The following is a 60,948-nucleotide window of genomic DNA, read 5'->3' as shown; positions in this document are numbered from 1 at the left end:
CCGAATTTGTATCCGATGGATGTATGAAATAGTATCTGATATCCGATATCTGATTCGGATATTGGATAATATCTGATCTGATCACTAAACTGTAAAAACATATTTGTTTTCTCTGTTGCTATTGTTGCTTCATTTGAAGAAAACCGATTCAACTACTGATTGTTCTTGAGCAAGTGCTTGATTTAAGTGATTTGGGTAAAACCCAACATTAGTTGTAGTGTTCTTTGGAGTTAGGTTTTGAGGAAAGCGAAGAAATCCTCTCCCAAACTTGGACCCTTCTTCATTCAACCTCATCCTTACAACCCGAGCTTGGCGGCAGCATATAGAAGATCCCAAGCATCTTCTCCACCATTCGTGGAGAAGACACCATAGATGGACCATTAGGACTACCTCAACTCGAACCAGCCCAACTTCCAAGTCCACACAGTGTTGATTTAGGCAAACCAGCCATAACTCTTGTCTTTGGGTTTTCTTGGTGAAGCAAAGACCTAGCCATTTCCGTAGTGAAACCAGTCAAATAATCATCCTCATCACTTTCAATTTCATGGGCTTTCATGATTTCAAGATTTGATAGAGGAAGAAGAGGAGTTGTGGTGGTAGCGTTGGTCTCTGGCTCTGGAGAAAGGAGAATGAAAAAAAGCCCTTCCACATTTTTCGTTTTATAGTTCATTAATTAATAATGTTTTGTATTTAATTAACTATTTAATAATATACTTATAATAATTAAATCGGATCGGATATTATCTGACGGATATCACCAGACTCCACATCCACATCTTAAATGGTTTCGGATTACAAATTTTATCTGAATCCAAATCCGATATCCGAAATTTTCAGATAATATCTGATTTTTCGAATACGAATTCGAATCGGATTCGAATATTTGGATATCCACTTGCACCCCTAACTTTCATTGATGATGTGTCAAGAAAGATATTGGCATATAGTCTGAAGACCAAAGATGAAGCACTTGGCATGTTCAAGACTTTCCATAGCATGGTGTAAAAAAGAGACATGGAAGCCTTTAAAGCGATTCGCTCAGATAATGGGGGTGAGTACATTGGGCCGTTTGAAGAGTACTGCAAGAGTCATGAGATTCGTCATGAGCAGATCGTTCCCAAGACTCCGCAACATAATGGTATAGCCGAGAGGATGAATCATACCATTATAGAGAGGATGAGATGCATGTTGTCTCACTCTAAGTTACCTAGAAATTACTGGGTAGAAACAATGCACACAACTATACATGTGATCAACCTATCGCCTTCGAAACCTCTGAATAGTGATTATCCAGAGAGAGTATAATTAGGCAGAGATATTGATTATAGACACTTGAGGGTATTTGGGTGCAGGACATTTGTTCATATTTCCAAGGATGAGAGATCCAAGTAGTGCATTTTTCTGGGTTATGGGGATGAGAAGTTTGGCTACAAACTTTATGATCCGATTAACAAGAAGGTAATCCAAATTCGAGATGTTGTGTTCTTGGAAGACCAAACCATAGCAGACTTTGAAGATGGTGAGAAGCTAGACACTTTCATTGATGATCTTGTTGACTTAGAACCAGAAGTTCCTACTATGGAACGTATAGAAGGCATTGAGAATGCAGAGAACCATGGGTTTGAAGCTCATGATGATGATCATATTGCTTATGATGGGATTGAACCTATTGATATAGAAGATGCAGAGGAAGTGCATGAACCACCACTACACCATAACAGGCTATTTGCAATGGCAAAAAAGTGTTGCTAATAATTTTCGCAACGCTTTTTAAGCGTTGCAAATATGGCGTGGGTAAAGTGTTGGAAATATTTGCAACGGTTAATAAGCATTGGAAATTTCTATTAACCGTTGCAAACAGAAATTTCCAACGCTTATTATAACTATTTCGTGCACAAATTTAAAACCTTTGCAACGGTTTTTCATTTCACAAACGCTTTTTAAGCGTTAGTAATTTGTTAAAAATATTACCAACGGTTTTTAACCGTTGCAAAGTTGTTAGTTAATTTTTTAAAAAAAAATTAAAATTCGTTTGCAACGGTTATAAACCGTTGCTAATGGGTTGCTAATAAAAAAATATAATTTCTCATATTTTGTAGCGAGACCAGCTAAACCTACAATAAACAATGAATACAAGAATACAATAAATAATGTATCATCGTTGCCAATTGAAATAACTGAGTCCACAACCATAGATGTGAAAAATTCTTTTTCACCACCAATCGATCAGCTTTGAAGAGAGTGTGGTAGCAGCACACTTTGCCAACAAACACTTCTTTTCTTCCATACTTTTCCCCTCAATAATCACAGCAAGTTCTTTAATTTTGCTAATTGTCTGAAATACAAGTAGCAAACTCATGACTTCTAGCTAGAACAATTTGTCATGAACATATCCATCCAATCAAACCAAAAGATCCAAATTCCTTACCAAATTGGAAGCAGCTCGAAAACTACGTATAAGACTCTGTGAGTGGACACCATCCTCAATGAAAGGCTTGGCCTCCTTTAAAAACTCTCTCTAAAAAAAAAATGTATCTAGGGTAAGTGACATTAAAATATCAACCACATCTAGGGTAAGTAATGTATCCTTGTAAAGTAATATAAAATCATGGAGACAACTATCAATCCATTTAAATAATTCTAGCCTCCTAAAGGTATGTCCAAGCTTACATTCTATCCAACGCTCGAAAAATTGTCAATTTTGTAATCATTGGGTACAAATAGTTTTGAGATATGCCAACTTGTTAGTGAGTATGGTCGCCCATATGGGAAGATGACCACAAAAAATATCCCTTAAACTCTTCTCCACGTAAGTATCCCAAATATTCATTCCCATTATACATATATAAGATCAGATAGTTAATTTCACCTTTCGTTTTGTATTGCAGAAAATGACAGCTGGGTGATTGTAATGATTGTCATAGAGATCGCGACAAGGTAGCAAACTTCCACTGTTCTTTCTCAACAACAACAAAGAACTGTTTGATTCCCTGTTATTAAACAGCACAAGCAACAAACTTAGTATGCCATAAAGATGAAAAGGCTGCCCTCATAAAGTAGATCAATTCCACAAGAAAAAAACAAATACCTCCAAAGTTAGCTCATCACGTTTCACAAGGATCCTAACGGGATCTGTCATAAACTTGTTTGTCATTTCCAAAATTTCATGTGGAAGGGTTGCAAAGATCAAGATGACCTGCATATACACAAGTGCCATTTCATGAGTAACTAACTGCACCGTAATAGGATTTTGGATCTAAACCTTAAGAGCTCATTATAGATATATGGTATGCACGACAAGGAACGGGTATTGAAAGGTGATCAGGCAGTAAAATCATTTCACCACTAAGGGCACTACAAGACTATGGCATTCCAATATAGACCATATGAAGTGGTTTGTGTAATACATTAAATAATCCAAGATACAATGACATATTAGGCTATAAAATATCAAACATCTACACAAACCGACTATAGCATGACTAAGTAGCTAAGACGTTAAGTCGTCACTTCTATTAAGGTTTCTTATCAAAGCAAGACAGTAAGACCTACTAATTACCTGAAGCTCTGGTGGAAGATATCAGAACGCGTCATAAATTTGATCTTTAAACCCTCTGCTCAACATCTCATCAGATTCATCATGTCTCAACATAAAAAAATTACAATAAATAACCTGACTCCTAACCAACTCAACTAATTCTAGTAGAAAAAAGGAACGAAAACTCACAAGAACCAATAGTTTAATAGCTCTTGTCCTTAAAGCGCATCTCTTAATCATACACAAACTCTACCAGGAGTTCCAGAAACAACATGAACACCATACTCAAGTTTCCTTATATCTTCACCCATACTTTTCCCTCCAATACATCCATGTACTTGTATACTCATATAATCACCAAGTGCCAATATAGTCTTCTCAGTCTGTGAAGCTAGTTCTCTAGTAGGTGACAATATCAACATTTGTACCCTGCAAACAAAATAACAATTAAACACATACTAAAAAGAAAAGAAATTGCAAGTACAAGGGCAAGAAAGTAAATTATTATTACTCTACGGAGGAAGTATCAACCATCTGACAAGCAACGATGCCAATTATAACACCCCGTGTTTTTATACGTATTTTTCTATTTAATTAATTAATTTAATTGTTTATTTTAAAAATTCGTCGGATTGGACTCGGGATACGTGGGCTTGGTTTTGGGCCCGAGTCGGTGTTGGGCTTGGGTTTCGAACCCAAGTATATAAACACATTTTTCTAGAAAATAGGGTTCAGAAAAATAATACAATAATGAAAATGGAGGCAGAGATGAAAGCTGGATTTCTGGAGGGTGGAGCGCGACGGCTCGGACTCGTAGGAATTCGTAGGAGCTGCTCAGACAGGTGAGTAGCTATTTTGCTATATCACCGGATTTTATCGTTTTCGAATATCGGTATACTGTCTAAGGTTTTCTGTTTTTATACTGTTCATTATATTGTTTTATTCGACGTCGTGTTTCGTCGAGTTGTTAAAACTCTAGTCAAACAATGTTGAACTGTTAAAATGTTGAAGCTTTGGAAGCTTGAAGCTCGACAGGCGTTAATGGCGGCGTAGACTTTGAACTTAATATCTTGTTGTAGCTCTGTTCGCGCAACGAGCGGCTAATGGTGTCAGCGAGGAAGCGCCCAGTTTTTGGTTGTGAAACCGCATCGATGGTGGCGGGTTGAACTTCGTTTTTTTGTTGTTGGTGTTTGGTTGTGGACTGATGAGTGGGTTTGATGGATTGTTGGGGGTTGGAGTACGGTGGTTGGGCTGTTGGGAGCCTTGAACAGGCGTCAATGGCGCCGAACACCATTACTGCGATACTGAGGTTTTGATTTTTATGTGAACTGTTGTTGTGAACTGTTTTGTTGGTGTCGTGGGTTGTTTGTTTGAGGAGTGGGGGTAGTGAGTGAGGGCTGTTGATGGGGGCTGTCAAAGCTCGGAGAGAAGCCATTAATGGCGGTGGGAATTCTTCCAGATCTAATTTTGGTGATGTTGGGATTTGACGATTTGGGATCTTTGGTTTTATTAATGTTGTTTGGGTTTTTAAGGGGATTGAAACCGTTAGCTTGAATGGGGGGCGCAGTGGTGGTGGGAATTCGGCGGTGGTGGTGGTCGATGGAGCTAGAAGATGAACAGAATATCTTAGTTGGGCCTTCTTGGTTGGGCCAAAACTCTATTGTTATGTTGGGCGGTTCTATTTCTTGTTGGGCCCGAAGTTTAACTTGTTTGTTTGGGACCAGTTCATTTAAGCTTGGGCCCGGTTTTGTTTTAGATTGGTTGGGCCGGACCATATCAGTTTTTGGGTTGGACTAGATTCATTTCTATTTTTCCGTTTTGGACCAGTTTAATTAAGTTTTGTTTGGGCCTTCTCCAATTAGTTTTTGGGCCGGTTCCTAATTTATGTAGGCTGGTCTTTATGTCCCCAATTGGGTCAGGTAGAATAAATAGATTAGTTTTAGACTTTCGGGTTTTAAGGTTTGGGCTTGGCCAGTTGGGTCCGAACCATGGCTATGACCCTGAACCTGTTGAACTTGGAAACGACAGTTTGACTATGATAATGATGTGTTGACTTTAACCAGAGTTGGCTGTTGACCAGAGTTGACTGTTGACTTTGACCAGAGTTGACTTTGACCAGTTGACCCGAAAATTTGACTTTTTCCTAAAATTATGATTCGGTCTATTAGAATAAATCTAGGACTATTAGCATGTTTGATTTAGGCTAGGACCTTTATAAATATACTTATTGTATGCGTGTATTCTTGCTTGGTGATTTTTCAGTCTTTTGCGATACACAACGTTATGACACTTATACATTCATGAAATTAATAACGCGTAAACAAAAATTAATTGAATCAAGATATTCCTACGTTCTCTGAAAAAAATCTATTCAATAAAATACAATAATGCGTAAACAAAACTTACCGCACCCTTTTAGAACTCTCCACGCCTCAAGTTTTAGAATTGAGTTTATGACTGATGAAGTCATATGTAGGTGGGCATTTATTGAATGTGCCATAAATGGCCCATTAGTATTATATAAGGGTATTCATTGAATGTGCCATGAATGACCCGGGTATTCATTGAATGTGCCATGAATGACCAGATTGTAGTTGACTGCCCTAAAGAGGAACTAAGGTATTAAGCCTTGCTTTAGTTAGTTGTATTCCTTGAATGTGCGGGAATGTAGGATTGGGTATTCCTTGAATGTGGCGAGGAATGACCGGGGCATTCATTGAATGTGCCATGAATGGCCGATTAGTGATATGATAGGTATTCATTGAATGTGCCATGAATGACACGAGTTTTGTGCCCAAAGAGAACGTGAAATATGTGTATGAAAGGCCGAGATGGCTATGATATTGTGGTATTCGGTGGGAGAGAAGCCTGGGGGAATGTGTGATTTGGCAAATGTGTGGAGTGCAAATCGTGGAGTAGGTACTAAAGGGTGGGTGTATAAGAAAAGTAATTGATTAATTTATAAGAGAAATTGATTTGATTATGTGAGTGTGTTGGGCTTACTTTTGAATGCATATAGGATATTTACATATGTAATATATACAAGTTCTAACTTTCTTTTGCAGGAGGGTAGGACTTAATAATATTTTGTGCAGGGACGCGGTCCTACCCTTATACAGCAGCGGATATCGGTAAGTTGTAATTCAATTATGTAGATATTAAAACGAGTTATTAGAATGAGTTAATGAGATGGAAGTTAATAAATTTCGAAGTTTTGCTTGGGAAGAAACTATGCCGTTTGAGATGGCCGGAACTACTTGTCTTCCAAGTCGAGAATGATTAGGTTATGATAGAATTTAAAGTGTTAGTTGGATAAGAAAAGTTTAAAATGTTTATATGTGTTTAGTCTACTCATACCAGCAAAAGCAAATTCAATTTGTCAACCCATGTTTGCTTGTTTTGTAGCGTGGGTGTGTTCTTGGGAACATAGGTGGAAGGCGGTGGAACCTTGACAAGATGTGATTGGGATTCGTGCCTGGAGCGGTCCGTTAGTTTTCTTTTAGGTTTGATTTTTCTTGGTTGGAAGAATGTAATAACGTAGTTTATTTTTTTATGGCATAAGGACATGGTAGCGATGAATTTTATTTGGAGAGTTTGTTTTGATGTTTTATTTGGAAGGATGTTATCTTAATAAAGAGATTTCGGATAATTGTTGGGATTATTGTTATTTAAGTTGTTTCTTTTATGACATTGATATTAGGGTTTGTATGTGTAGTATTCTCCGTCATAGTCTGGGTTTTTAAACAAGTGAACCTAGTGATGTTTGAGATAATTATATTTCAAATATTCACTTTGTTATTGTTTAGAAATTCGGGCTGTGACATTTTGGTATCAGAGCCAGGTTAGCCTAGATAGTGAAGGTCTAGGTGATCCTCGGATTGTGGTGAATGGGTAGTAGGAGTGTTTGTTTGTGGTATTTGGTTTGGCTTGTTGTTTTGTGTGTACTTTTATAGTGGAATGTTGGGATATGATTATGAAAATAAAATGTTGGTTGTTTTAACGGTTAGCTCTTATGAAATTTATAATTGAAATTGTTCAGCATGTTATAGTGTTGTTTTCGTAACGGAGTTTTCTATTTTAAGTAAGTATTGACTAAAGAAGAAATGGTTATTTTAAAATTTCATATTTGAGTAAATTGGAATTATCGAAGGAAAAAAAAGAAACCCTTTTGATAAAGGTTGGATTTGAAATATTTGATATTGTCCAAGTTATGTATATCGTTGGTGTGTGATCCAATATACATAACATCTCTTAGTATGCATCGTTGGTGTGTGAACCAGTGTATACTTGCATATCGTTGGTGTGTGAGCCAGTATGCATGCATCACATTGTAGGTGTTTGATCCTATGTGATAGTGGACATAGTATAGGTCGTTGATGATATGAATCAGCCTATACGTTTATATTTTTATTTCGAACATGTGGTGTTTGTGAGACACTGAGAGAAATGTTGATATATGTGTAAACACTAAGGTGGTGGATGAAACATATGAGTTTTTAAACAAATAGTTTTGATAGGGAAGATCGTTAAAAAGGAAATTATAATATGTTTTTTTTAAACGCCTTGGATTAGTTGGGAAATACTAAGAGTGGAACTAACTGCCTCGGTGTGAAAGGAACTACATTGCCTTCTTAGTATGATTTAACTTGAAGAATATGGGTTTTGCTAAATTGAGAAATAATGATTTTAATTAAGTGTTGGCAATTGAAGAAAACTAATTACGTTTATTCTTTTGAGTTGTGTATGCTAGCGTATACACGTATTTTTTGGGTTCAATACGTATATAGACACTTTCAAAGTATGTGTTTTGCATATTAGTATGTCTATCTATATGATATTGTATATGTGTATTCCTTTTAAGGTGTGTATACTTGCGTATACACGTATGTCTTATTTTACTTGTTTGACGTACTGTTTGTTTGGTTAATCTACACTCTACCTTGAATCTCGGGACGAGATCCTTTTAAGGTGTGTATATTATAACACCAGCGTGTTTTTATAATGTATTTTTCTATTTAATTAATTAATTTAATTGTTTATTTTAAAAATTCGTCGGATTGGACTCGGGATACGTGGGCTTGGTTTTGGGCCCGAGTCGGTGTTGGGCTTGGGTTTCGAACCCAAGTATATAAACACATTTTTCTAGAAAATAGGGTTCAGAGAAATAATAAAATAATGAAAATGGAGGCAGAGATGAAAGCTGGATTTCTGGAGGGTGGAGCGCGACGGCTCGGACTCGTAGGAATTCGTAGGAGCTGCTCAGACAGGTGAGTAGCTATTTTGCTATATCACCGGATTTTATCGTTTTCGAATATCGGTATACTGTCTAAGGTTTTCTGTTTTTATACTGTTCATTATATTGTTTTATTCGACGTCGTGTTTCGTCGAGTTGTTAAAACTCTAGTCAAACACTGTTGAACTGTTAAAATGTTGAAGCTTTGGAAGCTTGAAGCTCGACAGAGCGTTAATGGCGGCGTAGACTTTGAACTTAAATACTGTTGTAGCTCTGTTCACGCTCTGAACAGGCGCTAATGGTGTCGCGAGGAAGCGCCCAGTTTTTGGTTGTGAAACCGTACTGATGGTGGCGGGTTGAACTCGTTTTTGTTGTTGGTGTTTGGTTGTGGACTGATGAGTGGGTTTGATGGATTGTTGGGGGTTGGAGTACGGTGGTTGGGCTGTTGGGAGCCTTGAACAGGCGTCAATGGCGCCGAACACCATTACTGCGATACTGAGGTTTTGATTTTTATGTGAACTGTTGTTGTGAACTGTTTTGTTGGTGTCGTGGGTTGTTTGTTTGAGGAATGGGGGTAGTGAGTGAGTGGTCGTTGATGGGGTCATCAAAGCTCGGAGAGAAGCCATTAATGGCGTGGGAATTCTTCCGTGATCTAATTTTGGTGATGTTGGGATTTGACGATTTGGGATTTTTGGTTTTATTAATGTTGTTTGGGTTTTAGGGGATTGAAACCATTAGCTTGAATGGGGCGCACAAGTGGTGGCCGGAATTGAGCGGTGGTGGTGGTCGATGGAGCTAGAAGATGAACAAGAATCTGTTCATCTTAGTTTGGCCTTCTTGGTTGGGCCAAAACTCTATTGTTATGTTGGGCGGTTCTATTTCTTGTTGGGCCCGAAGTTTAACTTGTTTGTTTGGGACCAGTTCATTTAAGCTTGGGGCCCGGTTTTGTTTTTAGATTGGTTGGTTAGGACCATATCGGTTTTTGGGTTGGACTAGATTCATTTCTATTTTTCCGTTTTGGACCAGTTTAAATAAGTTTTGTTTGGGCCTTCTCCAATTAGTTTTTGGGCCGGTTCCTAATTTATGTAGGCTGGTCTTTATGTCCCCAATTGGGTCAGGTAGAATAAATAGATTAGTTTTAGACTTTCGGGTTTTAAGGTTTGGGCTTGGCCAGTTGGGTCCGAACCATGGCTATGACCCTCAACCTGTTGAACTTGGAAACGACAGTTTGACTATGACAATGATGTGTTGACTTTAACCAGAGTTGATTGTTGACCAGAGTTGACTGTTGACTTTGACTGTTGACTAGGGTTGACTTTGACTTTGACCAGGGTTGACTTTGACCAGAGTTGACTTTGACCAGTTGTCCCAATTTGACCTTTTAACTCGGATTATGATTTGGGTTATTAAGATAGGTCTAGGGTTATTAGCATACTTGACTTTAGGCTAAGACCTCTATATATACGTGTGTATGTGTATTAACTACTATGTGATTTTGCAGTATTTTATGATATGCAACGTTATGACACTAAGACATCCCCGAAATTAATAACGCAGCGTAAAATAAAAAATACGAGGAATCAAGATACTCATTCGTTCTCTGAAATGATACATGAAATAAAGTTCAATAATGCGTAAATAAAGTTACCGCACTCTTTTAGAACTCCACGACTCAAGTTTTGGAATTTTAGTTTATGACTGTTGATGTCATATGTTAGGTGGGCATTTATTGAATGTGTCATAAATGGCCCGTTAGCGTTATATAGGGGTATTCATTGAATGTGCCATGAATGACCCGGGTATTCATTGAATGTGCCATGAATGACCAGATTGTTTGGACTACCCTAGAGAGGAACTAAGGTATTCGCCTTGCGGGTTAGTTGTATTCCTTGAGTGTACAGGAATGTAAGGTTGGGTATTCCTTGAATGTGGCGGGAATGACCTAAGGTACATAGGTTGTGAAATATGTGTATAAGAAAAGTAATTGATTAATTAATAAGAGAAATTAATTTGATTATGTGAGTGTTTGGGTTTTCTTTTGAATACCTAATATAATATCTACATATGATATATAGAAGTTCTAACTTTCTTTTGCAGGAGGGTAGGACTTAATAACATTTTGTCTTGAGGGGCCGGTCCTACCCTTATACAGCAGTGGATATCGGTAAGTGTAATTCAATTATTTAGATATTAAAAGGAGTTATTAAAATGAGTTAATAAGATGGAAGTTAATAAGATGGAAGTTAATAAAATGGAAGTTTTGCTTGGGAAGAAATTATGCCGGTTAAAATGACGGAACTACCTGTCTTCCAAGCTGTGAATGATTGAGTTATGGGATAAAATAAAGGGATTGTTTGAATAATTAAAGTATGATAATGGTTATATGTGTTTAGTCTACTCATACCAGCAAATTCAATTTGCTGACCCATGTTTGCTTTGTTTTGGCAACGTGGGTGTGTTCTTGGGAACATAGGTGGAAGGCAGTGGAACCGCGGCGTGTGATTTGGATTCTCGCCTGGAGCAGTCTGGGAGTTTAAATTATTAGGTCTGATCTTTTGGAATGATGTAATAACGTAGGTTACATTTTTTATATGACATGAGAATACGATGTTGGAAATTGTTATTCTTAAAGTTTGTTTATGTTTGTATTGGGATGGAAGAAAGTTCTGAATAAAGTGATAGTTGAGGAATTTGGAGATTTTTGTTGTTAAGTTGATCCTGTTGTGATGTGGGTTTTAGGTTTTGATATGTGTTGTATCACCCCGTCATAGCCTGGGTTTTAGACAATTGAACATAATGATGTTTGAGATATTTATATTTCAAATATTCATTTTTTTAATTGTTTAGAAAATCGGGCTGTGACACCAATCATTGAAGTTTTTCCAGTACCAGATTGGGCTTGAGCAATGACATCACGACCTTCAATTATAGGTAAAACTGCTTTCTGTTGAATGGCTGAGGGTTTTTCAAACCCGTGGTGGTAGATTCCACGTAGGAGGTCATTGTTAATTCCCATTTTATCGAAAGTTGAAATTGGTTCGACTCCATGTGTGGTTTGAAATACTAAGGTCTCGTCGTCTGGTCCGTTTCGACGGGTGGTGTTGTTTCGAACGGGGGCGGAAGAGGTTGCAGCCATGGTAGGGAAATAGATTGCACTATCTGTGGAGTGCTACTTGAACCAGCAGCTGCAAAAGCATGCTGCATAACTGGTCATCCATCCCTTGCAAAAGTAGGCTAGAACAAGAAAGGGAAAGGCATGGGAGTTGATCTAGCTTCCAGATTGGACCGAACACCAGAATGCACATTCGCAAAATATACAGCAGGGGGAGGATAGTGCAAGTAACCGGTAGATGTTGCTAGAGTCATGGGAGAATCTGGAGAGTCAAGATCATTGACACGTGTTCGAGTTAAATAATTGGATTTAGGAGCAAGATGGGGAAGAAAATGAAGTAATAAACAAATACATGGGACGAGGACACCAACATCGGGCGGTTAATAAAATGGAGCGACAAGATGGATGAAAATGCACATCCCGAAGAGAACGTCGTGTCTTCAATATGATGGCTGGTGAGGAAGTTTCTCCCTCCTATTGTAGTGCCATATGTACAATTGATAAAGAATTGCAAAGTCAGATGTACGACGGAAAGAACAAAGGTCCAAAAGCTATGCTACGCCATGACTCAAAGTAAGGGACTTCTATCCAAGAGATAATGGTGTGTAAAACAATGAACTGCTAGCAGCAATAGTCCATTACCTTGTGGCCCAATGCTACAGCAAGAACCTCCCCTTGTGCATAGAAAGCAATAGAAGCAATAGGCCGGTCTGCACGAAGAAAATTGCGCATCAGATCAAACTGTCAAAGGAATTTACATTTGAATAAATAAAAAAAGAATTTGCAATGGAGAAAATGAAATAATACCAGTACCGCCATTGATAAAATGAACTAGTGCATCAACCAACAGAGCATAACCGCAGAACTGTCCACCATTCTCCCTCCTCCTTTATCCGGGCTTGGGACCGGCAGCGCAAAGACTTTCATTACTTTGCACTGGAGGAGTTAAAAACGGGGTTGTTATCTCTTCAACCTGCAAAAAACAAAAAAAACTTTCATAATATAACATTCTTATAAACCATCTAGCCATCATACCATCATAACAAGCTATAGTGCACAAGTTCGTTATGTCATTCTTACATCTTGCAAAAGGCTCGTACCATTACTTACAAAAAACATACTAAAAAAACCAAAATAGATAAAGTTTGCATATCCCACACAATAGATTACTCATACTGCAACCTTGATTCAAGCCAAATCAAAGGCCCCCCTTCAACAAAATCACTAAGGCCCGAGCAGCCAAATTGAGGTCCATCATAAATAGGAGCATTGGGAACCAAGACTTCCTGGATGTAGATCTTTTTCTCCCCTCCAAGGACGACTCTGCCATGATAAATATTAGCGGTGGTTGTCATAACATATTCCCTAGCAACCTTAACACCATCTCTACCTAATAGGGTAACCTTTAAGAGATGGACTCAACGCTTCAGCAGGAGGGTTCACAAGAGGGTTTGTTGGGAGGGTTGTCACACCCGACAAAATTGACAAACGAAATTATGATGAAAAAACATTATTTGTCCCCCGACTCTTCATTTTTCGAATTTGATGGTGTGACGACTCTCCACTCCCAAAACCCATAAACAGTTTTAAAATATCGGATAATTAAAAAACCAATAAAAATTTCAATTATACAAAAGTCCTCTTCATTACAAAAATTCCCAATTAAGATTAGGTTACAAATCTCTTTTCAATAACTCTTTAATTAAAATATACAAATGAGAATACAAAAACATTGTCTAGACTGAAAAGTTATATCACCTCAAGGGAAAAACAAAACGATCCGAGATGTAAATTTCAATTAATGCAAACCACAAGCAAAGCCAACCTTCTTCAACACTAAACCTGTCAAGACTTATCAACTATGTTCATTTATCGAACACACCCGATAAGCAAACATGCAAATCGGGTCAAGATTATAAAATGTTGGTGTGAGTAGTCCTAAAATACAACATATAATATACATATATATACACAATCCATAACGGTAGTTAGTTCCTCCACCGGAGCTTTAACTTTCAACGACTAATACAACATTCTTAAGTACAATAATCTAGGCAGGTAGTTCCTCCAATCGAGGTTTTTTAACATTCTTAAGTACACTAAATTAGGCGTGTAGTTCCTCCATTCGGTACTTTTAACTTCCCACTAACCACACAACAACTATACTCATAATAAATAAGGCATGTAGTTCCTCCATCGAGGCTTTAGGTTCTAACTAAACTATAACAACCAACCATATACAAATCATCTATCTAGAGATATATCATTTACCAACATATTACCATAATTAGATTATTTCGGGCTTTCTTTGTGTGTCCCTAAAATCGCGTCGTATCTATGTCTTTACCTAGTTTCCCGGCTACCACAATCGCGAACCCAACGCCGAACATGTACATCCACATGCCTCCCCTTACATAATGAGCCACTCGCGTGCGTAACCACCCCCGCCGGGATGCCGCGACACCGTAAATCCTCACACGGAAGCCAAATCTATGTAAGACCGCCACTATTCGGCATAAAATATTGCCCATCATCGTTCTATTTTGCGAACGGAATAATCAAGCCACTATTCGGCTCGCCCCGGGGGGCCGAAGGCCATTCAAATTTTAAGCGAAATGCCGGAGGGCCACCGAAGGCCATTGGTTAACGCCCGGAAGGGCCAATCACATGAGTTGTGGTAGTCGGGTTCTAGGATTTTCGTTATGTAATTTATTGGTGTCATACATTAATGACTCATAAACATTTCTACTATATCACGTGCGCTTGGTCAATTACCTTATTGCACTAAGCCATAATATCTAGAAACATCTCAATTATATCTCATAGTCACTTTCGTTCTTTCACGTGCCAATATATTATTGCACTACACCACACTCAGGTGGGCAAATATTCACCGATTCTATATTAGCATCTCACATATAAAATAATGGAGTGTATATACATTTCTCCAAGATATTGCATTAATATAACTATCCCAAAGATATTATATCATGTCACAATGCTTCAACGTATCACATACATTTTTATTATAACATTATTAGGAATATAATATCTCCTAACATCTCAATATCGGCACGCGTGTCAAAAAAATACACAACATCAAGGTCAAATCTTTCTTAGATAATGACCACCCAATTATACAAGCTTCCACAACATTTTATTACTATATGTGTCCATATAATATACACATAAAACGTGAAGACAAATAAACAAATCCACGGTCCACAATCAAAGCCCAATACATATATGTTTTACACACTACTCACGCCAAATCTTAATTAGATAATGACCATCCAAGTTATATAATATCGACAATATTTTATTACTATATATATCCATATAAACAAAACATAATAAAACTGGAAAAGTCAACTTTCACAGTCAACGGTCAAAGTCAAACGGTCAAATGTCAAAGTCAACGGTCGACGGTCAAAGTCAAAGTCAACACATCATGGTCAAAGTCAAAGTCAGCACATCATGGTCAAAGTCAACCCATCATGGTCAACATCAAAGTCAACCCATCATGGTCAAAGTCAACACATCATGGTCAACGTCAAAATCAATGTCGCCATGGTCAAAGTCAACCCATCATTGTCAAAGTCCAAGTCAACGTTTTCATGGTCAAGATCGGGTCATAGCCATGGTTCATGGCTATGGGCAAAGGTGCATGGCTCATGGGCTCATGACCACGGTCCTGGTTCGGACCCAACTGGCCAAGCCCAAACCTTAGAACCCGAAAGTCTAAACATGTAAAGACACAAATAGATCTATTTTAAGTCCAATGGACTGGTCCCAAGCAATATTAGAAACTGGCCCAAAATAGTTAAGTGGTTCGGTCCAAAAATACAAATGAAACGGCCCATAGACTAATATTAGAACTGGTCCCAAACCAAAATATATAGAAAAATGGCCCAACCACTTAAATTAGATTTCGCCCACATAAAACTAAAAGTCTAAAATTTAAAACGCCAACCATCTATTTGAAATTTCGGCCAAACAACTAAAAATCAATCGGGCCCAACTAAAACAAAACATTTCCGGCCCAAAGCAAAAAACTTAAGCCCGAAAACAAGGCCCAAAATTGAAAAAACGCTTCATCATCTCCTCCCAACAAATGGCCACCAAAACAAAGGCCACCACTAGCCTCCACACGATCCACCCTAATTCAACCTAGTGGTTTGACTCAAATAGAAACCCACACCACTTTAATGAAAACAAAAACTCCAATATCGGTGATTCAATACTCTTCTTCAACCTAGATCTAAGATTTCGATCTCCATTAAAGCTTTGGTTCAAGTCTCCCAAACCTACTAAAATGGACCTAAACACCCATACATCAAACCCCAACAATCAATCAACACAAAACTTAAACAATCACGGGTCCTCATACTTTTATCGGGCGTTTCTGGCCAACCATTAATGGAGCTTCCGCCCAAAATCGGCCCATTCTCCAAAGACGCCATCCCTACAACCCATCCCAACAAACATCCAAAAATCCAATACTCCAACCCCTACAACATTAATCATCCCGAAAATCAACTTTTAAAACAACCACAACCACCACTAGATAAATCAACAAGAGTATACACATAGAAAACAAAGAAAATAACGATTTCTCTAATGGGGCTTTAATCGCCTTTAACGCCCATCCGCTTCCGGAAAACTGAAATGTCGAAGTTTCCGAAGTCTCAACAGAGTTAAATCTACTAATATGACACTACCCGAAACAACAATATAATGAACAAGAAAAGAAAAAATGTAAACATTAAACAAGTATCATATACGAAAACTATAACTCGGTGAAATAGCCAAATAGCTATCAACCAGATGTTCCAACCAAACAATGGGAATCCTCCTAGCCGATTCGTTTGGCGACGCCCAACGCCCAAACAAAAGTTTTTTTCTGCCTCCATTTTTAACATATTATTATTTTTTATGAACCCTATTTTCTAGAAAAAGTGTTTATATACTTGGGTAAAACCCAAGAGTTCCAAAATATCGGGCCCAAAACCGGCCCACATATCCCGAATCCGATCCTTTCAATTTTGAAAATAAAATAATTTAATTAATTAATAAATAGAAAAAAAATAATTACAAAAATACTAAAGGCGTTACACAAGGGTTTAACAATGAGGGCTCGCAGATTCAAACATATTCATTAAATTTTGTTGAGACGAACGGCGAACTGAGTTGGTACCAACATCGGTTCCGGGTGTTGTATCCCCCCATAGCGGTTGACTATTCGACATTCCATTGTTGGTTACAAGCTTAAGCATATCCTGACAAAATGAATGACAAAACTAAGATTTATATATATGATGAAAGCAATAAGTTTTATATTTAAGGCAAACTCACCATCAACACATCCTCAACTCTAGCTATGGAGGACTTCATCTCACTCATTTCTCCCTTAAATTCAGAATTTGATGAAGACCTTGCTTGTGCTAACATCACCTTCGCAATACTTGTACGTTTTAATTGCTTCTTAGAGAGGTTAGAGCTGATTCCACGAGTCCTATTCCTTTTGTCCGCTCCTAAGACTTCGGTCAATTCGTCATTATCAAAATCAAGATGAGTTGCACTGCCCTCTCCACTTAAAGTTGCATTTTTTTCTTTTCTTTTGAGCAGCCTCCACCAATTCCTATAGTGTTTTCCATGGAAATTAGTTCAAAACTAACAAGTTAGTACAAACTTAAGGTAAATCAGTCGAGAAAAAATTGTCTATAATAACAAAATAACGAACTAACATCCTACACACTAGTTCGTGCATCATTTACAAAGGGAAATACTATGCCAAAGACTTAACAAAATTATAGTTGGAACTCAAGTGAAATGCAAACTCACATAACGGGCTCGAGCGCTCTCCAAAACAGTTCCATTACGACGTTCATGTCCTGGTTTTCAGCTGTCTACCCGTCTGTGTATCTTGTCCGGATTTTGTTGATTCTACATGTACATTGGTAAATAATTGTTAGCATATCGTAATCAAAATTTAAAAGTTTATGGAAAGACACCTACCATTTTATGCAACATGTTGGCATAATGATCCCCCAAGTGTATGTCGAGAATCATTCGGTTTTATATTCTCACCATTCTTGATTTCTTGTCATCACTTGAGTGTTCTCATATAGTACAAACTGTTCCCAATGATTTGGATCAATGCCATCTGGGCATGCGGCGATTTGTTCTTCCAAGGTCTCAAATTTATTCAATATATCTTTTCTCAAGACCCATTTTCCATATCTAAACTTAATACAAAAGTTTTTTTCTGCATGTGAACGAGCTAGTGCTTGGTCGACATTTGTAACTTCAAATTCACGCTGTAAAACACAAGTTATATAGTAATGTGAATGAAGCTAGAACTCAAAATGTCTAGTATGCATTAAAAAAAAATTAGAGGTAAACCTTACCATTAAGGCATTCCAAACCTTATCCTTGAAGTCAGGATGTACAAGCCTCCAATCAGTGTAACTAACTGGGATACGAGCTCGAATGAGACTACCAGCGCGAGTATTCCATCTGGAGGCATTATCACCAACGACAACACCATCAATATCAATCTGTACAGGTAACTTCCTAACATTTTCTGATTCTTGCGTGTCGCCTGAATGCTGAGATGCATGTGAAACTGAAATAGAAGGTTGTGATGCATGTGAGGCAGAACTAGAAGGTTGAGATGCACTAGGCTGTGGTTGACCTGATACCATTTCAAATGAAATCCTAACATATATTGCAAAATAGTCTATTAGTTGTCTGGTACTGAAAAATATAATCATGAAAGGTGAGAAAGAAGAATAAATAAAAGTATATACACAATTCAATCCAAACAAAAGTATTTCTTTACCTTATCACACATACCACCAATTTAATAAACCCCAGATAGATACATAACAAACAAAATGAATAATAATAATAATATACACAATAAGCATACATATTAAGACTGGCAACTTTAAAGCAAAAAATTGTATCATAGTTTGGAAACTACAACAATTACAATCAGGTTAAGCACTTCATCAAAGGCTTCAAATTAGGTTGGTCCTCAAGGGTAGATTGGAAAATAGTTGGTACATCTAGTGAGTCAACTCCACACGTCAATCGCCTCGGTGAATGTATGACTACCGACCAATTAGGATTTTTCAAGTCCTTCGAGTAAAACACTTGACTAGCTTCGGAAGCGAGAATGACCGGCTCATCAAAGTACTGATCAGCACTTTTCATCTTATTAAGATTGACCAACACCAAATTAGAGTCTGGACAGAGCTTGCAGCCATTGGTCTTGTCCTCCACCCTCACCCAATTGCAATAAAAGACGACTTGTTGAAAGTCCTCAGATAGTCCAAATTTCTAATATTTGTTCAATAACCCCATACCACTTCGTCGATGCATCTACTAGATTTTTGTCTTTCCTACTTGACATAAAACGGTGATTGCCTCCATGCAAACACCACTATCTTGTGTGGCAACTGTTTCATCATGCGACCTAGTAGAAAAAGACAAAACCATTGATGCGTACTTTCTATACGCTTTTAGCTTGGTGCAATGGTCTTTCAACTAATCGCCATAAGTCACTCTTGGTGTCATTTGCAGCCAATAACTGTAAAAGACGATAGTTAGAAAGCTAATATTACTAACTTCAGATTTCCTATTTAACTAATGGATGAATTAAACAATACCTTGTTATATAACTGCACAATGAAATCTGTTTGTATCTGCACTTCTGACTTTGCAACCCCTTTTCCTCTACCACGAGATTGTAAGGAGCGGTATTCACTACAAATCGTTCATGCAATTACACATAAGTATTTTCATGTAGAGTACTAGAGTGGGTTTAGAAACCAAATGTGTCAAAAAAAACACACCTGTAGTAATCATCAAGCTTTTCGACGTCTAGTCTAAAAGCAGACCCATTTACGATTTGAATCCATTGTTTAACACTTAGGGTCACAGATCTTTTACCATCGAGCAAAGGCCCTTCATCACTATACTCGCCATCTTCATCCAGAAAGGCCACATGCTTCGATTTATGATTTCCATCCCGTGAATTGGGCATATACTCCATAGCATACCTAACTGACTCAGAAACAATATAAGACTCTGAATGGACCCTTCAACATATCATTTATCTTTGGGAATATTTTTACACTCTTTCATCGCCTCTATTAGAATAAAAATTTAAGTATACACTTTCAATTTTAAAATCCAATTATAGAAAAAGCTAGAGAAGATATTAAGGTAAAAGTAATTTACATAACGTTCAAATGGAAACATCCACCTTTGATGCACAGTTCCACAAAGTAGCGCTTCATCATCACCAAATGCACCATGAGGTGGATGCCGATATCAAAAACGATGGTGGAAAATATTTTTTCAAACGCACAATGCTTCGCAACCATGTACTTGGCCTCTTGGATATGTTGCCGGACTAAGACTTTAGAGCACAACAAGTTGAATAATAAGCTTATCTGATGAATAGCTCTTCGCAGGTCACGATGTTTAGGAAAAGCATGTTGAAGCAATACAGGTAGCAAATAACACATAATGACATGATAGTCATGTGATTTCATTACGAGCAAACCAGGTGGATTTAAAGTGACAATGTTGCTCAGATTTGATGAGAAACCAGAAGGAAGCTTCAAGTCCTTCAAAATTTTGCAGAAATTTAACTTCTCATCTTTAGTTAGGACAAATGGAGCCTTCTGTTTTATTAGTTTCCGCGGATCGGTCTGATTGCATCCATCGACCAATCGTGGAATTCAAGATCTTCCTTATATCTTCTCAAGACACCCATCAGATCCTTTGACTTGTCTTTCTTGTCTAGGATGTAATTTAGTAGATGTTCGCAACATTTTTCTCAAGATGCATCACATCAACAACATGTCGGGATTTATGAGTGGGCCAATAGGGCATATCCCAAAAATAGACCTTTTATACCAAGCCTCAGAATTTGAACATCTTCATCATCTACACTATCATCCAAATTCACATCAGATGTGCTTCTTTTGCTACCTTGGGATTTGGGATTTTACCCGGCGTATACTTGATATGACTCACCTGCTGCATAACTTTTTCTCCACTTAACCTTAGTGGAGCAATGTTCAACTCTTCAGTCTTAAGTCCCAAGTATTTGCCTGACCAAAACGGGTGACCCAACGGAAGAAAAGGGCGATAGTTTGTGTAAACAATCTTCTTTGCATGCTCAAGATATATCGATTGAGTGTTATCTAAACAAATCGGACATGCTTTGTAACCCATGTGTTATACAGCCCGCTAAGTTTCCAAAAGCAGGAAAATCATGAATACCCCACATTAGCATAGCTCTCAAGGTAAAATGCTGTTTTTTATGCATGTCATAAGCCATCACCCCTTCCTTCCACAACTGTTCCAACTCCTCATACAATGGCTGAAGAAAAATGTCGATATCTTGACCTGGTGCCTTTCGCCCAGGTATCAGCAAACACATCATTTGGAACTCTGGTTTCATACATAAAGAAGGGGGGAGATTATAAGGTACCAAGTAAACATGCTAACAACTGTAGCTAGTGGATTGTATTCCACGGGGATTGAAACCATTAGTTGCAATTCCAAGCCAAACATTACGCCCTTCCTGAACAAAATCAGGCCAACTCTTTTTACATGTTTTCCAATTGGATTGAGTCGATGGGGGATGTCGATATGATCCCAAGAAGGTGTAGCTCGGTCATGCCATGTCATTTCATTCGCTATCCATGGGATAGTGTACAACCTCTTGAGCCTTGGAATCAAGGGAAAATGTCTCAAAACTTTATTCGGCTCTTTTGTTTCTTTCTTACCCATCTTTCCTTCTTTCACTTTGTATCTGGGTGCTTTGCACTGACGACATTCCGTTAACTTAGCATCATCTTTCCAGTATAACATACAATTGTTCTCACATGCATCGATACTTGTGGCTTTCATTCCTAGATTTTTCAAAGATTGCTTTCAAGATGTGGTACTTTGATGGCAAAGTGATTCCTTCTGGGAACCATATCCTCAAAAGGGACAAAAGTGCAAACACACTAGTTCCCGACCAACCATATTTCTTCTTCAAGTTATGAAGGTCAACAACTGCTGAAAGTGTAGTAACGAGAGCCTCACATGAAGGGTATAGCTTTTGTTCTGGCATTTTCTTGTATTCGTTGTACCTCTTCCCCAAATCACGTTCAAGAACAGGTGGTGGTTTAAAATCCCCATATGATTTTCTTCATCCTCATTCAAATCACCTGCAACTACTTCATGCACTCCATAAGAAGCATCAACAAAATTCCCCATCTCAAGCCCTTCAGCCTCGATGCTTTCTTCTTCAATCACTGGCTCCACCACCGGATCCGTACATGGGTTCTCACCATGTAAAACCCATACACGATAATTCTTATCCATCCCGTACCTAATCAAATGTCTAAAGATTGTACCAAACACAAAGCTTTTTCCATTTCGACATTCTCTGCAAGGACAAGGACATGTGGTCGAGCCGCGGTTGTTCACAGTCGCAAATTGAATGAAATCAGCCACCCCTTGTTTGTACACATCTCCAAATATGTCCAATTCATTCATCCACTCTTTCTGAATTGGCCGAGACATTCTACAAAATTAGACATGTGGGGGGTTGAACAAACACATTGTGTAATCTATCAATTTGATACAACATAATACACAATCAAACCTTGAATATAGACATAGAGCACTAAGGCTTTTGTGTAAGTCGTTGAATCCTAAACTTGACTCCAACTACATCAAAAGTAAGCTCTAAGTCGGTCCAGCGCAGCTGGCCTAGGTAGCAATATTAAACATGTAGAATACAGATCTTTTAGTCTACCATGCATGAGAATACTTTACTTCACCTTAGCAAATTATACGAAAGATTACCAGTAGCACACCATTTACAAAGAATACTAACAAAGAAAAATTGATTTAATCTGTCGTAACATTGGGCTATACTACCACCTTAGGCAGGCACCGCCGTCAAACCCTCAGTCGACATATCTTTATCTAAGCAACCACATATACTTCATCACTGTTTCACTACTGAACATAAGAAAACTTCAAGCAACAGCAGCTATCAATACGTAGTTGACGTCAAATTGTGTACCGATGAAAAACTTGAGGAGTCCGTAAATTTAGATTTACCATGCTATTGTGATAGTAGTGGCAAGTACATCGACCATTGTGAGGATGACAATGGCGATATTGCTACTCTAGATATGGTGGCCTCTTGTGATGGCATAATTTGTTTACACCATCGTTTAAGCAAGGAGATTTCATTATGGAACCCCAAGAACAAACCTATTTACACAAAACCTAGCATGCTTCATTTTCTAACAACAATGCTACATATTTGTTCATGTAAGTCTTTTAAGTTAGCTTTCGTAAATTGATAGTTCTGTTGGTGTTTGTTTCTTAGATCACAAAATTATCCGTCATTCTGATTCACATGGCGTCAAGCTCGAGCCATGAATGCTAACATGCCATATTTGTCAAAACGATTGCTAAAGATAACATATGCGAGATCAAAGAAAAGGATGATCATTTAAGCCCTCTTTGGGGTATACAACTCATGGTTGACCAAGAGTAGTTTCTTCTGTGTCCAATGCGTGCTTGTAGTCTATCATATCTCCTTTAGGGCATAGTGTTCGAAAGGATAAGGTAATTTACATCTAACTTGAATCTGATGTCGGTACCTTATGATGCATACAAGAGAACTGCCATACCTTATATCTACTTGACCACATATTTTATTGTGAAGCAGTTAGTTTTAGTGATATATTTCTAGTGTAATCAACGTTATTGGTAGAATGTCGGGTTCTTGATTTAAGCCCCTTTAACAACTTTCCGACTCTATTTATGCTTGTTTAGATGGTATGACAATATGACATAACAAACTACAATATGAAATGCAATTTATCTTATCAATTTCAATGAAAAGTTGATCAAATCAAACAATAACCCATATGCATATATAATTTTTATAAATCAAAGACATAATAACCCTTAAACAACAAAACATACCCGTTGGATTCTCTTTCCAAGCATTACAGTGGCACTTAGGTCCACTAGCCCTATTCTTAGTCGTCTGGTAAACAAGCTTTCCACCTAATCAAAGTCAGTTCACACTTTTAAACATATGGGTACTCATAAAAATCAAAATAACATCTAAATATCATTTAAAATTAGAATATGAACTAATGAACACCAAGTGTTGATTAACTAAGAAAACAAGTCCTCAAAACTAATCATCACAACAATACATTTTTTTTGTCGACTAATTTCTAACCGAACCAATACATTCAAACACAAACATATTGCGACACAAACATATTGAATGGGAATAATAATAATAAAGATAAAGAAAGAGCTACTGCTCCTTCTACTTCTAATGTTAAACCTATTCCACCCCCATCTGATAATCATTATCGTGATTCTAGAAACAATAATAACAACAACTCTTCTAAGAACAAGCAGCAGCAAATCATGTTCAAACAGTAAGACTATAAGGATTGAAGGCCCGGGACATAAGTGGTCAAGAGAGTAACTAATCACAAGGAGCTAAAAGTGAAGACCAAAAATATACTAAAGCAAGATAAAAGAAAACTAAAGAAAAATAATAAAAAAATATACTAAAGCAAGATAAAAGAAAAAATATACTAAAGCAAAATAAGCACTCTAAGTTGTCCCAAGGGAAATACACATGGCTAAGTTTTCTTTTACCAACTTCTTCTTCCTTGTTCTTATTATTTTAGGTATCTAGTTTTTCTTTGCTCTCTATCTAGTTTTCGTAACAATATTTACTAGTTAGACAGGCTGAAACCTAACTATCCCATTCTATCATGCTAATCAAATAGTTGAATACATATGTTTTTTAGTAAATTCAAAATATGTGAGTAGTGGCAATTTAGTTTCACAACTTAGTTTTATTGTAATTAAATATGAAATTTCGCTGCCCTAACATTTCTATTCTCTCTAATTCGAAGACCACCCAACTCTTTCATCACAATCCCAGAATCCAAACCCTCATCACTACCAACTTTCTCCTTCTCATCATCAAACACAGTCTCACTCACAACAAACTAATTACTCTCACCAAAAAGTTCTTCTCTTTTCATCATTTTTTCCTCAAAACTTAAACAAGAATCAGGTGAATCATCATCCAAACTTCCTATTTCCAACAATTCCTCTTCCTGCTCATCTCTTATAACATTCACAACCTGAACCTGAGGAACCAAAGTACTAGTACCCGATGACGAAGAACCCGTAGAATGACTCTGATTATTCGAAGCAAAACCTCTCTGAACTAAAATTCTAGTCATCTTAAATTTCCAACTCAACCCCTCAAAATTGTCCTTCAAATACCCAAATGCTTATCACGTGCTCTAGCTTTAGGTATAGTGAAACCAATACTAAAGCTAAAAGATTTCACAATTTTTTGCTCTTCCACAAATATCAATCTCTGCATCCCCCTAACAATTCTCATGAGACCACACAACACTCAAATAATTTCTATATCCTCAAAACTCACCAATAAATATACCTGTTTTTTTTAATACCTAACTCAAACCTTGGAACCCAACCTATTAAAAAACCATTTAAAGTAATAAATTTTCATTCTTTTACACAATTACCCTCACAATTTATAAAAAAAAAAAAAATTGATATAGTGTTGTAATTGTTTCATCGTATGTTTTTTTAGACTTTTTTGGTTGTTATCCAAATGGTTTTAACTTTCAAGTAAATAAAAACATGAAAACTTCATGTTGTAGAAAGACTGCCTCGCCTCCTTGGTCCAATTGTTTAACTAAAAACATTTCCTGCTATTTACCATGTGTTATGGAATTTGAAATTGATCAACATTTATATCACTAGAAGAATTGAACAAAATAAAAAAATTGAATAAGAGCTAGAACAAGGATATTACTTTAAAGTTTTGAAGAAAGAAAGACAAACCTGGTTAATCTACCGAAAATTAGTTTTGAGTGCGAGATCTATTTTTCATAACCGAAAATTGCGGCGGTGATGAATTAGCTTTGAGGGGATGATGATTTTAGGGATGCGGCGGTGAGAGAGAGAGAGCGAGGAGAGAAAGAAATTTTCGTTTTTAACTCAATGATATTTCGTTTTTTTTCGTTTACCTCTTTTGCGAAATTTTCAAGTTTTTAATTTGTAACACTTCTCCAACGCTTTTTAAGCGTTAGCAATTAATTCCGGAAATTCAACCAAATAAAATAACGCTTTACAATATTGCCAACGCTTATTTAGCGTTGGAAATTTACTAACGGTAAATAAACGTTGCAAATAAAAAAAGGTGCGTGTTGCAAATATCCTATTATGGTGTAGTGCACCACTTGCGCAAGCAGAAGTGCATCCTCCTGAGCCACAAGGAGATGAGGTAAGGAGGTCCGAGAGAGAAAGACAAGCTTCAACTAGGTATCTACCACATACGTATATTTTACTATCTGATGGTGGAGAACCTATGTACAATCAAGAGGCCCTTGAAGGTACAAACAAGGAGAAGTGGTTGAAGGTCATGCAAGATGAGATGGGTTCTTTGCATAAGAATCACACTTATGACTTAGTTGAGAAACCGAAAGGAAGAAAAGTTCTCAAGAATAAGTGGATCTTCAAAGTCAGGCATAAGGAGAATAATCCACATCTAAAGCACAAAGCTCGCCTTATTATGAAGGGATTAGGTCAAAGGAAATGTATTGACTTTGATGAAATTTTCTCTCCTGTAGTTAAGATGACTTTTATCAGGGTGGTATTGGGTCTGACCGCAAGGATGAACCTAGAGGTTGAGCAACTAGATATCAAAACAGATTTTCTTCATGGAGATCTTGAAGAAGATGTGTACATCTACCAGCCAGAGGGGTTTGAGGTCAAAGGCAAGGAGCACTTGGTATGCAAGCTGAAAAAGAGCTTGTATGGGTTGAATTAAGCACTGAGACAGTGGTACATAAAGTTTGAGTCATTTATGGTGAAGCATGGATACAAGAAGTCTACTTCCGATCATTGTGTGTTTGTTCAGAAATTTCCAGATGGGGATTTCATAGTGCTCTTGTTGTATGTGGATGATATGTTGATAGTTGGCCAAAACATCAACAAGATATCGAAGCTAAAGAAAGACTTGAGTAAGTCCTTTACGATGAAGGATTTATGTCAAGCAAAGAAGATACTTGGAATGCGGATCACTCGTGACAGAAAAGAGTGAGAAGTTGTGGCTTTCTTAAGAAAGCTACATTAAGAAGGTTTTGAAGAGATTCAACATGGATCAAGCGAAGCCAGTCAGTTGTCTGCTTGGTGGCCAGTTCTGCATGACCAAAGATATGTGTCCAAAGGGTGAGCATAAGTAGAGTCAAATGCAAAAGATTCCTTATGCATCCATAGTGGGCAGCTTTATGTATGCAATAGTGTGTACAAGACCGGATATTGCTTTCGTCGTTAGTGTTGTAAGCCGTTTTCTGTCAAATCCAGGTAAAGAGCATTGAGAAGGTGTTAAGTGGATATTGAGATATCTCAAAGGCACTTCCAAGGCGTATTTGTGTTTTGGTGGAAGTAAGACCTTGCTTGAATACTACACAGATACAGACATGGTAGATGATGTTGACTCCATGAAGTCTACTTCTGGTTATTTGTTTACTTTTACAGGGGGCCGGGAGCAGTTTCTTGGCAATCTAAGTTGCAAAAATATGTTGTCCTCTCCACTACAGAAGCCGAGTATATTGTAGCCACTGAGTGTTGCAAAGAGATGTTATGGATGAAGAGGTTCTTCGACACTACAAGAAAAAAAGTTTTATATCACTGTTAAAAACAGTGACAAAAAATCTTTTGTCTTTTTTTTTTTTCCAAAACCGTGACGGAGTGGGGGTCATTTATTTTTTTTTCCAAAACCATTACAAATATTTGTTCCAGACTAGCCCCTCTCAGCCATTAAAAACGGTAACAACTGCTTAAAAACAATCACAAAAAAATACGTATCTTTTGTGACAGTTCTGGCAAAACCGTGATAATTGTTATAATATTTTCAAAAAAAAAAACATGTATATATTTGAAAACAGACGTTTCACATTGAATTTAACCTGTAACAAATATACACTTGAAATATAATCCATTAAAATTCAAATAGTATTCATAAATACTAACTCCATTGAACATTCCAATAGCAAAAATAAACATAAGACTTAGGTAATCAATAAATAAGTACTTAATAATATACAAATGAATGGATTATGAAAGAATTGTGACCAAGTCACATTCGAATTCATGTAAAATACTCGTGATTAGTCTTCATCATAGTTTGAAAGACATTCTTAGAGGCACCGAACAAACTAAGAGCTTTGACATCTATCCGAGGTAGAAGTCTTCTTGCTGGCCAGAAAGTTTCTTGATCTACAAAAGTTAAAACTATAAGAAATAAAAAATAAAAACTAATGAACTAAAAGATCAAAACAAGGCTTGGGCAACTACCACACTACAGTACTAGGTCATCTTCATTGAATACTTAGCGACCATTGTTGATCCCACCAAATCTTAAAAATACTAAAGATAAAGTGAATGACAATTTACCTAACTTTAATGATTATTCCAGTAAAGAGAACTGCAAAATAAATAAAATCCATATAACAATTGCTTATAATCTTTAGTTAATAAGAAAATAAGGTTGTACAAAGTCAGATAGCAACATTTGTAAAAGTTAGATAAGGGGAGATCCTTAATTAACCATAGAACAAAGACGAAACCTCGCCAAGGACCAAACACGGTGTGCAACAATAGCCCACAATGTACCATCACAACTACCATCTACAAAAGCCATACCAGATGTATCTTTTGTCGCTTGGTTATGTTCTTACAACATCCGAACAGCAGTGAGCTTGAAGTACGTGCTTGTGCAACAACAATAGCTTGAGCAGTAGCCATTGCACAACAGAAGGTGCTGAAGGAACTTTAACAAGTTCCAAACCTTTAGCACAAAAGAGAAAAAATGTTCCATTGTCGCACAGTTACCATAAATATAATTTCGAATCAACCGTTTATCAACATACAACAAAGACATTTAGTAGCAAACCAAGACACACAACAAAACATGAATACAACAAATAAGTAATTTTACCTCATGCATGCATAGCTTGTCACTTTCTGCAAGAATTAGAAAGTTGATTGTTCCCAAAAAAAAAAAAAAACTGCAAATAAATGGACAAAGAAGAAAACCAAATTATACCGGCAAACTAAGTTATAGTACTTGAGAGTTCGGTAAGTAAAAGATATCCAAGTTTGTATCAGCAATTTACACTACATCTCAATGTTGCTTGATTATTTAAGAAGAAATTATCACCGCCCATGCCTAAAGTTAATCTGAAAGCAACCACAATCGCTTAATCCATTACACAGTCAAATGATTCACAAGCTAACATGCGTGCAGACACACAAATGAAAAGAAACCAAAGACTAAAAAGATGAGCAGAAATTTGAACAGACTTGACCAAGATAGACGGTAGCTTTAACACCAGCTCACTCAAAGCAATTGATTTTTATTCTGCCAAGGATATCAAATCATAAACGAATTAACAATCTATGAAAAGAAACTTGGGAGAGTAGAATCAACAACAAACGATCAATTAAAAGAATTGAGAACTGAACCATGACTGGATCCAATTACTAACGAGATAGCTAATCATGACTGGTCTATAGGATTTAGCCCTCTTTGATAATTTAACTAACTATTATAAGATAATTGTGAATTTCCTAACAAAATCAGATAAGAACCCATACCTTGGTCGATTAAAGGGGATATTGTCGTCTGAGAGGTAGAATAGGTGTGAACACGTAAAAATCATACACCTTGATCATGAAGCTGACATGTTTTTTAAAATAAATCTTGCGCTTCCCGCCAACTTTCCCAGAGATAGGTAGATCCGCTCTGGTGGTTATATCTGATTTGAATCTTCTGGTCGTTCTTGTAGCAGGTGCTTCTCCTGGCGTGGTCCAGTCTCCCGTCAGATGAGCTCCCTTAGACCCGCCGCTGATCAGCAAGATCACTTTCAACGGACATCTCTCATCGGGAACGCGATTCAAACTACGTAAGCATTGCCTTATTATTATATGAAAAAAATCCGCTGTCAAACCGCCGCAAAAGTCTATTGATTCTTCTTTCTACTAGACTGGTACCTCCCAGACCAGGGAGGCCCATTACTTCCCCAAAGACTAATTATGGTCTGTCAATAACCTACGGGCTTCTGTACTATAAGGCAGACGCACTACCTACTGGTGAAGAAGAACTGTGTGCCTACTAACTGAACACTCTTAGTTAGGCACGCTATAACCCACATTAATCTTCCTATAGCATGCGGTGGTTCACCTTTTCAATCATGTTGGATCATCCTTTCTATTGTATGTCTATGCTAGAGCTATAACCGAGGAGAAGGCATTCTTACCTGCCCTGTTATATATGAAAGAGAGATCGCCTTTCTTTCTTTGCATTCCGAAGCTAGTGACAGTTTTCCTACTCGGCTCGCTTTCTTAAGAGGACCATTACCCCCTAACCCCCGAGGGGGAATATCTACTCGTTTGCTAACTGATAGACAGAAAGATACTTGTAAATCAAAGCAAGTGCTTGCTGACTGACCAAGTACTTGCTACCAGAAATATTTCAATCCTCGCTATCTCGCTACTGTACAACTTTACTGCTTGACGGCTTTCTACTTCCTGACTAAGAAGGCAAAACAGACTTTTCAATCAAGCCAAGCGCCTACTAGCAAAATGGGTTTCCTTCCTACTGCCCGCCAACACTATACCAACCACTCTTTTCATTACCGAAAAAAAAGAAAACTCTTTACTTCCCTTCCTACTCTTCTCCCCCCTCCCTAACTAATACGAAGCTTGGACGTTCTAGGTAGTCCGCCCGCCTCCCCGCGTACTTCCAATTCCTCACGCTCGCCGTTCCCAGTAGGAGATCGCGACTCTATTTTCGGCTGTTCCATTGGAGGTGGATCGCCACACACATTCTCCAGTGAAGGGCACAGGTAGGGGCGAAATAAATGGCATTCAACCCTTCTTGACAGACAGAAGTCTTACTGAGAGGTGGGATCTGCTGCCAACCCTAACCCTTATTTATTGCTCGCCGGATACTAGGGATACGTCCCAACCCGGCCCATGCATTAATAATGATGTTAATCATAATCTCTCATTTCCACCTATTGGAACCAAGCTGGGGCCACCGATCCATGTTATACCAGCCAATAAGGCAAATTCAATCTGTTCCCACCGAGCCCTCATCACCCTGTATTCGAATCTATCTCCGGGCCTATAACTTACTAGAGTTTGTTTGAAGTGATTCCTCGGAGTAGGCCTAAGGAGTTGTTAGCTGATAAGGGGTTCACTGGATGCATTGTGGTTCACTAGCACCAAGAAGATCCGAATGTAGGGCCCGGGAGTAAAGGCATTGATGATTCAACCAATCTCCTGTTCCCGAAAGAAAAATCGCATAGAAATCAAAATACGAAAACTTTTTAGTTCAAAATCAAAGAGAGAGATGAGAAGGAAGAGCCAATGAACACTGATTAAGGACTTTGACACAGTTATTGGAAACCTAACGGCCGAAGTTAAGAGAGAGAGAGTTGTGGGAGATCGAGCGTTTATTTTTTGTTAGAGGCACGTACTTAGAAGTGTTTTTTGGTAGAGGCACGTACTTGAAAGTGTTTCTAGAGGTGTTGGAAGAATGGGGAAACCAAGCCCTGGGTTTCTAACTACTTTTACTTAGTGGGCTCTTGCAGTTGGTGTAAAGGGGTGCATTGGTTTTGCTTTACAGGTCGTAGAAAGAAGGGAATAGGTTGAGATCTTTTGGAGAGACCGAGTTCGCTGATGAGCAAGCTGCCTACGTATTCTCTCTTGATTTTCTAGGGGAGAGAGGAATCAGGCCTCACGTAGTTCAAATAGGTGGTATTTATACGCTTGTGAAGTTTCAATCCTAGAGGCACGTGTGCTACCTGCACATGTGTAAGGTGGAGATTGTGAATGAGTGTCAAATTTGGTTTTGGTATAAGTCATTTGGCCGATTGGGAGTTGGTGCGGTAGTCCCTATTTTCCGGTGGTGGGAAATACAAGTAAGATTTTGGTAATGATTACCCCTGGTGGTGACCTTATTTGAGTCGTTCTGTCTCTGGCCATGTGTTCGTACTGAGACATCTTAGTTCATACCACCTACATGAAAGGAGCTGCTCATAGATCGGTCTTGGAGGTCGATGTTTCGGGTTCACCTATGCTACGCGCGTATGTCTTCACAAGGGAGCTGCTCACAGGTCTATGCTTCACGCGTGTGTGATAATCCTTAATGAGGATATCACTCCCCTACAGTTGGGGGAGCGAAAAATACTTGGGTCTTTAAGACTGTCACATAAAGTCCGGGAATATGTAACTGTTTTTGAAGACCAATCACAAATTATACTCCACAACCTAGAAAAAACCATTTGTCACATGATAAGTGCTCAAGAAGTGCAATTTAACCCTCGATTATGCCTCTTGTTTAGCCATCTTAGTAGACTAATAGTGTTTGTAAGTTATGTGTTATGATTCTATAGGTGAAAAAGAGAGTTTTGTGGAATATTAGAGAAAAAAGGGTAAAACGGAGCAATTTAGAGCATTAAGGATCACATGGGAAGTCCGTGGACAATCATGGAGAAGGCCAAGGAATTGAAGTTATTAAAGATGCAACTTGGACCTATTTTAAAGCCTATTTGGAAGCCCAAGGCCAAAGGATTTGTTGCTTAGACCAAAGCCCGCAAAAGATGATAGAATGATAGAGCAGAAGAGACAAAATAGACTTCCGCGTCTGGGATGCATGGATCGCGCGTCCAGACGCATTGCTCGTGTCTTAGATGCATGGATCGTGCGTCTAGATGCATGAAATGACACTGTAGCAATTCCTTCTCAGTTTTGGAGACAAAGTTGGACTCTGAAAAAAGTTGATTTGTATTAGGAAACATATGGCGGTTTGGAATGTTTCTATAACTCATTGTAACCCCTATAAATAGAGGACTTAAGTGCCTCATGTAATTGGCCAATTCACTTATACTCTTGTCTCCAGAACTTGAGGCAGAGAGAGATTAATAATAAAAGATTCGGTTTTAACTAGCCGAGTCTTAATAAGTTAGTATTTCTAGTCTTATGTTCTTCGACTCTTCTTCTTCTCGCTCTTCGTGTTCTTCCTTCTATATGGAAGGCTAATCTTCTTCTTCAAGGGAGGAGATGAAGTTCGATGCTTAAGGTTTAATGATTCTTCCGTTCAGTAAGATTCTTCCGGGTTAGTTCTTTATGTTTTAGTTATTAGTTTCATTGCCCACACCAGGGGATGGAAGTATAGAATAGGGTTTATGCTTATGCTATTAATATCTTCTTTCTTTTTGGATATGACAGTCACAAATAGTTCTCCACATATATACACCTTCTTTAGAAAGAAAAAAAAAATCATTGGTGACCGTTTCGAAAACGCACGTCACAAAAAACTTTTTAAAACAGTCACAAAAACCCTTTTCTACCATTTGTGACCGTTTCGAACAAAATAGTAACAAATAACATTTTAAAATAGTCACAACAAGCCCTTTTTCTATTAGTGCGATAAACTAGGGCTAAAACAGAAACAATTTGTAGTTATATGTGACAGTCAGAGCGCCATCCATTTGAGCAAGAATCCAAGTTTTCATTCTAGATCCAAACACATACATGTGCACTATCATTGGATTAGAGAAGTTCTCGAATACAAGCAATTGTGCATTGAGAAAATCCATACCAACAAGAACAAGTCGGATATGATGACCAAAGTTTTACCGAAAGGTATGTTTGATGTTTGTTATGCTATAGCCGGAATGGTAGCAGATTCCTCCTGTTGATTTAGGAATGTATGGAGGTATCCACCTTCACTGTTCGGGAGGGGGAGATTGTTGGAGTTATCCCTCACATGAGGAAGAAGGAGAAATATGTACTGTTCATGTGAATAAGTCAGAGTGCGCACACACTTAGATTGGTCGTGAGTAAGGCGCGCCCGCGCCCTTACCATGAAAAAAAAGATAGTTTTTTTTTCAGCTTCTCACGAAACATGTCTACTGAAATTCTGGATGTTAGAAAAATAAGAGGGCGCGCACGCTCATATTGGCCTTGCCAAGAGCGCGCCCGCTCTCATGCCTAAACATGCCGGGTTCTGATTTTTCTACAGTATGCATGAAATTTTACAGACGCGCCGAAATTTTAGATTACTATAAAAACAAAAGTTAGGTTTTGGAAAACAAAGTCTTGAATAGAAATCCAATTTTGAGAGCAATCAAAATTGAGAGAAAACCCTTGCAAAGAGAAAAACTTATAAGGAGATAAGAGAGATCTAGTAAGGTGGAGAGACTTGAGATAAGTGATTGTAATATTTCTTCCCATACTTATAAAATGATTAGCTCTTGGGAAAGTAGACATCATTGGCCGAACCACGGTACATCTTTGTGTTGTGATATGTTTTACTTTTTCTATATTTCTATTGCCTGTTTTGTGATAGTTATATCCATAGTTTAGAATTGTAATTGTTGGCTGTAGTGAAATATTAGAATTTTTTATTAGAGTAGTAGATTGTCCTAACGCTCCCCTAGATTTGGGGGCTCTAAACCCATGTGGCTTTGTGGGGGCGCAAGCACCCTTATATCTCTTTACACAATTACACCTATACACAAAGACATAAGTCTTGTAAACATAAGGACCTCAAGTTCTTTTTTACAACGTAAGTCCCACACTTAAGTGTAAGAACAAATCATGGGTTCAAATCCAACTAAAAACATGTTTCATACATATTAAAAACTAATAATTAATGTTTTTATAACAATTTTGGTGAATGAAAATTTACGCTTGGTAAGAAGTCTTGCTGGTTGGGGTTTTTCATGAAGAGCTGCACTTGTGCTACATGTTAGATTTTTCCCCAGTTGTACCTTAATTTTCGTTTTTCGCTTCTGATAGCCGATAATCTGCACCAGGAGCTGATGGTTAGTATCTGCTCCACCACAAAAATTATGACCCTACCTGTCTCTGTCTCTCTTCTTTCTTGTCTTTCGTTGTATTTTTTGGTTGATGTGAGAAATTTGAAATCAGGCGTATGGGCTGTGTGCTGGGCGCCTGGGTAAGTTAAGAGTTGGGTAGTTGAATGGAAGTTATATGGGATTGGCTCGTTTAGTGAACTCGATGGGCATACATATGGGTTGGGGAAGTTGGAGATGCTTAGTTGACTGTGCCACTCAAAATTCCAGATTCTCAGGCTTTTGTTTTACTTGTCTGATCCTTCTCAATTCTCTTCTTCATTGTGCCACATGCAACATGTGCATGTCCCTAGAGTTTTTACATTGTGTAAAGACTAAATAATATGCCAAAAGAAAGAGAAAACAAGGATAGACATGACACATTACTACATATAAATGTAGGTCAGTAGGTGTCCCAACAAAATAATACGGAGTTAGCCTACTTTATACATCAAATTATCTTCCTTGGAATAAGTTTTAAAGATAGCCAACTAAAATAGTGTTTAAATCACTTCCAAAATATTCAAATAACCATGGCTCTGGAAACAACTCATAAAAGGAGCCAAATCTACGTTCATAAGGGAATCACCAATGCAGGCTATCAAAATAAAAGGCCACATCACCATTTTAAAGATTAGGTTGAAGAAGAAATCTAGTATGAAGGACTTCTAAATGATGGGTTGTACAACCGCAATCTTTATAATCAAAACTAAAATCATCCATTTGATAGTGGACTAGTGGTAAAGTTTGGTTTGGGAAAATCGTGTGATGGGCTGGGTGTTGGAGTTATCCCTCACATGAGGAGAGAAAACAGAGCTGGAGAGAAATGGGCGAATTCGGCGTTGGAAATGTCGAGGCTGGCGCTCGGATGAAGAAGCGACTTCGCTTGGTTCCAATAGAATAGAGGCTTAACCAAAAAGAAGGCCAAGGCTCAGTCTAATTTTCGTGGGCTTTGCTACAGTACCCGCGAAATTTGGTTTTTGGAGATAAAAACCAAAATCAAGGTTTTGGAAAACCTAACCAAACAAGTCAGAAGGATTGGAATCCAGACTAAAACAAAGAGAGAACCTTTCTGAGATACAACCTGACAACAGCGTAAAGAGATAAGAGTGATCTAGTAAGGTGAGAGACTGAAAGGAGAGATTGTAATCTTCCTTCCCACGTTATTAAGAACTGACTCTTGTGGAAGTAGGCATCATTGGCCGAACCACGGTAAATCTTTGTGTTGTGGTTTGCTTCTACTGCTTTACATTATTATCTGTTGTTAATAGTTGTTTAGCGAGTTGGGCATGTTAGTATAGGTTGTAGTTGATATTTAGAATTTATCTGGAGTTGAAGTGTGTTCATACAAGTTATCTGTGTAGTGGGGGAACCGATTGGTATTGGTATAATCCCCAACAAGTGGTATCAGAGCCTTGGTTAGAATAGCCTAGGGTGTTATCCGAATCTTGGTCAGAAGGTGTTTGACGAAATTCCTGAGAGAAGATTTGAGGTTAAATAACTTGTAGAGATGGACCATTCGTGAACACTTTATTTATGATGAGTCCGAATAGGAAGAACTACACCATCCGGAAAGCCAAGATGGAAGACTTGCTATACCGCAAAGGACTTGGCACTTCCCATTGAGAATGAGGGAGTAAAACCGAGAAAAGACCGATGAAAGGCCGAGTGGAAAAAGCTTGACGAAAAGCCGATTGGATACATTCGACGGTGGATTGACGACGGTGTCTTTCACCATGTGGCCCGAAGAGACGACCGCGGCCTATGGAAGAAACTCGAAGACCTTTATGAGAGGAAGTCGGGTGGAAACAAAGTGCTAGTCGTTAAAGTTTGCGCACCACGAAGTACCAAGAAGGTTCTTCAATGTCCGAAGCATCTTAATGAAGTCTGTAATATCATCAATCGATGCATTTGATGAAGATCAATTTGGGAGACGAAGTTGAGGCTTTGTTTCTATTAGGCTCTACCCAAAGTTGGGAGACATTAGCGGTTTCTACATGGAGCGCCAAGGATGGAATTGTTACCATGGAGATGGCTACCACGCCTTTGTTGAATGAGGAGACTAGAAGGAGTGCAAGAAGCGACTCTTCTCACTCGAGAGATCCTTTCACGAGAAACGGGGAGAGGTCAAAACAGAAAACCATCTCGCTCTAGAGGTGATGGCCAGTAAATCTAGGGGTGAAGCTAGAACCCCTAAGGAGAGGCAATGTTACTATTGTGCCACAAAAGGCCACTTCGGATATGAGTCGCGTAAACGAAGAGGGATGAGAAGAATAACCGTGTACATGAAGACATGGTGCGAGGAACGGAAACACGTGAGAGAGATACTACCGCACTAGTCGGCGACCTAGTGGGAATCAGGTCGGTGTGGTGTGTCTTTGTCTTAGTACCTCATGTCGATATCTGAGTGGGTGATAGATACAGGAGCATCCTATCCGTCACACCATGCGGGATTCTTCACTACCTACGGTATGGTGAATATGGTGAAGTAAGGATGGGTAACGATGGAGTCTCAAGATTATAGGCATTGGAGATGTTCATGTAGAAACCAATATCCGCTACACCTTGACACTCAAGGATGTAAGACATGTCCCCGACATACGGCTAAGCCTAATTCGGTTTGGGAAATTAGATGGCGATGGCTTTGTAAACTCGTTTGGTAGCGTATATAAACCGGCGAGAGGTTCCATTGTAGCCCGAGGAGGAAAGAAAACTTGCTCTCTTTACAAAACACGGGCTAGTTTGTGTAAAAGCGCAGTTTAACGCGCGTAAAGAAGAAGCTTCATCTGAACTGTGGCACAAAGAGACGGTCACATGGGCATAAAAGGGATGGAAGTTCTTGCTAAGCAAAAGGCCATGCCGGACATTAAAGGTACACATTTAAATACATGTACTCACTGTTTGGTAGGAAAGCAACACGGGTGTCTTTCCAAAGATTCCGTCTCACTGAAAAGGACACCGTCCTTGAGCTAGTGCACAGACTTATGTGGTCCTATGAGAGTGAAGTCCCACGGGGAGCCGTACTTCTTGACATTCATTGATGATCGTCCAAGAAAGATATGGGCCTATAGTCACGAAGACCAAGGATGAAGTACTTGGCGTGTTTGAGAAATTCCACAAAGATGGTGGAAAGAGAGACGGGAAGTTGTTGAAGTGTATTCGCTCGGATAGTGGGGGTGAGTACATTGGGCCATTTGAAGAGTATTGCCGAGTCATGGGATCGGTCATGAGCGCACCGTTCCAAGACAATCGCAAGAATGGAATAGCGAGAGAGAATGAACCGCACTACCATTGTAGAGAGGGATGAGATGCATGCTATCTCACTCTAAGCTACCTAGAAGCTCTTGGGTAGAAGCAATGCGCGTCTGGTAGTGCATGTGATCAACCCGTCGCCCGGCAAAGCCTCGAATAGTGATTATCGCAGAGAGTATGGTCAGGCGAGAGATGTTGATTATGGATACTGAGGGTATTTGGGTCGCAGGGCATTTGTGCATATTAGAAGGATGAGAGATCAAGCTTGATGACAAAGCCAAGCAATTGCATTTTTCTGGGTTATGGAGATGAAAAGTTTGGTTACAAACTCTATGATCCGATTAACAAGAAGGTAATCCGAAGTCGAGATGTTGTGTTCTTAGAAGACCAAACCATAGCGGACTTTGAGGGAGGTGAGAAGCTACAAACTTTCACCAATGATCTTGTTGATTGAGAACCGAAGTTCCTACCGTGGAGCGTCGCGTAAGGCATTGAGAATGCAGAGAACCATGAGTTTGAAGCTCATGATGAGAATCTATTGCTCATGATGGGATAGAACCTATTGGTATAGAAGATGCAGATGAGATGCATGAACCACCACCGAGCAGCAGAAGTGCAACCTCCCGAGGCACCGCCAGATAGGGCAAGGAGGTCACCGACGGAGGAGAATAGCTTCAACGGTATCCACCACATACGTCGCGCTACTATCCGATGGTGGAGAACCTATGTACTATCAAGAGGCACTGAAGGTACGGACAAGGAAAAGTGGTTGAAGGCCATGCATGAGATGGATTCTTTGCATAAGAATCACACTTATGAGTTAGTTGAGAAACCCACAGGAGAAAAGTTCTCAAGAATAAGTGGATATACAAAGTCAAGCATGAGGGGAGAACAATCCTCACCCAAGGCACAAAGCTTCGCCTTGTTGTGAAGGGATTCGGTCAAAGGAAAGGGATTGACTTTGATGAGATTTTCTCTCTGTAGTGAAGATGACTTCTATCAGGGTGGTATTGGGTATGACCATGAAGTATGAACCTAGAGGTTGAGCGGCCTAGATGTTAAGGCGACTTTTCTTCATGGAGACCTTGAAGAAGATGTCTACATGGACCAACCCGAGAGGGTTTGAAGTCAAAGGCAAGGAGCACCTAGTATGCAAGCCGATAAAGAGCTTGTATGGGTTGAAGCAAGCGAGGCGATTGGTACATAAAGTTTGATTCCTTTATGGCGAAGCAAGGATACAAGAAGTCCGCTTCCAGATCATTGTGTGTTTGTTGAGAGATTTCGGATGGGGATTTCATTGTCTATTATTCTTTGTATGTGGATGATATGTTGATAGTTGGCCCAAACATCAACAAGATATCAAAATTTGAAGAAAGACTTGAGTAAGTCCTTTGAGATGAAGGATTTGGGTCAAGCAAAGCGGATACTTGGGATCGCGGATCACTTTCGTGATGAAAAGAGTGGGAAGTTGTGGCTTTCAAGAAAGCTACATTGAAGGTGTTGAAGAGATTCAACATGGATCAAGCGAAGCCCGGTCAATTTATCCGCTTGGTGGCGAGTTCCGCATGACCAAAGAGATGTGTCCTAAGGGTGAGCATGAAGCGAGTCGGATGGAAAAGATTCCTTATGCATCGATTGGGCGATTTGATGTATGCCATGGTGTGTACTAGACCGGATATTGCTTTTGCCGTTGGGGTTGTAAGCGATTTACATCAAATCCGGGTAAAGAGCATTGGGAAGGTGTTAAGTGGATATTGAGATATCTCAAAGGCACTTCCAAATCGTGTTTGTGTTTTGGTGAAAGTAAGCCCCTTACTTGAAGCGCTACATCGATGGAACATATGGTGATGTTGACTCGATGAAGTCCACCTCCGGTTATCCCGGTTACTTTTGCGGGGGAGCGGTTTCTTGGCAATCTAAGTTGCAAAAGTGTGTTGCCTCTCCACTACAGAAGCGAGTATATTGCGACCAGCGAGTGTTGCAAAGAGTTGCTATGGATGAAGAGGTTCTTCGACGAACTAGGGCTAAAAAGCGTAAAAGCGGTTTGTAGTTCATGTGTGACGATCCGGGCGCCATCCACGAGCAAGAATCCGAAGTTTTCATTCTAGATCCAAGCACATACACGTCGCGTTATCATTGGATTAGAGAAGTACTTTCGAGGACAAGCATTTTTGTATCGAGAAGATCCATACCGACAAGAGCGGGTCGGATATGATGACCAAAGTCTTACCGAAAGGTAAGTTTGATGTTTGTTGTCTTATTGCGGAATGGCAAAGACACTCCTCCCTGATTGATTTGGCAATTGCATGGAAGTATCCCCTCACCGAGGGAGGGGAGATTGTCGAGTTATCCCTCACATGAGAGAGAAACAGAGCCGGGAGAGAAACGGGCGAATTCGGCGTTGGAAATGTCGAGGAGCTAAGCTCGGATGGGCGCGACTTCGGCTCGGGGGTTCGATAGAATAGAGGCGACCAGCGCAAAAGAGGCCAAGTATTTCAGTTCTAATTTTTCGTGGGCTTTGCTTCTGATTACCCGCATGAAATTTGGTTTTGGAGATAAAAACCAAAATCAAGGTTTTGGAAAACCTAACCAAACAAGTCGGAAGGATTGGAATCGGACTAAAACAAAGAGAGAACCTTCTGAGAGATACAACCACAGAAAGAGATAAAGTGATCTAGTAAGGTGAGAGACTGAAAGGAGAGATTGTAATCTTCCTTCCCACGTTATTAAGAACTGACTCTTGTGGAAGTAGGCATCATTGGCCGAACCACGGTAAATCTTTGTGTTGTGGTTTGCTTCTACTGCTTTACATTATTATCTGTTGTTAATAGTTGTTTAGCGAGTTGGGCATGTTAGTATAGGTTGTAGTTGATATTTAGAATTTATCTGGAGTTGAAGTGTGTTCATACAAGTTATCTATGTAGTGGGGGAACCGATTGGTATTGGTATAATCCCCAACACTGGGTGCAAGATTTGAGTCTTAGCAAGAACAATGTTTTTAAATCCACGTTTCCAGTGTTTTGTAACTTAAACATTTTTGGCCATCGAAATGTTTATGGACATTTTTTTATTTAATTCGCAAAACGGACCGGGCCCTCTATAAATGTGATAGAAATAGAGATAGTTTTAAAAGATAGTAACTATAGGAGCCTATATAGATGCTATATTGGAAGCCTATTTTTGTATTGTTCCTTTAAATTTGAAAATAGAAGGACATATAAAGCTCCCATTGGTAATGCCCTAAGAGACACACCCATGATAGTTAGAAAATTTGTCACTTGCCAACCTACTTTGAGTCCTTATTGCCGCTACTTGTATATTGTTTTGTAGAGCATGTGAATTATTGCCACCACTTGTAAGTTACTGTAAACTGAACAAAATCTTGTCAAATTAAGCGATACATCATGAAATAACGATGACATGCCAAAATGTGAAGATCTAGATTTTGTCATTATATAGTTGCATGCATAGGACTTTAGGATTGAAAAAAAGTGAGAGGGTGAAGCATGGCGTTGTGAGCTACTGAGTTGTGACATGTATCTGTCAAAGTATCCAACCTGGGACCTTGGCAGGGTACATGTGACTGGTTGTCGGCAGTTCCACTCATTATTCATTTCCATATTACTTACCCAACGTAGGCGAGAATTGGATCTCTGAACTTTGTGATGTAAGATTAATAACCTCTCTTTCTAACTATAATTCCTTCTTTTGTGCTAAAATTATTATTTTCAAAGTAGAATTATTATTTATTAGGACTTTTGAATATTTAGTATTTTCTATTTAGAGTTTAATTAACTTTAGAAGTGTAGGTTAGATATAGAAGTTTAGGTTTCTTGGTTATCAAATATAGCTTATCTATATAAGGAGGTCATTGTGGTTTAGTTCAGGATTTGAATTATCAATTATCAAACTATCAAATCTCCAAAACCTAACATACTTTTCTCCTTCAACTTCTACAATTCTTCAATTCAATCTTCTTCCTCCTTAAATTAATTCTCCCTTTTGAAGATCTCTGCATCTTTTCTTCTAAATCTCGTATATTCCGCATCACCCTATATTCTGATTTGTGAAGATGCCAAGTTTTACCTAGGGCTGAACTTTGGTGCTCCCGAATATAACTACTAAGAAAGCCCAAAGGTAGCGTGTCAGTTGGACTTCTTGCCACCAACCTGAACCGGAGCTCGGGTCTGGTTCAGACTTCAGACAGTGACATGTTGATTTAAACTGATTTGCTCTTCAACCTCAGGAGCGCCCATTAAGTTTTAGCCATAGCCAATTAACCACTAATGGGTTATTGGACAAAGAGGAGTTGAGTACCACACTAACACTACAACAGTGAGGTGATTGTTTTAAGTACACATGCGTTTATTGAAATTTTTTGCTGCCAATAGGATGAGATATTTGAGATGGATTATCCAAAGCTGCAAGTTAATAGACTGGGAAAGACATTGTGAGTTGGAATCGTATTTGCGAGGTCTGTTTTTGGTTGCTGATGTCTATAATGACAAATACACGTAGCATCCATAATTCAACAACTGAGCTGTTCATGATGTGGGTCCTCGTATTTTTCTATATTAAATTAACCAAGCATCCAAATATTAAGAGGAAATGGTGGAACTATTAATTATTATACATTTGTAAATTGTGATCTCCATTTGTTTAGTTGAAATCACAGTAATTCATTCGTTGTTACTATGATAGTTGACCAGTCATCATCCAAACTCCAAAGATTATTAGATTAATTAAGGAATTGCTCCTTGAATCATGAAACTGATGTAACCATTAGTACAAGTATTAGACTATTTACTATTAGTGATATCATGGAGAACAATTTATGTATTGTAAAAATACTAGAAATTGTTACTGACTTTGTTACTAAGCTTTTAAAAATAATTGTTCTCCTAATTGTTTCTTGTTTGTACATTTAACTTTTGCACTTAATTGTTACGGTATATAAGATTATAGATGAGAAACATTTTTTTTTGGATAAGTATACATATTTATTTTACTTTACCCAAACATTAATGCTCAACTAACCACGGTCAATAGAATTAGGCAAAAAGTTAATTTCTTTTTTTTTTTTTTTCTATATCAGGCCACCTACAAGCAATTAAAGGTCATATAGAGGCCACCAATAGAACGTGACAAACCATTCAACAACTACAATAGGCTATCAGGAGGCCACTCCATGGACGTTGATCTTTTCAACATAGCAATTGAATATATTGTGAACAACAGACTAAATTACAAATCAAAAATTATAAAATAGTTTTTATGCATGTTGAATCTAAGTTTGCCATCACCTGCATCCTGCATGGACTGGCAACACCGTCTTTACGTCAGTGTATTGAGAAATCACCTGCAAGTGAGAAATTATCTTATGTTATCACTTCAGATAATCATGGTCAATAGAATTATAGAACTTCTATGTGAATGTCCTAATAAACTTTGCGAAATCCAGTGTAAAAACCAACAGGCTGTGTCTGTCCATTCACCAGCCACAACAGGCCACTACTTGGACCATACACTGATTTCACCTCAAATCTCAATGCACCACATCGAAATACTAATAAAGCTTTCTCATATGATATAGGCGCATAAAGTTAAATTTCCACCACACTAATATCTTTATACAAAAAAATAAGGGAAAAAAAACTTGCAACATATTTTGCAGAATCACCAAAAAAAATGAATTATTTAAGTTACAAAATTATGAAGTAAAGTAACCAAAAGACAACAACTTCCACCAATAAGGATGACATATAGGTTTATTCCAACAAAACTTCTGGATACACGATATTTTTAGTGTAATTAGAAGCATCTGGTGGAAGGATGACACTAATTCTTTTTGATGATGTGCATCTTGAGAGGGCCACATACAATTGTCCATGACTAAAAATAAGTGTCTGTAGATCTATCCCAACGTACTTGACTGATTGTCCCTGTGATTTATTTATCGTCATTTCATACGCGAGTCTTATAGGGAATTGATGTCGTGTCATTGGAACTATCATGTCATTAGATGAAAGCGTCAAAGAAATTCTAGGAGAAGTACCGCTCACCGCTTTGTCTCGGTTAAAATCCTAGCCCTGAATCACTTTTAGGACACATTGAAGAACTATTAGTCGTGTTCCATTGCAAAGTCCATTTCTTGGTGCTATATTTCTGAGAAGCATAATCGGGCTCCCACATTTTAGCTTTAGTTGGAAAGGAGGTAAACTTGAAGGATCAAGTGAATTCAAAAACTCACTTGGATAATCACCTCCATTCGCAGGAGAGTTGCCATCTTTTTCAACTGATTTATCTGCTGCTAAATATTCAATAACATCTCCAGGAAATAATTTTAAGGCAGTGTCATTAATTTTCTTGACATCGTCATTACGTGCAGCTAGAATAGTACGCTCTCTTAGTAAATCAGCTGAAGTTGTGCCCTCCACGGTTACACAGAGTAAATGAGTTCTTCGATATTTCTGCAATGTCGTATTCCAAATGGAAGCTCTATCGTATCTTTCGGATTCATTCCAATCTAAACAAATCAGTTAAACTTAGACGATGAGCTACCATATAAGATTATTTGCAAAAATACAGTTCAAAATATATGGTTAAAGTAAATATTTACCTCTTTCAAATAATTTGCAAAGTCGATGTTATCTGGCTCTGTCATATCAAGCCGCATGTTTTAAACCAGGTGCAAGACTTCCACATATCTCTAGAGTGGAGATCATCTTAATGATGCATTGACAAATTCTTCACGGACACCTTTCGGTACAACAGGCAAAGTTTGTCTAAAATCCCCTTCGAGAATCACTGTGATTCCACCAAATGGCTGCTTATTGCAACATATATCCTAGAGCGATCAATTAACAGCTTCTACACAGTGTCTATGTTGTATGGGGACTTCATCCCAAATAATAAGTTTCGTCTCTTCGAAAAGTCCGACTTGCAATGATTCTTTATCAAATCCACATACTGTGTCTTCTAACACATCTAGTGGTAACTAATAAGTGCCTAAAACTGTAGTTTTAACCCCTTAACAATAATACTTTTAGACCAATTATGTGAGTAATAAATAAGAGTTAATGCTAATTACGTGCTTTTATATATTCTAGACATTGAAGTCAATTATGTACAGAAATGTACCACTTTGGCGATATAAAGGAGCAAGGGTTGGTTGCTAAGAAGTTCTGTGATTAAAGGCCAAGATTCAAGGAGAGAAAGCCTTTTTAAATCCCGGTCAGAAGCTGAAAAGTCAGAGTCAACGCGGGCAGAAACAGCACACAAAAGTCAGTAGAACTTCCGAAGACCATATCTTTGGACTCAGGCCTCGGAATTGGGCGTACCTTATGTCAAAACAACCGGCTCAAAAAGCGCTTTCCAATGTTCCAAATCTTGACCCAATCAGAGGAGTAAAAGTGGACGAAAAGCCTATTTTAGTCAAAGCCAGCTGAAAAAGGCCCTGTGGATTAAAGAAATTGGGCTTTGGGCTCGATTTTCTGGCCCAAAACATGGACCCTCAGCCCATGCACGAAAATGTGGATCTGGTCTCCTCCATTTCTACACACAAGACTTAGCTCTTAAGTAGGAATTAGGTTAGGATAGGAAGTAGCCATTAAAGCTTAGTTCTAGATCTAGTTGTTCAATTAATTAATTAGTTGTTATTCTTGTTTTAATTTCAGTATTAAATGATTGTTATTTAGTTGTTAGATCAATAAAATATTTAGTTCTTGATAATTTAGTTTCGTTTTCCATTAATTATTAGCTTCAATTCTTAGATTTACTTATTTGTCATTATTAGTTTAAATCAATTATTGCATGAGTAGTTTCCATTTGAGTTTAAATAAGCAAAATTTCAATCTTTTTATGATGACTTGTTTAATTGCATATGGAAATGATAGCATGATGATTCTAGGCTAAACCTCCATTAGAGGGGGTTGAAGAAGCCTTGATGAAACTTAATTTGTGTTAGCATAGAGTAGTCGTAATTTCCATTCCATTCTAGAAACGATTAGTTCATAATGAGAATGGGTTTGATCGTTCACATGCTAGATGTTAGTTGGTAAAGATTACCATGAACAACTAGGGATTAGGAAGAACTAATTGTTTTGCGAAAGCAATTCAATTCGGATTACGACGATTTGTCGTTAGTAAATTAAGTCGAGTTAAGGTGGAATCAATCCCCCCTAATTCCTTATCATAGATTCAACCCGTAGCATTTCGTAGTTGAATCTCATTATCTTGTTAGTATAAATTGCATCGTAGTATAATTCATAAAACTCTCATTGACTTTGGTAGGATTGATAGTCGTAGAAAACTTTGAATGCTAAAGAACTAGGAGTGGAACGAATCTTCTATTCCAACTCTACTTCAATAGTATCGAGAGTAGAAATTTTTGATAAGAACTGTTACGAAAAAGAAATAGTTTTACTTCCGTTTGATATTCATTATTTATTTGGAGTAGAGTTATATTCAATTTTATCATATTATCAGTAACCTAAATGTTGAGTGGGCAGTTCGGCCTCCGGACAATAATAAAGTCGCAATTCCAGAAGAAACCACCATAATCACGATATTACTGATATTACGACATGATGTTGCAATTGTATTGTATATAAATGTTTTTCCAGTACCCGCAGCTCCATTTAAGAAAAATAATTTTCCTTTAGCATTGTGCACAGAATCCGTCACTGCATTGAAAGCTTGGCATTGCTCTTTATTGAGACGACTGACATTATCATTTGGCACCTGTTATAGTCCCTCATACTGAAGTTGTTGTTTCTCCAAAATAAGTCTATTGCCAACTACCTTATTCTAATTTTCTCTTGGTAGTGGCATGTCTGGGAAATCTGAAAGCTTCTTACCACTCTCAAAAAGGATTTGGTCCAATAAAAATAAGTCGTAGTCTTTTACTTGGTCATCAGATGGTTTTGAAATGAGAAACAATGTTTTCATCTTGGGTGCAAGATCATCACATATTTGTAATGCAAATCTATCTCAGAATAGTTCTGGACGTGTTGGAGTGGACTCTAGAAGGATAACACTGAAAAGTCTTCGTAGTTGATACCCAATTTGCATCATAGTTTCCTCCTCTAATCACTGTTTCCACTCCTCATCATCTTCTAACAGTCCCCGTGCTATACATGCGACTCTAAATGTACTATATGGAACACCATCTACAAATTTTAATGATTCAAATTATTACGGGCACTTTACAACAGTTAACAACAAGCGAAGATAGAAATGTTCATCTGCATTTGGACTTGCAAAATACATCAGACCAATAGCATAACAACTTTTGCTCCTGAGTGTCCAAATTTTCTTAGACTTGTCGTAAACAAAGTGTTGAGGGAATTCTTGAGAAGTGTACTTTCTGGCATATGGATATTTAGCACAACATTCGAAAAATGCATTTAGAGTTGATTTCTGACGCTTAGCTCAAGCAATAATTTCTTCCATTGGTTATGTTGCTTTATAAATAACCCGATGCATTCCAGGCAAGTGGACTGCCAAGCGAACAACATTTGGTACCTCCTCGTTCATTCTAAACTCTAATAGACGCCACACAGCTTCTGGTGGTCTGATATACCTCCCGTCGATGTACTATTGGAACTCGTCATTCGCTCCAGTTAGCACCATAGTTATTTTGTCAAATCCCTTGTAAATATACTTAGTGATATATTTGACTGCCCGAACTGATGCACATACTTCAACGTTAATGTGGCAGTCGAACATTTCAGATAGATATGGATTGTACGGAGTGACATTTTGGTTGTCAACGGTATGCTCATCTTTTATCTTGCTTTTAACCTTGTACACTTTTCCTGTGTTGTAAACATAGAAGAAAGAGGGTACCCCTTCTCGATCCATCATTGTCTTTTCAACAAATTTCGTGGATAATGGAACATGCACTTGCCATCTTGCATACACGGTGCTTCTGGGTTTTCAGCACCACACGGACCATGAATCATGCACTTCATAACGGTCTGAAAGAGTGCAGGTGTCTGGGTCTGGAATCTTGGCAAAAACTATTCAATTATCCACTTGTTCAGTGGTGCAAATCTTATCCTCATGTTGAAGGAATATGAGAGCATGCATGTGTGGGAGGCCACGTTTTTTAAATTAAATGGTGTCAATGGTGTAAACATGTGCCACTACACGTCCAAACATGTCATTTTTTAAGATTTCATTCATTATGGCTTTTCGCTTCATCTCAAATACTCGAGCGACCAACGCAGGTTTATCAAATGTTGTCTGGTAACTATTAAGCTCATTTTGAATTTCTGGCCAATTCAAATTTGTAGTGACCGTAACAAAGACATTCGGATGTTTATTGTATCGTGTGATTGCCATTGCATCTTGATAAATCTCATACATATGCCTTGGACTCCCTGTATGAGACGATGGCAGAATAAAATGCTGGCCCACTTGATCTAGATTCAGTCCCAGTGCTACAACATCTGTCAATCCTGAATACAACTTTGCACGAATCTCACCTTGATGATCTCTAAAATAGCACAACTTGTTCTGTTCGGTTGAAGCCCAACCGTCAACAACAAATTCCTGGCATAGAGGCCCTACCTGCAAGATCGTTGAATATAGTAGAGTCCTCCGTGTATAACAAATGACATTGGACCATGCCTATGCAATACACGCATGTTCGGATTAACACCAAGGCTTGTAAAAGCATTACACGCATTGTATGACCGAATGTGCCCACGAAATGACCTCGCATTGGCATCAAATCCTTCATACAATGATTTAAAGGCAGGGGGCAGTTCAGAAAGCAAAGGCAATTTGATCTTTCCTTGTAAACAACACATCCCAAATAGAGGTCTATTTTTGGTTGATGATAAGAGCCCAAAACTGTAGTTTTAACCCCTTAACAATAATACTTTTAGACCAATTATGCGAGTAATAAATAAGAGTTAATGCTGATTACGTGTTTTTATGCATTTCAGGCTTTGGAGTCAATTATGTGCAGAAATGTGTTACTTTGGCGAGATAAAGGAGCAAGGGTTGGTTGCTAAGGAGTTCTGTGATTAAAGGCCAAGATTCAAGGAGAAAAAGCCTTTAAAAAGCCCGGTCATAGCTGAAAAGTCAAAGTCAACGCGGGCAGAAACAGAACACAAAAGTCAGTAGAACTTCCGAAGACCGCATCTTTGGGCTCAGACCTCGGAATCGGGCCTACTTTATGTCAAAACGACCGGCTCGGAAAGAGATTTCCAATGGTCCAAACCTTAACCCAATCAAAGGAGCAGAAGTGGATGAAAAGTCTGCTGAAGTCAAATCCAACTGGAAAAGGGTCTGTGGACTGAAGAAATTGGGCTTTGGGCTCGATTTTCTGGCCCAAAACATGGCTCCTTAGCCTATTCACGAAAATGTGGATCTTGTCTCCTCCATTTGAATAGACAAAACTTAACTCTTAAGAAATACTTAGTTTAGGTAGCAAGTAGCCATTAGAGATAGTTCTAGATCTAGATTTTAGATTTAATTAAATTAATTAGTTTTTTATTATCTTGTTTTAATTTAGGATTTGAATCGCTTGTTATTTATTTATTAGATCAATAAAGTTAGTTGTTCTTCATAATTTAGTTTCATTTTCCATTAAGTATTTAATTTCAATTCATAGATTTAGTTATTTGTCATTATTAGTTTCAATCAAATCTTGCATGAGTAGTTTCCATTTGAATTCAAACAAGTAAAGTTAGAATCTTTATACCATGTCTTGTTTAATTCCATGTGGAAATGATAGCATAATGATTCTAGGCTAAACCTCCATTAGAGGGGGTTGAAGAAGCCTTGATGAAGCTTGATCTTTATTAACTTAGAAATCGTCGTGATAATCTATTCAATTCTAGAAAGTAATTAGTTCACCATGAGAATGGGTTTGGTTGCTTCACATGCTAGTTATTAATTGGTAGATATTACCATATATAATTAGGGATTAGAAATACCATTTTGACATGCGAAAGCATTGAAATTTGGATCACGACGAATCTTTGTTAGTTGATTAAGTCGAGTTAAAGTGGAATCAATCCCCCCTAATTCCTTATCATATAGTCAATTTAGAAATTCCGTAGTTTGAATTAGCGTATCTTGTTATTTAAATTTGCATCGTAGTATAAAATTCCCACCATTACTCTCACTAACTTTGGCTAGGACAGATAATATTAGAAAACATTGAATGCTAAATAACTAGGAGTGCAACGAATCTTTTACTCCACTCTATTTCGATAGATTCGAGAGTAGAATAAATCTTTGATAAACATCACACGTAAAGTCCAGTTTTAGTTTTACTTGTGTTTAGAGTTCAATCTTTTATTCGTAAGTAAAACTATTCATTTTACGTTTATCAGTTGACTTTGATATAGTTGTTCATCTTTCCAATGTATGGCAGAACAGAATCCACATTGCACATCCATTCGACCAAGATAATATTGTCCTTTCCGTAGAGTAGGTACATCTACATCCATTGGAGAGGTGAATACTTATTGCATGCGATTCTTTTCTTGGCAAGCGCGTTGAGCCAATTGTCGTTGAGTAGGTACTAACCCTCGTGAGATAGTATGTTGAGAAAGAGTTTAAGAAGTAGAATTATGAGAAACATTGTAAACGTTTCTGTTATTATTTCTTTTCCTTCCTAAATGCTAATAGAGAAATTAAGTGTCAAAAATTGATTTAAACAAACATATACTTTACAATATAAGGAATAAAATGAAGAATATTTCTTTTATAAAAAAGAAAAAAAAAACATGAATGCTAATATTAATACATGCATCGGAAAATTGTCAAAAACTGCTTTAAACATAATTAATAGTTAACCAACAACTTACAAATGAGATAACTACAAAAACAAACATAGTATATCAAATCTTTGCTTCACAATATATAGAATAATCTTCGTGGTATTAAAAAATTGATATCATGACATGTCCAGTAGCAATTATCTCTCAATTATTAATACATGATGATTAATATTCCATGAATTAGATGAAAAATTCTTCATACTACGGTAGAAAGAAACATGTATTTTATAGCTTAGTTCACCAAGATATCGGTTTTTTTAACTTTTTCGACTGTAGAGGCTAACAAAAGTACAGAAGAAGTGGAGAAGTGGTATGAATAAAAAAAAATACCTCAATATTCTCAAAGCATTTTGAATGCGAATTCCTCCCGAAGTCTTGCTCTATGAATTTCTACTTCCGTTTGATGTACTAATCCTTGTGAGATGGAATGTTGAGAAAGAGCTAAAGAAGTTGAACTCTGAGAAACATTGTAATCGTTTATGTTGTTATTTATTTTCCTTCCTTAATGTTAATAGTAATACATTCATCCAAAAAGTGACAAAAATTGATTTAAACAAACAATATAAGGAATAAGATAAATAATATAAAAAATAACAACTCATAATCAGTTTGTTACTTTTTAGATTGTAGATGCTAACAAAAGTACAGAAGAACTGGAGAAGATGTGTTATGAGTAAAAAAAGATACCTCAATATTATCAGCATTTTGAGCGCGCAATTGCTCCCGAAGTCTTGCTCTATGAATTTCTACTTCTGTTTGTTGTTCCATGATGATTATACCTTTAACTTCAAAAATAAACGGTAATCGTACCTCAATTGATTAAAGAGATGCAGCGAAGAGAAGTTAGAAAATTATTGCTATTCACCTATTGCTTCAAAATTACTTGCTCTGCTTTCAGTCACAATGTGGCTGAGCTCTGTCTAATTATCTATGATTAAAGTTTTCTCCATTGTTTGAAAACGGTTACTGAAGAAGAGTTGAACTTGGAGTGCTTTTGTGGGAGTGCCTCTCTTTTGCGTAAAAAAAAAAAAATTTGGAGTGAAACTCTTAGTTTCCTTATTGACCCGGCAGTAAGTGTTTGATTCAATATAGAATTTCTTTTTTGAGAATACTAATTCTTATTGACCCCAACAGTAAATGTTTGATTTAATATATATAGAATTTCTTTTTTGAGAATGCTAATCTCCAGGGGCACTTGGGAGAAGAAGCTGGAGTGAAACTATTAGTTTCCTTATTGACTTTGGCAGTAAGTGTTTGATTTAATATAGAATTTTTTTTTTGAGAATACTAATCTTGAGGGGCATGAGATTAAATCTCAGCCACCACATAGCTTTTCCCAAAACCAGTCCTATTATGTTATATTGATTTAGTTGTCTAAATGAAAAGAGATGGTGTGTGACAAACGTGGACTACTATTTCATTTCATATTACTATAAAAATCCACACCAATATTCCTGTATTTTGGAAAATTTTCGAGTGGAATGATATTCCAAGCATGGCCATTGTTGTAACACAAAAAAGATCAGTCAAGTGGCATCCAAGCCATATATAGCGAAAACAATGGCCCATAGTGCCAAACTCAAAACAAAGGCCATAGACCATAGTAGTGCCAAATCTGTTAGCAATAGTAAAAAGTAAAAACAGACAAAATTGGTGCGATACTCATCAAAAGCCGGAGCTGAAAAGAGCAATTAGCTGAAAATTTCATAACCCAATCGGTATTAGAACTCCAGATATACGATATATTGGAAGATACCTATATTCCGGAAGAGAGACATTGATATTTTGGACCGATATTATTACACCTAGGGAAGTATCAAGTATGGCAGTATATTCATTGGTGCTCCTCTGATAATTCTGTATAAACATTCAAAGTTTACTGAAATCAAATTGCAAATATTATTACATATGGATGTTATCTCTTTTACCTCTTATTATTTTGCGTTTAGTTTAGCTGAAATTACAAGTGTTGTTTTCACGCAGATATATATTGTTATAAAAGAATTATTATTTGAACACATTTTATAAATTACAAAAATTGCGCATTATGCAATCTCACTTAGTAATTGTGATTAGGTGAACTTGTTGAAACTTGAATGAGAGTTTCGTCCGATAACTTGAATAAAAACTGTTTAACTTGGTGTACAGTGTATAAACTTGTTATGTTATTGGTAATATATAGGGTTTATTAGTGAAAACCCCCCATTTTATGACATGCTTTTGTGTTTACCCCCCAAATTTTGAATCATCACAAAAGTCCCCCCACTCCGTCCTGGCCCCGTTCAGAAATCATCCATATTTGCTCTATTGGCTAAAATGCCCTTGGGGGTAAACACAAATGTATGTCACCAAATGATCATATCCCAAATGAAATTTCAAAATCTTTTAACATCAAAATTCCGATAATTGAGTCGACTCATCATCTTCTCCAATTAACTCGATTCGCTCTAAAACACAAAAAGTAAGCCCTTGCCAAATAAAAATGAACAAGGTGCCCCCCGGGTTTGGTTTTTCGAAGATATGGTGAGGAGTTAAGCCTTTGGAAAATGAAGTCGACACATATTCTCCAAATGGAAATTCCCGAGAGGAGCAATGATGATTCGGTGAGCAAGATTTCGCCAATTCAATGATGACAACTGCTTTGCTTCCACAAGCACTTCCTCTACTCAAGAAGACATCGGTAGAAAAAGAAAAAAGGTCCGCGACCACGAAAAGTTCATTCAAGAATGGAGACGTTAAGTTTGAATTTGGCGACAACAAAGTCTTCTCAAGAAAGCCACGGAATGCACACTTACAACAAGTTATCCTCGGTACATATATGCGGTTTCTTACGCTCTTGAATTCTATTCTATTGTTCGATTTCAATTTGAGGAATTGATTATATCTTTTGTCTTATGTTACAAAATTATACAGGGAGAACCTAAAACGGCACTTGTCTTTGAGGGATCTCTTAAGGGCCAGGGAGGGACGACCCGTTGTTTAAGTACTGACTCCGTGTTTTGAAAGTGAAAACTTGGAGAATATTAAGTTCTGTTGTGCAGAAGACGGTTTGGAAGATACTAGTTATCAAACACCATCTGGTTCGATTACAACCTGAAGAAGGATACCATTCTCAGATCTAAGTGGAGTACATGGTCAAATGTAAGTGGAGTACATGGTCAAATGAGTTCAAACTGTTTAAGGAATTGATCATGGTAGTTATTTTGGTTTGGTCAGTGTTGGGTTTGACTTTGAACAAGACTATGTGCTCTATATGACTCATTTTGATTGTTTGTGAAGATGAAGAAGAGAAGGAGAGGAGTGGAGGAGTTTGAAGAGGACCTTTTACTTTGATGACAAGTGTGGGAACAAAACCCCTAAACAGTTAGACTAGGTACAATTAAGTTTATCCAGCCACCTCGATCTCTCACCTCTTGCTTAGGATGTCCATGATCAGTAGCAAGAACTACTTGTAGTCAACAATTCAACAATTTTTCTTATCTCTGTCCTATTCTACTATACTTTCACCATTCCAATCATTTTAATTGAGTACTTTTTTTGATGACCTCCACGCTTTGGAATCACTATTGGAAAAGCTGAGTGATTGATTTTAGCCGGTGCTTCTTTGGTTTTGGGTTTTAATTGGAGAAGATGATGAGTCGACTCAATTATCGAATTTTGATGTTAAAAGATTTTGAAATTTCATTTGGGATATGATCATTTGGTGACATACATTTGTGTTTACCCCCAAGGGCATTTTAGCCAATAGAGCAAATATGGATGATTTCTGAACGGGGCCAGGACGGAGTGGGGGGACTTTTGTGATGATTCAAAATTTGGGAGGTAAACACAAAAGCATGTCATAAAATGGGGGGTTTTCACTAATAAACCCTAATATATATTTATTTTTAAGTTTTCACTATATGCATGATCATGGGTAGTTGTGTACGTTGGGCTGCCCACATGCATGGATGCATTAGGCTACGTAAGGTGCACAGTATGGAAAAATTGGATCAGTTTTAGGATGTCACTACGTCACATTCTCTTTGTGTTTCATGATTCTATATGGTGGGAAATTTCATCAACTTTCATCTGGCAACTTAGATAGTGTTCTCTATTCAGGTCAGTGAGAGAAAGGAAGATTTTTTCAGTAGATGGAGAAGGATATCCGCATCAACTATCTGTTTACCAGGATGGTGAAACTTATTGCTGTTGAACTCTAATGCACTCATACAGCTGTCTGCATCTTTTACTACTTGGCAACTACTCTGCCTCCTTCCCATGAAGGTTACACTTGGATAGGAAGCTTAAAGCTTGGGAGTTACTCGATCTTGGAAAGCGTTATTTAAAATCTCTATATTTTGCCATTGTTACCATGATTACTGTTGGTAAGCTGTTTTCCTTTTTATTTTTACCGAAGTAACTTAAGGATTCAGAATACCGTGAATTTGACTTGCAAATGTGAAATTACGATCAACTTTCAGTAAAATAAACTGTAATAGATAAGTAATCATATTTTGGACGTTTACAGCTTTGAACGACTTTGCAAGAAGGTGTATGGAATTTTCATCAGTGGGAAAAGACATTCACTATGGCTATTATTACATTTGCATTGCTAGAGCTGTCTTGTTGATGCATTAGTCCTTAGAGTGCTACTACTTAATAGTTTCATCATATTCAATTATGTTAGTATAATTATGCAGAAAATGGAAAAATTATGAAGAACACTTATATGTTCTGTCGATTTGCATTTGACAATATCGTGTTTCAAGATCATTGATTACTTCTATCATCTATCACCCTATGGTGGTCAAAAACATTTTAAAATTTTACTCTTTTTGCCACAGGTTATGGAGATGTACATGCAGTCAATGTGAGGCAAATGATATTTGTTATTATTTATGTCTCATTTGATATGATTATTGGAGCTCATCTGATTGGTAACATGACTGCGCTTATTGTATAAGGATCAAGGACAGAAAGGTTCAGGGATAAAATGACAGATATGATTATGTATATGAACTGCAACAAACTTGGGAAGGATATTCGTGATCAAATCAAAGGCCACTTGAGTTTCTAGATGAGAGTAGTTACACCGAGGCTTCTGTTCTTCACTTCTTCAGGATATTCCAATCTCTATTCGCGCTAAGGTACAAATGAAAATATGATGGCATGTCCCTTTCTACTTGTTTTATTAAACAGGTCTTTGTCTTGGGGTTTGAAATTGATCTATTTCCTTTTCTTTTTCTATCCAGTTCAGGTTTATCATTTTTCCTTACCGACTTTAAAATGTAATAGCATAGTTCAGCTAGAACGTGATGTTCATTACAACTATAATACGTATTATAAAGATTTTATATATTTTAATAGCCATCTTTTAGAAAACAAGTTATTATCTTCACAATTTAGTCCGTCTGAACTAGCATGGCACAGCCACAGCAAAAGTTTTATGTTGCTGTATTAGCGTGATAAAGTTGAACAAAAGACGGGTCTACAGATTTTATGGTGTATGTATGTGTGATTTTTTGCGCGTTTGCCATCATTATAGGTTAAGTTTCAGTTTACTGGAAACATTTGTGGCTCAGCTATACTTGTTTATCATCTGATGTATTTTGAATTCTTTTTGTCGTTTATTATTTTGTACTGTGACTGAAGTCTGTGATAACTATTAGATATATAAGTATGGTCTAGAAGTTTGTCTGTAACAAACAAAGTCAGAGTTAGTTATCTGAGTCAAGGTTGTTAGGCAGTTAGAATTCAATTAGAAGTTTGTTATTATGTTGTGATCATTGCATATAAATACGATATACAATTCATTCTTGAAGATAATAAGAATTAGAAGTTTATCATGGTATCAGAGCGTTATGTCTAAAGACAAGAAAAGATCCTAATCCTCAAAACTCAAAATAACGAGTCTTCTTCTTCTGCATAAAGCTCCATTAATGGTGAAGCAAGCTTCTTCTTCAATAAGTATTCAAGAATCTTCGGTTATTCTTCATTCTGTTTCTATCAAGTGATTCAATCTTCAATTCCAAGATAAGTTTTGTCAAATTCATATTAATAGTCACAAATATTTGATGAAATCAAGCATTTGATTTCAAATTCAATCAAAACTCATTTAGTATCGATTTTATATCAAATTCATTATCAAAAACAAGATGACTACCTATTCATTCTATAACATTGGAAATCTAGTCACTATCAAACTTACCAAAGACAATTATGTGCTTTGGAAGTCATTATTCTTACTAATTCTTCGAAGTTATGAGCTGTTAGAGTTCATTGATGGTAATACACCATGTTTAGTGAAGTTTGTTGTTGATGAAAATGGAGCAGAAACTATCAATCCTGAGTATAGTGATTGGATCAAGAAGGATCAAAACTTACTCATTTGGATGAATGCAACCATTTTTGAAGGGTTGCTTGCGTATGTGGTTGGTGCTAAAACCTCTAAAGATTTGTGGGAAACACTTGAAAAGAGGTTCTCGTTTGTCTCAAGATCTCATATTCATCACCAAACTCGGGGCTACAATCATTGAAGAAAGGAAATCAGAACATGGCTGATTTTCTATATCAAGTTAAAGAAGTTACAGATCAACTTTCTACTGCTGGGGTTATTGTTGATGATAGAGATTTATTAATAACCATATTTACTGGATTACCTGCTGAGTACAAAGCCTTTTGTACATCAATCCGAACAAGAAAAGAGGATGTCACTCTCGATGAATTACATGGACTGCTTCTAAGTGAAGAAATAATGCTTCATGAACAACATACTACCTTGGTTCAAATTGAAAATGTTACACATGCATTTGCAGCTGGAAGAGGAAATAACTATGGAACTTGGAATCAAAATAATTACTCTGGTCATCAAGGAAGTACTAGTAGAGGTGGTTCTACTCAAGGATCTGAGAGGAAGAGGAAATGCCCGTGGAAGATATGGAGGTTGAATCAATGGATATCAAGGAAATTATCATCAACAGAACTCTGGAAATGGAAATGACAATAGCAAAGGTGTAAATTTTGGACCAGCTAATGGATCACAAAGTGGTCACGGGTTCAATAATGGCAATAGGCCAATTTGTCAGATTTGTGGGAAAACTGGACACTATGCAACAGACTGTTATGATAGGATGAATTTTGCCTATCAGGAAAAGATTCCACCAAGGACTTTGAAAGCTATGGTTGCAAACAGAAGTGAAGCTTCAACATCAAGGTCTAATACACACTGGTATGCTGACAGTGGAGCAACAAATCATATGACTGCAGACTACGAAAATTTGAGCTTCCCACATGCATATCATGGATCTGATCAAATGACTATAGGAGATGGCCAAGCACTGAATATTGCCAATACTGGTAATATGCTTCTTAAACCTCCTCAGTCAAATTTAAATTTCCTACTTAAAGATGTTTTACATGTCCCAAAAATTTCACAAAACTTGCTGTCAGTTCATAAGTTTACAAAAGACAATGATTGTTCTCTAACTTTTACATCATCTCATTTTATTATAAAGGACAACAAAACACAAAGGATCCTTTTTCAGGGACCTCATAAACATGGCCTCTATCCTATCACTCTCACCAGCACTCATCCATCACCATCAGCCTTCATTGGTGAGAGAGCAGTACCTGTGATCTGGCACCAAAGGCTAGGTCATCCAGCTTCTTCTATCTTCAGCAAAGTACTTCACCAGTTCAACCTTCCTTTGAATAAAGAGTCACATGACACTTTTTGTAATAACTACCAATTTGGCAAGAGTAGTAGGTTGCCCTTTAAACTTTCTAGTTCAAAAACGAGTGGTCATTTGCAACTTCTTCATGCAGATTTGTGGGGACCTTCACACTTTGTTTCTATTTCTGGATTCAAGTATTATGCAAGTATTGTTGATGACTATACAAGTTATTGTTGGATTTTTCCACTTTATCTCAAGTCTGACCTTTATACTGTGTTCAAACATTATAAATCTCAAATAGAAAACTTGTTGGATAGAAAAATCAAAATATTTAGAAGTGATGCTGGTGGAGAATTTGTCAGTGACTCCTTTAAAACGTTTTTACTTGAATCTGGTATTATTCATCAATTTTCTTGTCCCTACACTCCCCAACAAAATGGAGTAGTAGAAAGAAAACATAGACATATAACAGACCTTGGTAGAACTTTATTTTGTCAAAGTTCTATACCCTATGCCTATTGGCTTGATGTCTTTCAAACTGCCATCTTTCTTATCAACAGACTTCCCTCTAACAACACCACTTCATGTCTTCTTATAAAAAAAATGTTTAAAAAACCACCAAACTACACCTACCTCAAATCTTATGGTTGTGCTTGCTACCCCTGGTTAAAACCATATACCACAAATAAGTTTCAAGCTAGAAGTAAGGAATGTATCTTCATTGGTTATAGTCTAAACCACAAAGGTTATAGATGTCTTGACCCTGATCTTTGGAAGAGTGTATGTGTCCGAAATGTTGTTTTTAATGAAACTAACTTCCCTTTCAAAACCATTTCAAAAGTGTTTCATCAAAACGCCTGATCTTGAGTCAAATTTTGTTAATCTTCCTTTTGACATCTTTCACTCATCTTTAAATCTAAATACTACTCTTTCACATCCTACTTCTTGAACATTTACCAACACATATCACTCAACACACTTCTACTTCTCCCCGCTACAAGTCCTCATAACACTACTACTACCTCAATCTCATCATCTAAGACTCCATCACATCATAACTCAATCACTCCGATGTGTCAACCGATATCTCATCCAATTCAAATACTCCTTCTATCACAACTTCAAACCCTCACATCATCAATCTATCATTGAACAACTAGTTATTCAAAATCCTTAAGATAACAATCTTAACTCTCATGTCATGAACGTAAGAGGAAAATGTGGAGTTGTGAAAAGAAGATTATTGTCTCATGTTGTGCTACCAAACATCCACTTAGGCATGTTATTCAATCAAACACAACAACAACACCATTACCAGAGGTTCCTACATGTTTGATCCAAGCCATTTAAAGATGAAAACGGAGGAAAGCAATGCAAGAGGAGCTTAATGTTTCTACATAAGACAAATACTTGGATTTTAGTATCTTATACTAATCAAGTAATTGTAGGAAACAAATGGTTATTCCGACTTAAACAAAAGGCTAATGGTGACATTGACAAATTCAAGGCAAGACTTGTGGCTAAAGGTTACAGTCAACAAGAAGTGGTGAACTACACAGAGACTTTCAGTCCAGTTGCTAAAGCTGCTACTATAAGATCAATCTTAACAATTGCAGTGCATAATGAATGGAGCATCAAGCAACTTGATGTCAGTAATGCATTCTTGCATGGAACATTTAAAGATGAGGTGTATATGGCACAACCACCAGGTTTCATAGACAAGGATAGACCAGACTTTGTTTGTAAACTTCAGAAGTCACTCTATGGACTGAAGTAGGCACCACGAATCTGGTACTCTTCTTTAATGGATGCCCTATTATCTATGGGATTTGAACTTTCAAGAGCAGATAACTCACTCTTTGTACAACAACTACAAGGAATCATTACATATATCTTAGTGTATGTAGATGATATAATCATCACATGAACTTCTTTAACACATTGTCAGAAGGTAATAAATACTTTATTAGAAAAGTTTACAATGAAAGATCTAGGAAATTTAAGTTATTTTCTTGGCTTGGAAATCTTCAAAACAAAGGACAAAATGATTGTTTCTCAGACTAAATATATCGTGGATCTACTGAAGAAGCACAATATGGAGGGTGCCAAACCAGTCTCTACACCTGCGTCATCATCAGAAAAACTTGATTCTACTTCTGGAGAAGAACTGCTTGATAACACAGCTTATAGATCACTGGTTGGTGGATTGCAATATCTAGTCTGGACAAGATGTAACGCCCGTGTTTAAAATACGTATTTATCTATTTATTAATTAATTTATTTAAAATTTGATTGGATTGGATTTGGGAT

At 37.5% G+C, this 60,948-nt stretch overlaps 1 long non-coding RNA gene and 1 pseudogene across 1 annotated transcript; both read right to left on the bottom strand.

Annotated features, from left to right (window-relative positions):
* Positions 1-2,212: 2,212 nt before the first annotated feature.
* On the bottom strand, positions 2,213-12,162 carry LOC147523307 (eukaryotic initiation factor 4A-III homolog B-like; annotated as a pseudogene).
* Positions 12,163-29,104: 16,942 nt separating this feature from the next.
* Positions 29,105-30,007, bottom strand: LOC147523306 (uncharacterized). Its single transcript, XR_015196271.1, has 2 exons — positions 29,659-30,007; positions 29,105-29,422 (listed from the first exon to the last, which is right to left on the bottom strand). It is a non-coding gene; the product is annotated as an uncharacterized LOC147523306 (long non-coding RNA).
* Between the last annotated feature and the right edge of the window lie 30,941 nt (positions 30,008-60,948).

The sequence above is a fragment of the Coptis chinensis genome, chromosome 1, assembly GCF_015680905.1.
Source record: "Coptis chinensis isolate HL-2020 chromosome 1, ASM1568090v1, whole genome shotgun sequence".
Taxonomy (NCBI): Eukaryota; Viridiplantae; Streptophyta; class Magnoliopsida; order Ranunculales; family Ranunculaceae; genus Coptis; species Coptis chinensis.
The sequence above is the reverse complement of the archived record's forward strand: the minus strand, read 5'-3'. Positions and strand labels throughout refer to the sequence as shown.